This window comes from Aquarana catesbeiana, linkage group LG09, assembly GCF_042186555.1.
Source record: "Aquarana catesbeiana isolate 2022-GZ linkage group LG09, ASM4218655v1, whole genome shotgun sequence".
Lineage (NCBI taxonomy): Eukaryota > Metazoa > Chordata > Amphibia > Anura > Ranidae > Aquarana > Aquarana catesbeiana.
Window position 1 is genome coordinate 223,565,863 of NC_133332.1, and position 72,089 is coordinate 223,637,951.

The 72,089-nt window shown below is 45.0% G+C and overlaps 1 protein-coding gene and 1 pseudogene across 3 annotated transcripts; both read right to left on the reverse strand.

Annotated features, from left to right (window-relative positions):
* Nucleotides 1-5,262: 5,262 nt before the first annotated feature.
* Nucleotides 5,263-23,638, reverse strand: ZMYND19 (zinc finger MYND-type containing 19). 3 transcript variants are annotated; one of them, XM_073599823.1, is made up of 7 exons: nt 23,301-23,638; nt 13,963-14,078; nt 12,347-12,406; nt 10,181-10,287; nt 9,223-9,363; nt 8,407-8,587; nt 5,263-5,941 (listed from the first exon to the last, which is right to left on the reverse strand). In XM_073599823.1, exons 2-7 carry the CDS (start codon nt 13,966-13,968, stop codon nt 5,798-5,800), a joined length of 639 nt encoding a protein of 212 aa, XP_073455924.1. In that variant the 5' UTR covers nt 13,969-14,078; nt 23,301-23,638; the 3' UTR covers nt 5,263-5,797. The 3 variants fall into 3 exon arrangements, with proteins under 3 accessions (XP_073455924.1, XP_073455923.1, XP_073455925.1); XM_073599822.1 differs by lacking the exon at nt 13,963-14,078 and having other exon boundaries at nt 23,301-23,636; XM_073599824.1 differs by lacking the exons at nt 13,963-14,078; nt 23,301-23,638 and adding an exon at nt 12,701-12,767.
* Nucleotides 23,639-37,502: 13,864 nt separating this feature from the next.
* On the reverse strand, nt 37,503-37,618 carry LOC141109177 (5S ribosomal RNA; annotated as a pseudogene).
* Between the last annotated feature and the right edge of the window lie 34,471 nt (nt 37,619-72,089).

Consider the following 72,089-nt stretch of genomic DNA (forward strand, 5'->3'; position numbering starts at 1 on the left):
ATCATAATATACAGATCAGCTCTGCAGCCTATAACCAGCAGCTCTGATTGAATGGCCTTTTAACAACAGGGCGGTTGAACAGAGATTGATCATTAGATTGTCTTCTCTTCAACCACAGTGGCCATACATTGATCGAAAATCCGCCGGCTCAGCAGGGACCGGCCAAGTTTCAGTCCATGTGTGGCCAGTCTTTTTATACCCATAGGGGTCTATTCTGGCTGTGGGGAAGCAGTTGCAGTTAGGCCAGGGCTAGTGCACACCACATTAAATTAGTGTAATCTCAGTGAAAAGCATTTGGCCATAGCTAGTACCCCATCAAGAGAAGATCCTCTACTGCTTCCATAACATGTTCTCTATATAGAAAAATCTGCTTTTGTCAGACAGGCCCCATGGTGTATGCCCAAGAGGGAGGTAATCGATAAGAATTTCAACACCTTTCTGACACTTGCCTACTGCATAGTTGTTACAAGTATATTGAACCAGACTGTCAGTACCCATATTTCTCTTAAGATACATGTACCTAAAGGGAGAAAAATTGCAAATAGTCCATTTTGGCTTCTTTAGTTTGATCCACGCTTCAAAGATCAGCCCCCACTGTTAAAATGCCTCATGTTCAGTGCAAACTGGGAAAATCATGTTAGGAGAATAGCATCATGAAGGATTAAGGAAGTCAAAGCAGGACCATGGCAGACTTTCAGATAAAGGATACCCATTCCATGCAGTTCTCTATAAAGTAAACCTGTATTAAGTAAACCCACGTAGTTGCCTGGCTATCAAGCTCATCCTCCTGCCTGGCTGTTATACTGATCCTCTTGCTTCAGTGCTTGCCAAGGTGGAACATGTAAACAGATCACGAGTTGAAACTTCAGTTTTAGGCAACTTGTTCCAGGATAGTGACTCAAGTCAGTCAAGCCCCTGTCACCTAGGCATTTAGAGGAAGAAATCAGCCATGGTGGCCCCCAGACATCTTTCAACCTCTTCCTGTCCTTAGTACATACCCATATGTCCTAGTGTTTCAGTGGTTATATTGGGGTCATGGCTGCAGCCAGTATGTTTTGTTTTTTAGCCATATATAAAAGCGATTATAGCTGCTATAGAGCCACTGGATCATTTTTACATGTGGGGGAAGGGGAGGTTCAACCACCGAGCCCAACGCGTTCGCCAGCTGACCATAGAGATGGAGGAACAGAAGCCACCTGGTCATCTCTATGGTCTATGAAGCTGAAAGTGAGGAGAATTTTGTCACTTCCAGTTTCAGTCTGTTGTTTACAAGCCGTTACTGGCTTATAATAGCATCTGATCAGATGCTTTTTAGGACAAAGGGAGAGATCTGGGGTCTAATAGACCCCAGATCTCTCTATAAAGAGGACCTTTCACAGCCCTTGCAATAAAAAAAATTCAAAACAATTAAATTTTTTTTTTAACCACTTAAGGACCGAGCCTCTTTTTGAGACTTGTTTACAAGTTAAAAAGTTTTGTTTTTTTTGCTAGAAAATTACTTAGAACCCCCAGACATTATACATTTTTTTTTTCCTAACACCCTAAAGAATAAAATGGCAGTCGTTGCAATACTGTCTGTCACACCGTTTTTTGCACAGTAATCTTACAAAACACACGTTTTAAAAAAAAAAAAAAAAAAAAGATACACTTTTTTGAATTAAAAAAAATAAGACAACGGTAATGTTAACCATTTTTTTTTTTTTTATATTGCGAGAGATAATGTTATGCCGAGTAACTTGATACCAAACATGTCACGCTTCAAATTGCGCCCGCTCGTGGAATGGACACAAGACTGATGTGAATGTACAATGCATATGTAAAGCGCTGTGTAAATTGACGGCGCTATATAAATACCTGAAATAAAAAATAAATAAACTTTTACCCTTAAAAAATCTCATTGCATGTTTTGAGTTAGAGGAGGTCTAGGGCTAGAATCATTGCTCTCGCTCTACCAATCGCGGCAATACTTCACATGTGTGGTTTGAGCAGTTTTTATATGAGGGCACTACTCACGTATGCCTTCGCTTCCGCACGCGAGCTCGACGGGACAGGGCGCATTTAAAAAAAAAATATTTATTTTACCTTTTATTTTTACACTGTTCTTTATATATATATAAAAAACAAACAAATAAGTCACTTTTATTCCTATTGCAAGGAATGTAAACATCCCTTGTAATAGAGAAAAAAAAAAAAAAAAGCATGACAGGACCTCTTAAATATGAGATCTGGGGTAAAATTTTTTTGTCATAAAAAAAAAAATAAAAATAAATTATGGCCCTTTAAAAAGTGGCTGTAAGCCCACTTTTTAAAAAAAACAATATCTACAAGACAAAGGCATAATAAGCTAGCATGCATAGCATACTTGCTCATTATGCAATACTCACCCGAGATCGCTGCGGTGCCCGTACACCAGTCCGGCGGCCACTTCCGGGTATTGCGGCTCTGGCGCTGTGATTGGCCAGAGCCACCGGTAACGGCAGTCTCACTGAAGCAACGGCACTTACTTGCCGTTGCTTCAGTGTGCATGTGCCAACGTTGACAGGGGATATCTCCTAAACTGTGCAGGTTTAGGATATATCCTGGGTAGCTACCCAGCCTAATTTTATATACTTTTTGCTTACCTGTAGCACAAAGTGGACCGTAAGGGTTTACAACCACTTTAAGAGCTATGGGCGGAAGTGACGTTTTGACGCCACTCTCCCACCACCGATAAAAGTGATCTTGTAGCAAATCAGACGCAGAGACCACTATTATCGGAAACCGGCCAAAGAAGATACTGGGGTTATGGCAGCTAGCTGCTGCCATAACAACTATATTCCTCTTCAAAGTTAGGACGTATATCATCGTGCGGTGGTCCGGAAGTGGTTATAGCGCGCCGCCCCCGCCCCACAAATGCCTACGTCGGTCCTTCACCTATAAGCGATCGCATCAGGCATGCAAGGTAGCACCGCAAATGTCATAGCAGGAGCAAGAATTCTAGCTCCAGAACTCCTGCGCAACTGTAAACTGGTAACCTGTAAAGGCTTTGAGTCCAGGTTCACACTGACAGCGGGTTAGAAATCGTGCAAGTTCTGCTGAACTTGCACAATTTCAAACCGGCAATGCAGTCTGACTTTGGGGGCGACTTGACGGGTTGCTGCAGATGTCTATTCAAATCGCCCCCGAAGTCACCAAAAATAGTACAGGAAGAGTCACCGATGGAGATTTTTGAATACCTTAGTTTGTCTTCATTCCATGGGTGTATGAGACTTGAAATCGTGACGTTAGGCATTTACTCAGTGTAACAATCTTTTACAAAAAAATAAATAAAAAATACAAAAAAAGATAAAAAAAAGGGAATGGTTGTATTTGTGTGCACTAAAAGTACAGTAGTTTGTTGCCATTCCACCAGCGTGCGCATTTACTTGGATATATATATATATATATATATATATATATATATATATATATATATATATATATATATATATATATATATATATATATATATATATATACACACATATATACACACACACACACACACACACACACACACACACCAACTGTCAGAATTGGCTTGGGCAGCTAATGGTAAACCACCCCAGTAAATATACTGTGACAGGGTGGCACAATCATGTACATGTTCATCATTGCGCCTGCTGCATTTTAGGTGTGCGTTCCTCATGCGACTGATAAATTACCGGTAAATCAGGCATCATGTGATCGCTATGATTACGTGATAAAGTAAACAACTTTTCATGAACAGCTTTCCATTCATGAACAGCTTGCTTATGGTTGTGATCTGTGATTGTCCCACAGCAATCACATGGTACCTGGCTACCTGTACCTTGTGATTAGCTGTAGTCAGTCACAGATCACAACCAAAAGCAAGCTGTTCATGAATGGTTAACCCATTCATGACAGCTAAAACTTGCTTATACAGTGATCTTCAATAACTGTGTTAAACAAAAAAAACAAAAAACGTATCACCCCCTTCAAGATTAGTACAGTGTCACTATGGTGAGAAAATTTCCCTGGTGAGGCAACGTTGAATTCCTGGACAGGCAAATTTCCTAATCCTTTTCTCTCCTTATGCTCTTTTTTTCAGTCTTGTCCAACTCCTGCATTGATGTTGGGTTTATTTTTATTTTTCCCCTGCTCTATAAAAAAAGGGAAGTTATACTGTTCCGGGGATGTTTTTACTTGACAGTCCTAGGGGCTGTACTTATACATCTGAGATGTCCACGAGTTTGGTTACCCTACTGGCTACATTTTGCCTTCTGGTGTTGTAATGAACATAGCATTAGGCCGCTAGATTATTAACTTGTGGCTAGCTACAGAACTGCCTAGCCACACCATTTGAAACAGCAAGACCACATCGATAGTTAATGGTCAGCTTGCCATCTTACTTTATGGTTGAATTTTTGCGAGTGTGGCATTTTCCCTTCTGCTCAGCTGTAAAATATAGTGGACTACAGTTTGAGGCCTTATGTGCGCCTTTCTAAATTTGGTGTCACTGTCAGATTTTTGATCTGAGTGTCATGTAATGTATAAGCTAGCAATGTTTTTTATTTCCTTTTTCTTTGTAAAACCAAAAGCGATTGAAACCGGGGAAAAAAAAAAAAAAAAAAAAAAAAGTTTAACTATGACGACACTGTACTACTCTGGTGACAGTATGTAAAAAAATAAACTAATAATAATAATAATAATAACCTCAGACTGTCTACTTACCAAAAAGGGATCATTTGGGGGCCATGTGTACTGTCCTCGCAATTTCGGGCCTCAATAAATGAGATCAGTACATCGGGCATGATTAATGAGAGAAATAAAAATCTATATCACACCATAGTTTGTAGACACTATCTTTTACACAATATACACTTCTTGGGATTTTAACCAAAGACATGTAGCAGTATACATTTTGGCCTAAATGTATGAAGAAATTTGATTTTTTTTTTTTTTTTTTTAAATTGGATAGGTTTTATAACAAAATAGAAGTTTTTAAAAATAGTTCAACATTTTTGGCCTTTCATTTATATAATAAAAAAATATATATACAAAAAAACCCCAGTGGTGATCAAATACCACCAAGAAAGCTCTGTGTGCGGGAGAAAAAAAAAAGAAAAAAAAAAAAAAAAAAAAAAGGCATAAATATAATTTGGGTAGTATTTCATGACCGTGCAATTGCCAAGTAAAGTAGCACAGTGATGAAGAGCAAAAAAATTCTCTGGACGTGAAAGGGGTAAAACCTTCTGGAGCTTAAGTGGTTAAACACAACACTTCATTTTTTTTTCTTTTTAATTTTTTAGAACATCTCCATGCATAACATCATATTTTCCCAGTAGACCAGACTATATATCCAACAGCATTTTGCGTTTTTGCTGTGAAAACGTTAATGCGAGTAAGGTCTGGAAAGGAAAGCTGAACATTAGCCTGTAAGAGTTCACACTCTGGAAACTGGGATCAGCTGTTTGTAGCCTCAACCATAAAAAAACAAAAAAACTGTACATTAACTTTTACGAACAACATAAATTACAAGCTCCTGGTTGGAGCTTTCACAGTAGTCTGTGAGACAAAATGCTAATACTGGAATGGAACACCCCACTCCTTTAGTCGTCACAGTTCTAGGCGGCATAGTCCAAAATAGCCAGTTCCAGGCGGCATTGTCCATCATAGCCCTAAATCCGCTCAAGCATCACAGGATTTTCTTCAGTGCCTCTGGCACCACTGACCAGTCACTTGTGAGTGTGCAGAACACATCCTGTTTACCCCTCAAACACGAAGCGTGCTGCAGTACAGAATGACATGGCTAGGGTCACCGTTCTGGTTCTGGCTCACATTGAGAGATTCGCACCTTCTCCGAACAGTGCTTTTTGTGGGCAGGCCAGTCCTTCTGTTGACACTGAGTACCACAGTATCTTGCTAGTTGACATCTACCACATATGTTAAATTCACGCAACTGAAAAAAAAAAAAAAAAAAAAAGAAATTTGGTTATGGCCATTAACCAAAATTAACCCTTTTGCTGCTAGAGATTTTTGCCAACCCCCACACATTAAACATGCATACTTAAAGGCTAAATTCACCTTTTGAACATTTTATGCCACCCCCATATTTAGGGTGTAGCATGTTCAGCACCCCCCACCCCTCAATTCCCCCCCTTCCCTGTGACAGCAGGCAGGGGTTCTTCTCCCCGTAGAAACTGTCATTTTAGAAACAGCTTGGCTTTGCCCACATAGCCTCCTCATTCATAGAGATCTGTGAATGAACGACAAAATCCTGTCTGCCACCGCGTCAGACTGTTTGTAGTTCTTAATGAACTACAAGCATGCTGATTAGCACCTTCGTAGTTCATCGACACTCCCTGCAGCTCAGTATCAGTCTGCCCGTACGGGCAGATAGCTGTCTGGAATGCCTGCAGGAACCTGACATTGTATTCACAATCAGTGCTTTGCAGGCTCCAGTGTAAAAGAATAAATAGGAAAAATTTATAAATGCATATTTTTTTTCTGCAAAATCATTTGCATTTATAATTTGTTTTACTAAAAGGTGAACTTATCCTTTAAACCATCGGTGCTCAACCTGTGGCCCTCCAGCTGTTGCAGAACTAAAAGTGCCATGATGCAGTGCAAGCGGCTGACAGTTAACAAGCATGACTCCCAAAGGCAGAGGTATGATGGGAGTTGTAGTTCCACAACAGCTGGAGAGCCCACAGGTTGAGCACCCATGCTTTAAACCTTCAAAACAATTTTTTCTGAACGAACACGTAGATAAAATAGATAGTTGAAAATGTTTAGGTTATGCGATATTTGCACTACTGTAATCAACTCAGTAAAATACACACATTTTGGTGCACACCAGAAATATAATTCCTGCTTTTGATAAAATTTAAAGAGGAAGTAAACGTCCTCTGCTGACATGTACCTATAGCTAGTGTAAATATTGATATTTACAGTACATGCAGCCAGTGACATCACTGGTGCATGCGCTCTGAAGGAACAGGCCCGGATGCCTTCCGAACCCTGTGCCGTAAACGGCGGTGCATGAAAGCAAGATGGTGAAAATGGAAGTGGCTGCAGTGCTGACATCACAGTGCTGGAACAGCTTTGTTTTAAGGCAAGTTTCACATAATGTGCTAGTGTGCGATGCAGGAGGAAGAAGGAGAGAAAAAAAAAAAAAAAGCTTCCAGCAGAGCAGTATACAACCACTTTAAGAGACAGGACCACTCTGAATAGATAAGTAATGTCATGCCTTAAAAGTGGTTATAAATCTCAAAACATGAAATATGAACAAAAGCATATCCCTCTATAGTGTGTACTTGTCTCAATTAAGAGCACTAATTCTAATCAAAAAGAATTCTGTCCACTGTTTTGTTCCTCTGCCATCAGCATTAGTCACTTCTACCAAGTTTTCCTGACATAAAGAGAAAAAAAAAAAGAAAAAAAGGTGACTGCGAAGAGAGCTCTAACACACAGCTTGGGATTGACAGCCTCAGCTCTATTCCAGTGTGAAGGGGGGGGTGTCGTTGCACTTGTGTTCCACCAAGAACTACAAGTCCCTCTGCTGCAGTGGTAGATGGGACTTGTAATTTATTCATTCACAGACTTCTGTAAATGAATAACACTGCTGAGCATGCAAACCACGCACAGAAGTGACAAATTCAAATAACTGCAAGAGCCAGCAGACTGCAGCAAGGTCCCTCTTAAAGTGGAGGTCCACCCTGAAAAAAAAAATTGCATAAAAAATACCTAAAAAAAAAAAAGTTTTAACTTACGTGAAATGGCTGTTGCTAGGCAGTCTTCCTAATCTGCCTCTTTCTACGCCACGGTGATCTTCAGTCTTCTCCTCCCCACGTTGTCTTCTGGGGAATGGGGCGCAGTGTGTTATGGGAACTGTGTGTGTCCCACAACACATCGCATCCCATTCACAAAGCGCTGCGTGACTCGCACATGCGCAGTAGGAAACGGGCAGTGAAGCCGTAAGGCTCCACTGCCTGTTTCCCTTAGTTAGGATGGCGGTGCCGGGACCCAAGAGCCGAGGGACGTGTCGGCCTCGAGCAGCCAACATCGCGGGCACCTAGGACAGGTAAGTGTGCTCATTTAAAGTCAGCAGCTACAGTGTTTGTAGTGGCTGACTTTAAATTTTTTTTTTTCCCGGCCAGAATCCCGCTTTAAGCGCATTGCATCATTATACATAAATATTGTAAAGTGCAAAGCTCGCCTGAATGAGGGCCAACATTAAAGCCATGTCCAAAAGGTGTAGAAGGAATTAGGAACGGTCAAGTAAAATATTAAACAATAATAAAAACTATTTGTTGTGAGAAATATTTGATTTCAGACACCAAAAAAACTTAAAAACTATATAATTAAAGGAAGGAGAGAAAAAAATGTTTTAATAATTTCACTGATCATTCAGATGACCCATACCTGTTTCTCCATCATAGTGCAAGGAGGATAATGACACTCATAATACGTGCATGAGTTCTCCTCTTCCCGCACCACTTCTCCATTAGCATTGTAGCAACGGGTAACATTCAGCAGTGGAAACAAGTCTTCTATGGGGTCAGTGGGAAGCTGTTGTATAGCCAACCAGTAGAGAGACTGTTCCCTATAATACGAAGAAAGCGTACGTGAGAAGCCAGCCTGCCCTCCATCCTAGCTATGTTGCATCTCCAAACACCCAAAAGAACCAATTTAGCACAGCTTAGGAATGCTCTAAAACTCAAGTAGAACTATGGGCAACCCCCCCCATTTTAGATTTTTTTTTTTTCACCATCTGTGTCCTATTGCGGAGTCTTGCCTTCACTTCCTGCCAAATAGCCAAACAGAGTAAGAAGGAAACCCCTGAAAAAGTTAAGGGAATTCCTTGGGGACCCACAGGGCACCAGAACTAGTGCCCTCATTGGAAATTTTCCCCTTTATTACTTTTCTGGGGACATGCCAAAAATGTGGGATTTTCTTTTACTTTCATGGATAATGGTAAACAGAACAAATAGAGGAGGAATCTCCCCAACAGGGGACACAGACAGCAATAAAAACCGACAGGGGTTCCAATCCATCTCCACTTAATACAAAACTAAAAATAAAGTTTTGCCTTTAATTATACTTTAAAAATAGATTTTAATGCAGTCAGACTGCTATAGGTTATTATACAAGTGGGGATACAAGACAAAATGCCTTTGTAAAGGAAAATCAACCACAAACAGCTAGATGAAAGGCACAGGTTATTGGTCTTTTCTTTACCTTTGCTTGCTGGACACCTCCTCTATTGCAGGTTTCCAGCCCCGAGGAACCACTTGTAGATTGTCCAATCTGTTATCAACCGTAATACCATTTAAATGTAACACCTGAAATCCTGCAGCAATGCCGCCTTTGTGCCGTTGCCTGGAAAACAGTGTTACAAACATAGAATGTCAGTCTTCCGCTATACAAAGTGTATTTATTTTTTTATAAAAGAAAAAAAATTGCAGAGAATGTAAAGATTAGGAAAATTTAGAGTGCCCGTCAGATGCAGCCAGGGGAAGACTGGGGCACGCAGTGGGCGGCACCCAGGGTGGACCCCATCCTCTTTTCGGCCTCCTCTATCAGCATTTTTCTTCTTTCGGACGATAATTTTCGGCAGCCGAAATTGAAGAGCACCGCTACTTCAAAGTATTCAAAACGCCAAAATCTGCGTTTTGGAATACTGTCTTTTTTTTTAATCTGCGCCATTGGCAGCCAAGTAAAATGGAAGCTACGTCGCTTCCGTGTTTTGAACGTCCCGGCTTAGTTCGGGACTCCACAAACACTTTGTTTTATAGTTTTGGCTTTGCATACATTAAGACTACAATCCTCAATTTATCAGCTCAGTATAAGGGTTAATAAAGTGAATTTGTATTTGCATCATGTAAGTGGATTTGCTGGAGTATTTTCTCCACAGAACAATATTTCTACAGCATATCATTTTCTTGATCCCCTTCAGAAATGTTCAGGATTGTCACACACACTATGCAAAGTGGTGTTCTGTGCCAACCAGTGCAGCCTTTTCCACAAACTCTCTGCACAGAAACTGACACTAGCAGTAAACCAAAGTTAGGTACTTTTTTTTGGCATTATTTTTCTGACAACTAGCTAATGTTATGAGCAAAAGTTAAAGCAGTGTACACATGCATAACATTAATTTGTTAATTACACAATCTGCTTTTATTTTTCTAATACATACCATAGCAACTCGTGTAGCGGACACCCAGAACCCCTTCCTTTGTATTTGTCAAATGCATAGGCATAAATTTTAGCCCCATTGCCATCAGCATCCACTTCCATTCGAGCCTGAAACAGAAGGGTCCAAGTTAGCCACTAATTCAACTGGTTGGTAACAGTGCGACAGCCATCTGGATTAACAGAAGGAAAGCGCCTAACCTGTAGAAGCACTGCTGTCAAACTTTCATAGGAAACAGTTACCACCACCTCCCTCCCTGTTCACGCATTATCATAGCAGGATCACTTTAAACCACAGGAGGCAGTCATATGCTATCCAATACACCTGAAGGTTTGAATAGCAGCAGTACCCACAGCACCGCCAGAGAGACAAGCCACCTGCTGGACTGCCTTACAGTGTGCTTGCATTCATTTTAAATGTAGTGACAGGGTCCCTTCAAGATTTTTTTCCCACAATCAGGCATGTTTTAAAGTATACATCAGCCTGTGTTTTTTTTTTTTTAATGTAGCTGATCAACACAGGTGATAAAAAGAAAAAAAAAAAAAAAACCCTCACCACCACTAAACTTCGGAGGAGAGCCCACATGCTAAAATGGATCATTTAGGCATGAAGACTGGAGTGAAGTCCAGTGACCAGCAAGTCCGATCTTGCAGAACTACTGTCACTGCTCATATCAAAACACTTCCAGGCATGTCATATGCCATGTTCCTCAATGTGGTTCCACCTGGAACATCACTAGGAGAAGCGGTGAGTGGCTAGCAGGTGAATCACCGCCACAGGAAGCAGAAGCAGTATCCAACACACCTTGATACCTGTGGCAACCATAGCTCTAGAAGAGAACAAAGATCAGAATCATCACCGTCTGGTCTATATTTGTAAATCACCTTTTACAGGCTGCCTGTAGGTCAATTGTTTTTTGGCTAGCACCAGGGTCACTTTGGGAAAAAGCAAAATGGACTGACTTGCTTTGAAGACTCATCCCCCCCCCCCAAAAAAAAAAAAAAAAAAAAAAAAAAAAAAAAAAAAGTTTTACGGTAAGCTATTACCTTTCTGGTTTTAACCACTTGATGACCAGGCCTTTTCTGACACGTTGTTTACATGTAAAAATTATTTTTTTTGCTAGAGAACCCCCCCCCCAAAAAAAAATCACTTTTTAGAATTTTAATGTACAAAAACACAATACCCAATTGTTTGCTAAAATATAAAAAAGTTGTTACGCCGAGTAAATAGATACCAAACGTCATCCTTTAAAATCATGCACGCTCGTGCAACGGTGACAAACTACGTACAATTTTATTATCCATAGGCGATGCTTTAAAAGCCTTTACACGTTACCAATTTAGATTTCCACAAGAGGTCTGGTGCTATAATTACTGCCCATTATCTGACGTTCGCGGTGATACCTTGCATGTGTGGTACAATCACCGTTTACACGTGTGTAGGGGCAATAGACCAATGCGAGTGTTTGCCTTTGAGTGCAAGTGGGGGGGGGGGGGGGTTTCTATTAAGACTACAATTCATACCAAGATCGGTATGGTCCGATGTTTTTTTCAAATCACAAAGGGTTGTTTTACAACCGAGAAACCGGAAGTGATGAACTGCGCCATCGCTACTGGTTTCCTATACCTATACTGCATTCCAGTCTCCGATCAGCTCTATGGTCAGCAAGTGGAAACGATGGGATGAAGGAGTCCGAGACAGCCATGGAGGGGGCGTCCCATCACGCTGCTTGTAAAAGCAATCCAGCAGCTAATTAGCAGTTAGGATTGCCTTTACAAGAAAACTGATCCCCGGCTAAAGAAAATACCGGGATGATGCCTGCAGTGGGTACGTTGCTGGTCTTTAAGTGGTTAAAAGGTCTATTGGAGACTCAAGGAACAAGATTTCAATGCTATCGCTGCCAACTCATTACCTGTCCATCTTGGAGTATTGCTTCACCTACTACAATTTGGGTTGCCATTTCACATACTAAAAATTGTATTCAAGATAATAGTCCAGTAACAATAATGGGAGCTCCTCAAACCAGCTTCTGTAGGCGAGAAGAGCTGGGAAAGGTGCAGAGATCTCAGATTCCTTGAAGGATTTTAGGTTGAACAACATGTCAGCATCTACCAAACACTGGAAATATTGTTAAGGGTGGACTGATTTAAAGGTCTTAAAAAGACTTACTTCAAATGAATAGTTGTCCACAAGAGGGATGTCTTGCTCATCAATCAGTGTATACTTGATCTAAGAAAAAAATAAATATATAAAAATAAAAGCGGTGTCATTAAATTGAGGATTTAAATGTATTGATTGAAATAACGTTTTCAATAACTACAGTATAAGAAACTGCATTTACTGCAGTCTCAGGAGAAAACAACTGACAGTGTATCTGAACATCCACACATGCCTTCAGTCAATCTCTCATGCAGCTAAGCAGAAATATAACAATGGGAACTGAAGCCTCAAACCAATTAAGGGGAATGGTGATAGTGGAAGTTGTCACTAGACAAACATCAATAAAAATTGTAAAAGGCTTACCAGCTTTTAAATGAACACAAAAACACACAAAGTATTCAAGTTTAAAAATTAATCAACTATATGGACTTGGAACTCACAAAGTCCCTGAAAATCTAAACAATATATAAGCATTGAAAGCTTGAGAGTACAGAGGCTGGGATCACTACAGATTGGGTGGAGACACACCCAGCCTCACAAGCATTTTATAGATCTTGCACAATCCTAATCACGTTTGACAAAACAAGACGCATCATAGATCTCATTGCCTTATTTTGCTACATGCATTGCTCTCTTTACATTTATTAATGAGTACCTCTACCCCAAACTTTTTTTTTTGGATAGAATTTAGAGTTATGGTTAGATGCCCAGTTAGGGGTTACTGCTTTTTAGGGAAAAAAAATTTTATTCTGGGGATAACTTCTTAGCAGACAGGATGTGAGGATAAATCTGCAACAAGCAAACCGACAAAAATAAAAAGCCAACAGAGGTTCTAGAATTCCCCTACTGAACAAATGAGATTTACCCTCAACCAACTACGCAAAATTCTTGAGAAAGGCACCAGTTGGCCATACAAAAAAAAAAAAAAGGAGGCCGACTATTGAAGTCAGACATCCAAAGCTACTTCTCAGCATAACAAGTTAGCTTCCTACTGCACCTTCCAAAGGGTAGTGAGCCATGCATTCCGTAATTGTTCTGCTCAGCCATGACTGAGAGCCTGGAAAACTACAAGCCTACTGAGGAAGTGCTACAATCTACTCCTGCATGTGGGCAGCTACAGTACCAAATCTGTAAAAACTCAGTGTTCCATGTGTATATACTTTTTAGCTGTCTTTTCTGTAGTATAGTTTTGGGGAAAAAAAAAAAAAAAACACTACCTTAACTCTCTAAAGCTAAAACTTGGGCAATTGTAACTTGCTACAGAAATAAGAGCAACCACTAACCATATCTGAACCAAGGCTTATGACTTGCTTTCCCCAGCTCCACCTGTGTAAGATAGGGACGTCAAGTCAGAACTTGCAGTCCTTAGAAAACACACCTCTGTTCCAGTGATGCAACGACGGGCTCCCTATCCAGACACTGACATCTACTCTAAGCTTAAAACTTTAAAACATCTGAACCCAACACCAAAAATATATTCTCGTTTGGCCTCTTATATGTGGTGGCTGCATTGGTTTCCCTCTTTAGTCATTTCCCCCCCACCCTTTGTTTTCTCCTGGAGATCCTGTCAGTCACAACTCCTGCCCTATGGTAACAACATTCACTCTATTATGGAGCAGAGTTACCACCATAGGGCTGCATCTCCTCCCTCCACATCTCCTCCATAGCAGAGAGGGGATTTGTAGTTCACAGAAGTTGGACCAACGGGTATTTTTCTGCACTTGCAGGGCATGTTCTGAGCCTGAAAAAAAATAGAAAACTAAAGGAACTACCACATCCAAGAACTGGTAAGATGCAACATATAATGTAAAATGTATGTTCTTGGGTATAAATAATCTTAAACTACTTCAGCATTTAGGGCAATCTTTTTAGTTTTTGGCACACATGTAAAAATCAGCTTTTTTGGCTATAAAATTATTGAAAACCCCCAGATCATTATATATTTTATGAAAGCAGATGACATGTAGAGTAGAAAGATTTGGTAGTTGTTTGCACAGCCGTTTAATATTTGCATAATTTCAGGAAAAAATATAACATTAATTTTAGTGCAGACGCACAATATTATACCACATATTTTAGTAAAATATAAACATAGAAAATAAAGTTGTGTGAAGAAAAAAGATACCAACCAATTCTTAAAATTGCTGGCCTCCTTGATATTGTGAAAACCTACCCACAAATCTCCATAGGCATAACTTTAAAAGTCTTTACAGCTTATAGGTTTAACGTTAACTGTGACCTCTGGCACTAGAATTATTGCTCTCTGATCACACATGTGAGGCATCATTGTGAATGTCACAGTTTATATGCACATGTGTACCCTGTGATGGATTTGCATTTGGGGTGTATGCATGGCAAGGGGTTATGTTAGTTTAAAAAGAAAAAAAAAAAAAAAAGATTTTATTCAACTTTACTGCCATCATAAGGAGTTAAACCCTCATGTGATAGCATTGGTCAGGTGACAAGCAATCTTTATGGAGGCACTGGGGATCACTTTCACCTCACAGCCAGGAGCCAGCTACTGAAATGGGGCACAATCTGATCACTGTTGCAGCCATCAGCTTGTGATTAAGCACTGGTTCACATTGATGCGACTTTGAAATTGTGCTACTTCATTTGAAGTAGCGTGATTTCAAAGTAGCATGGTCAGCACGATTTCAGGTGCTACTTGATAGACATCTGTGTGGCTTCATGCATAGAGGTCTATGAAGTCACACTCGAAATCGGCAAAAGTAGTACAGGAATTACTTTTGCAAATTGGTGAGGAACCGCAAAATCTGTGCCGCACCAATTGGAACAGTGCCATTGCCTCCAATAGGCTGCGACTTGTCATGGGATTTGATCTCTCAAATCGCTCCAATGTGAACCTAGGCTAAAAGGAGAAGTTGGGGTTACTATATTAAAAAAACAACATATACAGTGGGGAGAATTATTTGATCCCCTGCAGATTTTGTAAATCTCCCCACTTACAAAGAAATGAAGGGTTTATAATTTTCATCATAGGTGCATTTTAAATGATAAAGACAGAATATCAACCAAAAATCCAGAAAAAACACGGTGTTAAAATGGAGTTGCAGTTCAGTGTGTAAAATAAGTATTTGATCCCATATCAACAATAATTTGGCTCCCACAGACTGGCTACAGTATGTGCTCATGTGGTACACAGATTAGACCTGTCAATTTAGGAAGGTGCTCCTAACGACAACTTGTTATGTGTATAAAACACACCTGTCCACAGAATCTCTTTCTTCTAGACCTGCACAAGGATGGAATGGGCTACAAGACGATCAGCAAGAAGCTTGGTGAGGAGACAACTGTTGGAGTGATGATTCACAAATGGAAGAAATACAATATAACCAATCGCCCTAGGTCTTGAGCTCCATGCAAGATTTGGCCTCATTTGGGGTAAGGATGATCATGAGAAAAGTGAGGGGTCAGCCCAGAAATATACAAGGGGAGCTTGTGAATGATCTCAAGGCAGCTGGGACCACAGTCACAAACCATTGGTAACAATTCGCTGCCATGGATTGAAATCCTGCAGCACCTGCAAGGTCCCCCTCCGCAAGAAGGCACATGTACACGGGGGGCCTCGCATGCAATGCTTTACACTTCTCTTTCCCATCCAAGGTGGTTTAGGCAGACACTTGCTCCTCTGCACCACTTGTCCCACCGTAGTGAACTGGTCTTTGGGCTCTCCTCAGCCACCGTGCTGGTCTGCGTCTCCTCCAGCGCTTCCCCTTCCCAGGGTCGCACTGTCATCCTCCGCTTAGGTAGGAAGACAGAAAGAGCCTGAGAGGCAGAGACTATTGAGCGGTGTATAACAGCGGCCATTCACACCACTGTGACCGGATCGCTGATCACGTTTCTGGGCCACCTGTGAGAAGGACTGAGCCTGCAGGATATATTTCCGACCCAGGCCTGCCTATACCTGCCTCACACGGTTACCATCTGACCCTCGGTCATCTGGTTAGAAGAGGGGAAAAAAACAAAAAACAAACAAACAAAAAAAAAAAAACACCACAAACACGTTTCGCTGTGTAGGGAGAAACACTATCAAATAATGAGGATCAAGGGGAAGGGTTGGGACTTAAAGGGGTTGTAAAGATTCAGTTTAAAAAAAAAAAAAAAAAAAAAAAACACAAAACATATTTACCTCCGCTGTGCAGTTGGTTATGCAGTGGCCCCGATCCTCCTCTTCTGGGGTCCCTCCGTGGCACTCCTGGCTCCTCCTCTTCGAGTGTCCTGCCAGAGAAGCTCACTCCTTCAAGACATCCATGCGGGCACGCTCCCATGTCCTGCTGCTGCGTCCGTAGACACAGACGGAAGGACTCGGCTCTGCCCCCCCCCCCGCGCACGTGTCACTGGATTTGATTGACAGCAGCGGGAGACAATGGCTGCACTTCTATAAATCTATCCAATCGGGACACGAGACACCGGCCAAAGCTGGTGTGCTCATTCCCATTGTGGGAATTACGGGGCTCAAGTATAAGGGGGGCTCGGGAAAGCTGCTGCAGCACAGGAGGTTTTTCACCTTAATGCATAGAATGTATTAGGGTGAAAAACAGCGATGATTTACAGCCCCTTTAAAACAGCTGTCAACTGATTGCGTTTCCTGTGGGGAGGAGCCTCTCATCTCTCAGTTGTGCCATCCTGGAAGGGGGATAGGAAAAATTGAGCTCTTTGGCATTAACTCGACTCGCTGTGTTTGGAGGAAGAAAAATGCTGACTATGACCCTAAGAACACCATCCCTACAGTCATGCTCAGAGGTGGAAACATCATGCTTTGGGTCTGTCTCTCTGCTAAAGGTACAGGCTGACTTTGCCACATTGAGGGGCCATGTATTGTAAAATCTTGGATGAGATCTTCCCTCAGCCAGAACACTGATGATGGGTTGCGGATGGATCTTCTAGCATGACAATGACTCAAAACATACCGCCAAGGCAACAAAGGAGTGGCTCAAGAAGAAGCACAATAAGGTCATGGAGTGGCCTAGCCAGTCTCCAGATTTTAATCCTATAGAAAATGTATGGAGGGAGCTGAGACTTTGAGTTGCCAAGAAACCTTAAGGATTTAGAGAAGATCTGTAAAGAAGAGTGGACCAAAATCTGAGATGTGTGCAAACCTGGTAACCAACTACAAGAAACGTCTTACCTCTGTGCTTGCCAACAAGGGTTTCTCCACCAAGTACTAAGTCATGTTTTGCTTGGGGATCAAATACTTATTTTACTCACTGAACTGCAACTCAATTTATAACATTTGTATTAGAGGTCGACCGATATGGGTTTTTCTCTGGCCGATGCCGATATTTAGAAATCGCGGTGGCCGATATGCGATGCTGATTTTTTTTTGGGCCAATATATTAGGCTGATTTTTTTTTTTTCCCCCTTCATCTCATAAAATCTAACAGTTAGACCCCTTTCACAATGGGGCGTTTTTCAGGTGCTTTTGGGCTAAAAATAGTGCCTGTAAAACGGCTCCCTTGCAGTCTCAGTGTGAAAGTCCGAGTGCTTTCACACTGAGGCGATGCACTGGCAGGATGTAAAAAAAAAAAAAAGTCCTGCAAGCAGCATCTTTGGAGCGGTGTATACCACCACTCCTGCCCATTGAAATGAATGCGCACCGCTGCCGAAGCGCCTGCAAAGCGTATAATGTTTGGGGGTTCTAAGTGATTTATCTAGCAGAAAATACAGGATTTTTACTTGTAAGCAACAAGTGTCAGAAAAGATTTAGACCCCTTTCACACTGGGGCGGTTTGCAGGCGGTATTGCGCTAAAAATACCGCCTGCAAACCGCCCCTAAACAGCCTCCGCTGTTTGTTCAGTGTGAAAGCCTGAGGGCTTTCACACTGAAGCGGTGCGCAGGCAGGACGGTGAAAAAAGTCCTGCACACCGCTTTTTTGGAGCGGTGTATTCACCGCTCCTGCCCATTGAAATCAATGGGACAGCGCGGCTATAGCCGTGCTGTACGAGGGATTTTAACCCTTTTTTGGCCGCCAGCGGGGGTTAAAACCGCACCGCTAGCGGCCGAATACCGCTGCAAGAACGACGGTACAGCAGCGCTAAAAATAGCGCTGTTGTACCGTCGACGCCCCCACCGCCCCAGTGTGAAAGGGGCCTTAGTCTTTAAATGGTTAAACTGAGAGCTTCTACACACTGAGTTCAGTCCATTGAAAGCGTAAACATTGTATCTCTTCAGGTTCTTTTTATCAGACTTGGCAGGCTGCCCAGAGAGGAGAGAAGTCTTCACAGAAGACTTCAGGCAACTTGCATTGACTTCTATTACAGAAGTCATTTGCAAGTCCCTGAAGTTATATCGGCTTTTTGCCGATTAAAGAGGGAGTCCCGCAAAAAAAAAAAAAAATCTAAAAGGTCAGCAGCTACAAATACTGCAGCTGCTGACTTTTAAAATAAGGACACTCACCTGTCCCAGGGTCCAGCGATGTCGGCACCCGAGACCAAATCGGCCCTCGGGTGCTGCCGCCGCCATTTTCTGTAAGAGAATCAGGAAGTGAAGCGCTGCCGCTTCACTTCCCGGTTCCCTACTGCGCATGCGCGAGTTGCGCTGCGCTTCCTAACTGGTCCCCGCTGTCTATGGGACCCGTGTGTGTCCCAGCAGACAGCGCGGTGGGGACGGGAAGAGGCATAGACTCCCGTGGGAGTCTATGCCAGAAGTGGGTGCAAATACCTGTCTTAGACAGGTATCTGCACCCCCCTAAAAGGTGCCAAATGTGACACCGGAGGGGGGGAGGGTTCCGAAAAGCGGAGGTTCAATTTTTGTGTGAACCTCCGCTTTAAGTAAAAAACACCAAATATCGGCCGTTATCAGCCGGCCGATATATCGGTCGACCTCTAATTTGTATCATGTGTTTTTTCTGGATGTTTGGTTGATATTCTGTCTCTAGCATTTAAAATACACCAATGATAAAAATATAGACCCTTCATTTCTTTGTAAGTGGGCAAACTTACAAAACCTGCAGGGGATCAAATAATTATTTTCCCCACTGTACTCACCTCTGATGCTGCAGCTGTTCCCTGGTAAGGCCCCTTTCACACTGCGGCGGGGTAGGCAAAGCGCCGCTATTGTTAGCGGCGATTTACCGTTAGTATTCGACCGCTAGCGGGGCAGTTTTACCCCCCCGCTAGCGACCGAGAAAGGGTTAAGAACCACGGTGGTATAGCCGCGCTGTCCCATTGATTTCTTCTTCACAGGTGTAGATAGGTTAGTGTTAGATTGTGGATGTCTGTAGATGCTGAGATTTTAGTGTTAGGGTGGACTTACACTTTAAGATAAATACACAAGATCTCAAATGAAAGTGTGACCACCCATGGTAGCATGCTACAAATAAACTACAGTAGCACTGTACCCTCTAGCAGCATTGCCTGGTAATAGATCTTACAGACAAGTGTAAAATGTATCAAGGGATGGGAATGAGGGTACCTTTCCCCACTTCCAGGAGATGTGGCTCAGCCCCCTTCATCCGCCGCCGGGCCCGTTAGCGCAGAGCTTCACGTATGCACAGTAGGGAAGTGGCTGTGAAGCCTACAGGTTTCCCTTAGTGGAGATGGCGGTGGCACCCGACTCACAAACCGCCTGGGGTGCCGACATCGCGGGCTCCCTGAACAGGTAAGTGTCCATATATTAAAAGTCAACAGCTACAGCATCTGTAGCTGCTGACTTAATTTTTTTTTCCCCCAGGCGGAACACTTCTTTAATTTCAGGGGGATGTCAGGTTAAACTCTGGCAATTGTGTACTGCAAATCTCCTATACTATACAGGAGCCATCTGGTGGCTGTGCATAGTAGAGGAGTTCCACTATTCCAGATCTCTGCAGGTAACCATGCCAACTTACCGCAGGAAGTCAGGAGATGGTAAAATGCCCCTGCATTACAGTGCACCTCCAGCAACAGAGCTCCCTCTAGTGGCAGCACACAGTAAGATTGGAAGGTCCCAATGGCTATACCCTGCACAGGAAAGCTCCTTTTGATGGCAGTGTACAGTAATGTGATGATACCCGCAGAGATGAGAGCTCCCGCTAGTGGCAACACACAGTAGTATTAGATGGCTACATACCTATACTCTGCACTGGGGTGTGAGCTCCCCCTGGTGGTAGTGTACAGTAATGGTCAGATACGCCGCACAGGTGACAGAGCTCCCCCTAATGGTCAGGTACCCCGCACAGATGACAGAGCTCCCCCTGGTGGTAGTGTACAGTAATGGTCAGATACCCTATATAGATGACAGAGCTCCCCCTGGGGGCAGTGTACAGTAATGGTCAGATACGCCGCATAGGTGACAGAGCTCCCCCTAATGGTCAGGTACCCCGCACAGAGGACAGAGCTCCCCCTGGGGGCAGTGTACAGGAATGGCCAGGTACCCGGCACAGAGGACAGAGCTCCCCCTGGGGGCAGTGTACAGTAATGGTCAGGTACCCTGCACAGATGACAGAGCTCCCCCTGGTGGTAGTGTACAGTAATGGTCAGGTACCCGGCACAGATGACAGAGCTCCCCCTGGGGGCAATGTACAGGAATGGTCAGGTACCCCACACAGATGACAGAGCTCCCCCTGGGGGCAGTGTACAGTAATGGTCAGGTACCAGGCACAGATGACAGAGCTCCCCCTGGGGGAAGTGTATAGTAATGGTCAGGTACCCCGCACAGATGACAGAGCTCCCCCTGGGGGAAGTGTATAGTAATGGTCAGGTACCCCGCACAGATGACAGAGCCCCCTCCCTAATGGTCAGGTACCCCGCACAGAAGACAGAGCTCCCCCTGGTGGTAGTGTACAGTAATGGTCAGGTACCCCGCACAGATGACAGAGTTCCCCCTGGTGGTAGTGTACAGTAATGGTCAGGTACCCCGCACAGATGACAGAGCTCCCCCTGGGGGCAATGTACAGGAATGGTCAGGTACCCCGCACAGATGACAGAGCTCCCCCTGGGGGCAGTGTACAGGAATGGTCAGGTACCCCGCACAGATGACAGAGCTCCCCCTGGTGGTAGTGTACAGTAATGGTCAGGTACCCCGCACAGAGGACAGAGCTCCCCCTGGGGGCAGTGTACAGGAATGGTCAGGTACCCGGCACAGAGGACAGAGCTCCCCCTGGGGGCAGTGTACAGGAATGGTCAGGTACCAGGCACAGAGCTCCCCCTGGGGGCAGTGTACAGTAATGGTCAGGTACCCCGCACAGAAGACAGAGCTCCCCCTGGTGGTAGTGTACAGTAATGGTCAGGTACCCGCCACAGAGGACAGAGCTCTCCCTGGGGGCAGTGTACAGTAATGGTCAGGTACCCGGCACAGAGCTCCCCCTGGGGGCAGTGTCCAGTAATGGTCAGGTACCAGGCACAGAGCTCCCCCTGGGGGCAGTGTACAGTAATGGTCAGGTACCAGGCACAGAGCTCCCCCTGGGGGCAGTGTACAGTAATGGTCAGGTACCCCGCACAGAAGACAGAGCTCCCCCTGGTGGTAGTGTACAGTAATGGTCAGGTACCCTGCACAGATGACAGAGCTCCCCCTGGTGGTAGTGTACAGTAATGGTCAGGTACCCGGCACAGATGACAGAGCTCCCCCTGGGGGCAATGTACAGGAATGGTCAGGTACCCCGCACAGATGACAGAGCTCCCCCTGGGGGCAGTGTACAGGAATGGTCAGGTACCCCGCACAGATGACAGAGCTCCCCCTGGTGGTAGTGTACAGTAATGGTCAGGTACCCCGCACAGAGGACAGAGCTCCCCCTGGGGGCAGTGTACAGGAATGGTCAGGTACCCGGCACAGAGGACAGAGCTCCCCCTGGGGGCAGTGTACAGGAATGGTCAGGTACCAGGCACAGAGCTCCCCCTGGGGGCAGTGTACAGTAATGGTCAGGTACCCCGCACAGAAGACAGAGCTCCCCCTGGTGGTAGTGTACAGTAATGGTCAGGTACCCGCCACAGAGGACAGAGCTCTCCCTGGGGGCAGTGTACAGTAATGGTCAGGTACCCGGCACAGATGACAGAGCTCCCCCTGGGGGCAGTGTCCAGTAATGGTCAGGTACCAGGCACAGAGCTCCCCCTGGGGGCAGTGTCCAGTAATGGTCAGGTACCAGGCACAGAGCTCCCCCTGGGGGCAGTGTACAGTAATGGTCAGGTACCAGGCACAGAGCTCCCCCTGGGGGCAGTGTACAGTAATGGTCAGGTACCCCGCACAGAAGACAGAGCTCCCCCTGGTGGTAGTGTACAGTAATGGTCAGGTACCCGCCACAGAGGACAGAGCTCCCCCTGGGGGCAGTGTACAGTAATGGTCAGGTACCAGGCACAGAGCTCCCCCTGGGGGCAGTGTACAGTAATGGTCAGGTACCCCACACAGATGACAGAGCTCCCCCTGGGGGCAGTGTACAGGAATGGTCAGGTACCCGGCACAGAGGACAGAGCTCCCCCTGGGGGCAGTGTACAGTAATGGTCAGGTACCCGGCACAGAGGACAGAGCTCCCCCTGGGGGCAGTGTACAGGAATGGTCAGGTACCCGGCACAGAGGACAGAGCTCCCCCTGGGGGCAGTGTACAGTAATGGTCAGGTACCCCGCACAGAGGACAGAGCTCCCCCTGGGGGCAGTGTACAGTAATGGTCAGGTACCCCGCACAGAGGACAGAGCTCCCCCTGGGGGCAGTGTACAGTAATGGTCAGGTACCCCGCACAGAGGACAGAGCTCCCCCTGGGGGCAGTGTACAGTAATGGTCAGGTACCAGGCACAGAGCTCCCCCTGGGGGCAGTGTACAGTAATGGTCAGGTACCCCACACAGAGGACAGAGCTCCCCCTGGGGGTGAAGTGCAGTAATCACACATCAGGGACTAAAGCCCTGCACGTGGCGCCCTCACATTACCTCACGCCATGCACAGGGAGGAGCAGAGAAGGTCCCTCCCACAGAAGGGTGAGCCCATGTTCCCAACACACACCGTGTCCGGTTGTATTGTCAGCTCCAGAGCTCACCTTGCCAGCCACCCGACCGAGGCGCACGATACCCAACTTGAAGTCCGTCATGGCCGGTGAAGGAGGGGGCGGTTGCCCCGGCGCTCGTGTCTCTCCTCAGAGATCGGTCCGCTCCGGACGCGGGAAGAGGCGCGTGTTGCCCTACCGCCGGAGCTCGCGCCGCTACACGCGGGAGAAGCTGGGGGTGCCACGCGCCGCCTATCCCCCACACGCCGAGCGCGACAGGCTACACCTAGAGCGGGCGGAGCCCCGGCCCCAAGCCGCTCGTGCGGCCAATCAACTCCGCCGTCATGATGGAGACCTCAGCGCGCAGCCGGCACACGTCAGCCAATCGGGGAGAATAATGGGCGTGGCCTGCTTCTCTGACGCGAAAGGACAAGGGGAGGGCGGAGCCGTCTGGTGACATTAGTTTCGCGGGAAGCGCCGTGATCCTTCAGTGATGTAATAGAGGGAAGACAAGTGTCAGGAATAAAAGGGGGGCAGGGCATGATGACAGTGCTGGGGCGGAGCTATCGCTACTGTCCTCCAAGATGCTGGTTGGGTGTGATGTTAACCCTCTGCCGTCACTGTGAGCCCTCACAAGGGGGCAGAGCAGGGGAGTCATCGTGGTAGTCAGCTACGAGTTCTCAAGTTCTAGTTAGGCAGCTGGCATTTACACCGATCAGCCATAACTTTATGACTACCCACCTAATATTCGGTAGGATCCAGTGACGTCTAGTGCTCGAATTTTTTGGGAGCAGTGGCGGCAAACAAACCTGGTCCCCTCACTTCCCCCGTCGATTGATTGCCCGCTCGTTTCATTGTTTGCCCGTCCACCACACTTACCCCATCCAGGACGTGGCTTCGGCGGCTTCCCCCCTGCATCTTCTCCTGAGTCCCGGCGGTCGTTTCTCCTCAATTGGGTCTAGGGACTCCCAGCAAATCGGGTCTCAGGAAAAACAAAAAAAATTTAAATCCATGCAGCTGGCACCCTGCATTGAGATTAGGGGCCAGGCGCATGGATTAGGGGGGCGTTGTCACTTATGAGCAGCCGCCACTGGTAGATTCCCCATTTGCTGCCAAAACAGCCCTGACCCCTCAAGGTATGGACACCAGTAGACCTGTGAAGGTATGCAGTGGTCTGGCACCAAGCCATCTAGAAGATCTTTTAAGTTCTGTAAGTTGCCCGGTGAGGCCTGCATGGATCGGACTTGTGTTTCCAGCACATCCCACAGATGCTCGATTGGATGGAGATCTGGAGAATTTGGAGGCCAACTGTAGGCAGGGGCAATCTATACTCCCTTCTGTAGGTGGCTCTAGCGACAGTGCAGAAGGGGAAGAAAGGGGTGAGCAACTTTTATTTCTCTACAACTTCCTGCTGTTGTCAAGGGATCTGATTGGACGCTGGTGCCCTGACTTACCCCACGGCCATCTTGGGTCAGGGCAGTGTTAATTTAAGACACTTGCCCAGCGCACATTTTATGCGTGTTGAGTGAAGGGACAGGTTCCCCATCTGTCAGGGAAAGTGTTGAGAGCTAGGGAGACGTTCTGGAGGAGTAGGGGCAGCTTAGGGGCTACGTCTGTCCTCTGTTTGGAGTAACCTCCCAGTTGGTCACTAGAAGGTATTTTCTGCAGATTCTGTAAGTGGCTCCAGACAGCTGTGTCTACCTGCCAGGCCTGGTTGTACCTTGTTGGGATTTCCTGTGAATACACTGTTGTTTACTCTGGCTTCTGTGTGATCCCTGTTCGCCAACATACCACGCTGCACCTTGCTCACACTTTCCAGTAGTCGGCAGGGTATGCCCCATTTTGCAGCTGGAGGAGTGCTGGCCACCATGGCGCCACTAGGAGCAGCCTTGGCCTTAGTGCCCAAATTTAATGGGTCCAACATAGTGGGAAGTGAGACTGGAAAATGATGCCTGCTTGTATCGGGTTCTCACTCGGCTGATCGCATTACCTCGCTAGAGGATGATGCTCATGAAGCAATGATGGTGCTACTGGAAACTCACGGGCTAGCCTAGAACAAATTGTAGCGCTGCTGGAAGGCCTGCTTGGAGAGAACGTGACAGTGTTGGAACTGAGGCGCATTTTTTTTTGTCTGCAGGCAGCAGGAGGACAAAAGCCTCACCCACTTTGTGGTAGTCCTCAAAATCTTAGGAATTGGCTAGAGAAGAAAGACATGCATGGCTGTGCCGATGTAGGCCCCCCCAGACAAGTTGTTGTGGGACCAGTTTGTGGGAGGAACGATGGCTAGTCCCAATAGAAGAGCTCTACAGAAACGAGTAAAGACTCAATCTTCCCTCACTTTGTGACATAGTAGTAGAAGAAATGGTGCAGGGGGAAGAAGATGCAGAGGCTGCAGTTACCATAACAAAGAGGCACAAACCTGTGGGTATTCTGGATGGCCTGAGAATAGGATAGAGCAGAGGCTGAAATTAAACTAGAGGTTCCTGGGACAAAGGTACAACCCCTGAGAACAGCACCACAAAGTCCCAAGGGACCTGAGACAATGGCCGCACTGAGCCCCATAGTCAACGCTCTAGTGAATGGCCAGATGGGCCCTTGTCTGATCGACATAGGGTCTGAAATCACTGTCAAGGAATACGAGTTCTATGCACAACAGTTTGGGACTCAAAACCACCTGGATCCCTCCAGGTTCTGCATGAAAACAGCCAACAATTTGCCAACTATAGTTGAAGCAGTTACCTGGGTGAAAATACATGTATATATGAAGTAGGGGTCATGATAACCCAACAGCCCAGTAAGCTCTGCAGTACCCACCTCCCAAACAAAAGTTATTACTAGCTCCCCTACAAGAGGTTGTCTGGTCTTTGCCCACTGGGGCCCACAAGAAGCTGCAAGGGGCTACAGGGATTGTGGAACCCCGTAAGGACCTAGGGGTGCCAGGGGAATGGTTTACGGACTGCTCCCTGTCTTAGGTACACAGGGGTAAAGTCCTGGTCCAGCTGATCAATTTGTGAACCACTCCGGTTTCACTCCCAAATCACACAACCCTTGCGGGCCTCTAAGTGGCACACAAACACTGCATTTTAAGGACCCAACCAGTGGTAGAGGCCATATGTGCCCCGCTGCAAACTGCTATAACATCCCTGAATGTTGAACAGCACTAACAGCTGTTAGACCAACTGGCCATCCCCTTTCAGGAATACCTGCTATCCTAGCACCACCTCCTTCACCAACTGCTAGAAAGGCATTTACTGGTCTTTGCGACTAGCACTGAGGACTATGGGTGCACAGAGGCGATGGGGGATGCCCCTCCTATTCGGGAAAGATGCCGGTTTATACCGCCAGCCTTATCCGAGGAGGTCAAGGACTTTATTCCCAATATGTTACAGAGTGGGATAATCAAAGAGTCGCAGCCCATGAATTGTCCTGGTATGCAAAAAGGACGGTAGTATGAGGTTCTGCGCGGATTATATTGCAAACTGGGTGCCTGCACCCACTGGGATGCCCCGCCACAGGTAGAGTAATGTGTTTATGGAGCTAGGCCAGGCTCACTACTTTTCCACCCTCGATCTAGCAAGTCTCATTGAGAGAACAGGACCCGTGTTGGTGAAATACCCTGTACTGGGTGGAGAAACAGCCATTTTTACCAACCCCTCTGTTCAATGTGATCTCAGAAGGACTTGAACCAGTCAAGAAGTGACTCCACCACAATCTTGTGAGGCCCTACAACCTGAGTGGGGACTGTTCCATCAGGCCCGTTGCCGACTGTGAGGACAGTAGCCAAAGGATATCCCACCAGCCCAAGGTGTTTCCTTTGAGTGGTATCTACCTCCATCTGAGTCCAGGCCTCAGGCACAAGCTGATACGGATGAAGAGAGTCCCACTGATTCACCTGCAAACAGTCTAGAGGGGCTGAGTCGAGATACAAAAAGTCCTGCTGAAACCCTGGACTCCTCTATGGATACAGCAACCAACTCAGATGAAGGGGGTGTGGCCGGCCATGACTCCCAAACCCCTGAGACCTCTGAACATCGTGCAGAGGATGACTTCAGATTTTGACCTCACGGAAGACGGTGGGGTCCACCTTTCAATTCAGTTAAACCTTGGGCAACTCCCTGCAAAGTACTCTGACTATCATCTGTCAGGGAAAGTTTTGAGAGCTAGGGAGAGGTTCTGGAGGAGTAGGGACAGCTTGCCTTAGGTACTACTCCTATCCTCTGCTTGGAGTAACCTCCCAGATGATCACCCGATCTAAAAGATATTTTTTGCAGATTCTGTAAGTTGCTTGGGACAGCTGTGTCTACCTGCCAGGCCTGGTTGTATCTTGTTGGAATTTCCTGTGAATACAGTTGTTGTTTAATCTGGTATCTATGTAATCTCTGTTAGCCGGCACACCACGCTGTACCCTGCTCACACAAGTCAGCACCTCAAACTCCTTGTATTCCTCAACCTATTCTTGCATTTATCAGACCAGACCACCTTCTGGCATTACTCTGTGGTCCAGATATGATGCTCACACATGTCCATTGTAGGTGCTTTTGGTTGTGGACACTGGTCAGCAAGGGTACCCTGACCAGTCTGCGGCTACACAACCCTATACACAACAAACTGCGACACACTGGGGGTGATTTATGAAAGCTGTGTGCCATCAGTAGAGGCGCACGGCACATTTCCATATTTACGAAATTGTGCGCCGGTAACAGAGCGTGAATCCCCCATTTACTATAGCGATCTTGGCACACGGAAGAATGCAATCTGTGCGCTACTATGGGCATGGCGTACGGCATCTCCAAATCAATATTGACAGAAGATGGAGGTGCCATTATTATGGGGTGATGTGAGGAAGTTTAGTAACAACTGCCCAAGTAACAAATATGCCAAAAATAGAATGAGAAAGTAACTTTTTCAGAGAAAGCCTGCTGTGTCCGCAAGTACTTTTAGAACTGCATGAGATCAATGTAAGCAGTGCGCATGCGCAAGCGGCTGTTGCGCTTGTTCACTGTGTGGGCAAAATCTTAGTAAATGTTAAAGCGGGGGTTCACCCAAATTTTTAAGTTAATCTTACCCTATTCAGTTAAATTCATAGATGCTCAAATGCCGCACTAAAATTTTTTTATCGCCATAATTACCTTTATATTTTACTTTATAGTTGCACTTCCTGTCTCTCCACCCGTGGGAGTAGGCGTGTTTAATGCCTTTCCCCTGTTCCACACTGTCTCCTGGGTGCTTAGTGTCAGGCTTCCCAAGATTCAGTGCGCTGTTTGGTTGCCATCACAATGGGGCGGGAACTTCCGACGGCATCGCCCGTTGTGATGACAACCCAGCATTTTACGGTGCTGCTCGCTGTTCCCAATGAGCATGCGCGGGAACGAGCGGTGAATGCCGGGAACAGCATTCACCGCGTCCCGGAAATAAATGCTTGTGGGCTTCACATGCCCACAAGCAAGATGAAAACGGCCGGCATCGCATTTTATAAGTTATTCTTGTGGACGAAATCAGAAAGAAGCGGAAATATTAAACACAAACAGTGAGTATTATATTTTGATAAGCAAAGTTTCTCAATGAACGGAAAAAAAACAAAAAACCGATAGGTCGCTGGACTCCCGCTTTAAGCAACGTACATACAATTGCATGGGTTGAACGGGCGCACCTCTAAACTTGACACTTTTTTTTCTATGCTCGTTCACGTCTATGTATTTTTTTAAGGAGCTTTGCACACAGGTCATGTTAGCATGTTACGTTACCAACATGTGACATGCACCTTGTTAAAATTATGTAAAAAGACTCGCGCTCCTCTAGCTCCACCCAAAAGGGCATTTAACCTTCCCCCTCTAATGCATATGATTTCCTTGGGCTAACTTTTGCTTTTAAAGGGGAACTCCACACTCTACTCTATTCTCCAAAGGCTGTGAGCTGCCTTCACCAATCCAAACCACATCCTTTTTCAGAGCATACAACAGGGCCAGCTAGGAAAGGGGCAAGAAGAGCGATCGCCCAACCCCCTCCTGAACCATACAAGGCCACATGCACTCAACATTTGGGGCATGTTGGGCTCAGCCCAATACCAACCACAAAAGCAACTTGTACCCACTAGTTTAAAGGGGCTTTTCAAATTCCGGAAAGTCCCCTGTCTGCAGCCCCCCACAACCCCAGCCTAGGGTTGTGTGGAAGAGGCCCTTGTCCCCCTGAATATGGGAACAAGGTGGTTGACTTTTGGGATGCCCGAGCCCCTCCTGCCCCCAAGCATCCACCCCCCTTTCTTGGGCTGGCATGCTGTGTGTTTGGCTAGGGGTTTGTTAGTGTGTGGGAGGGGCACAATATTTTTTTAGTTTGGGGTGGTATTCACGTGGGGGTTCACATTTTAAGCCTTAACAGACCCACATGGCCTTGTATGTATTGGGGGGGCAGGCTATTTTTGGTTTTGGGTTAAAATCTTGCAGCTGCAATGTAGATTTGTAAGTTTTCTCTAAAGCCGTACATCTTTGAAGCCGCATTTTGGATACATGCTACAGATGCACCACTTTACAGGCAGAGTAAGCCCCCAAGTTACTTGCTTTTAAGCAATTTTGCATTTTTAGGGCACGTCTTGTTTCGTTTTTGGGGTTGTCCAAATTGGTGACATTGATATATGTCCCTCAGGGTGGGACCTGGGCCCCCCTACCCATTTTACGACCAATAACTAGAATATAAGCCAGCCAAGTGGGGACTCGCAAAATTAACAAGTCAATTCCCATAGACTGCAACGGTATTTGTTGTATAACTTTTGCTCATGTTAGGCTCTTTGTTTGCCCCCCTGGACCGGGGGGTGTTTGTCCTATCTGTAATTTTGTAGCATGCTGGATGGTGTGCTTAATTTTGGACGGGGGGGAAGGTGGGTGGCTTATTTTGTGCTAGCTGCATTTGGGTTGTTCAGGGACTTTGTTTTTTATCTGTGGCTTTTGGTGTTTGAAATGCATTTGGGTTGGTCTGGGCATGCTCAGGGCCTTTTTTTTTTTTTGGTGCTTTTTGTGTGTGAACAGCACTTGGATTTTTCTGGGCATGCTCAGAGAGTGTGTTTTTTGGGTTAGTAATTTAAGGACATCCTTAACAGGTGTACCCACTTTGAAGTTCTGTCTCTACACTGTCTATACACATTTGTGGTATTGCTGTGATCGTTGGGAGCAAGACAATTTATTTTGTGTTGTTTTTTTTGGTGGTAGGTTATGGTAGTAGCAAGAAATATTCAGCTTCTTTTTTTTTTTTACTCTTTTGGGTCAGGAGATATCCATTACCATTTACACCCCAAATGTAAACCCAATTTGTCCTGAAAAAACAAGGTATAATCCATCTGAATGCTCAAAGTAGTTGTGATGATATGTACAGTTTTACTAACACATGTCAAATTTGCTAAATTGTTTTTAGGCATTAACATTTGTTTTACCATTAGGCGGGAAGGGGTTACAGCAGAATTAATGATAAAAACGAAGGCATTGCTGCCAGGATGAAGCAACTCTTGTGCATGTGTCTGGGTTGCATCTACCTGCAATGGCCAACCAAGGTGGCTGAAGACCTAACACCCGAGTAGAAGATGTCAGCTTCGGGTGAGGAAGTGTGTGAATGTCATGCGACCTCGTCACATTGAATATTGTCAACTATGCCTATAAAAAGGTTCAAATACTCCACTCTCCTGTTGCCCGAAGTACAGAACACAGCTGTGATCACTAGAAGTAGGCCCCAGAAATCTGCTAAGAAATGGAAACTTCCAGGAATGTCAATCTCTGTGGTTCCGCTCAGCTCTCATTGTTTTCTAATGCAATAATGTGAAGATCTCCCTGAAGTGTCTGTTTACCACCTGAGATAGGGGACCATTCCTGGAGCGACACTCTGCACCATGGGTACAACTGCTTCCAGATGGCTGTCTAATACCATCATAATTCGTTTTAGCAGAAACTCTGTACTCACTCTTCACAGGTCACCCAAACCATGATGCTTTCTCCATTTGCCACAGAGGTCATAGCTAGAGGTATATTTATTACTATTTTCTAGCCCTTTACTTATTCAGCTTCCACAGCCTGTATGTGAACAGTTCCAACAATGATCCTCCATATCAAGAGTTCCTCTTTACTGGAGCCAGGAACACCAATGCTCCATTCTCCCATTAAAACAGACCCATAACTGTTCCATCTACTTCACAAATTCTGGTTATATAAGGGGTTTTTGATGCTGGGAGGTGGGCGAGGTTTATGATCATGTAACTGACGTGATTGGCTGTCACATGATCGAAAAGCTCCCGAATGAAGTAGCTATTGGGAGCTTTCCATTAGCCGCCGGTAACTGTGCCTTGAGTACACAGCTGTATTCACACCAATTCATGCAAATATGTGGCCGCTTGGTGCCAAGGCCCACCCACTGAGAGGCCGCATATTTGCGTGCGGCCGGCACCAATGGGTTAATTGACCTTTAATGATGTGATGTCCAAACAACTGGATATTCAAAACGAAAGAATTTAAAGGGGTGTTCACGCTGTTTTTTTTTTTAATATTCATATCTTTTGTTTATAATGGATATTTAAAGCACTCACGTTTGTGTTAATAATCGGAGCTTGATTGTCGATTTTAGAGAAAAATATATCTTATATTCCTGTTTTGTGCAAGTTTCCATAGTGCTTGTGCGCATGTGAAGCCCACAAGCACTATCTTTTGGGCTCTGGTGCAGCTGAGCTACCAGCATGCACCGCTCGTTCTCGTGCATGCGCTGTACACTTCTGTTGTTGCCATCAAAATGGGCGGTGGCGTCTTAAGTGCCTGCCCCTGTTGTGGTGGCAACGAAGCCCTCGGTGCTGCCCAGTGACTCCTGGGAAATGATGACAGACATCTCCCAGGAGCATTAGCGAGCACGGGCGCCGAGGGAAATTACGTCAGGTGCCTTGGAGAGGAAGAGGCAGATTACAAGGGACCCCCTAGCAACAGTCCAGAAAAGGTTAGTAAAGAATTTTTTTTTTTCCCCAAAGGTTGTTATTTAGATATAATGCTGCTGATTAATGTAAAAAAAATGTATGACTGGAACTCCGCTTTAACTGACACAAATTCATTCTTTCAACAAAAAAAAATCAAACAAGTTTCTGCTTTAAAAAAATAACTATTTCCACTCTTAGGCTGCATTGACCCCTGAGCTTAGCGTCTTTGAGCTTTTTTCCAGCGTTTTTACGTGCAATTTGGGCTTTTTTACAGCGCCTTTGAACTTTTTTTTTTTTTAAATTAGCCAATAGAGAAAACTATCATATGATGCATCATTTGTTGCTAGGTTTTTCAGCTATTATAGCTTTTATTTCTTTTTTTATTATTATTCATTTTTTTTGTTAGGGTAAGGGGTTAAGGTTAGGGTTATTTATTTATTTAATTTTTTTGTTAGGGTGTTAATACTACAACTACTAATAATAATAATTATAAATAAATGTAAAATACACAAATAAAAATAATCATAAATAATATATACAATAAATTAATACTATGTACTAATAAATAATCAACCCCTAAAAAAAAATAAAACAATAATAACTAAACACCCTAAACCTAACACAAAATAAATTATTAATATTTTTATTAATAATGTATTTTTTTGTTCGGGTTTAGCGGTTTATTAATATTAATAATAATTTATTAAAAACATTTTTAAGGTTAGGGGTGAAATTATGTATTATTACATATTATTAATTTAGTTTATTTATGATGATTTTTAGTATTATCTATTTTACATTTATTTATTCATATATTATTATTTTTTTTTTTACATTTTTTCAGTTGAGTAGAAAATTGCGCCATAACGTGCGACAAAATGCATGAATGCACACAAAGATGTGCAAACCGCGCATTTCCATTAATTTCTATGGGGATAAAATGTGCCAAAAACGCGCAAATCTGCCCAATTTAAGCTACAAAAAAAGCTCCAAAATGTTTTGAGCTTCAGACGACTTGGGAGTGGAAATGTGAACCATCTACCTAGAGAATAATTGATTTTTTCCCTCCTCCAGCAGTTTGGAGCTTCAAGCTGAGGTGTGAATGGGGTCTTATCGCCCATTTGGACTTGCAGCAGCCCTTGCCTTCCCTCTGAAGAGATATCCACCATAGATCACTTTTCAGAGGGTGTTTGACTGGTGGCTGGAAGGTGATATGTCACCTCCTTACTGCCGGTTTTAACCGTGAAAAGCTCACACCACTGCTTCGCAACCACGTACCTTACATGCATTTGCAAGGCGATTTCGGCATGACCCCATTCACTTTATCATGAGATATAATTTTTGCCGAAGTATGTGTACAACCAAATCTGGCTGCCATTGTAGCTTAAGGTGGGCAGTCAGGGGCGGTAAAACTATAGCTCCCTGGACGCAAGTGTGAATTAGACCCGAGTTTCTTTTTTGTTGCGGTTTTCAGTGCATTCTCTGTGTCTTATGCGGAATACAGATACGTTTGTTCAGCTTCTATCTCTCCACTAGGAGCTCTAAAACTGGCCATAGAGAGATCGAATCTCGGCCGGTTTAGCAGGAACCAGCTGACATTCGATCCATATATGGGCAGGCTGATTGTACCCGAGTCGATCCATGAGCAGGTTGGCTGTACGCAAGTTAATCTATCGATCCGCTTGTGTGCAACCAGCCTGTCAGGTTTTTCCTGAATGATCATTGTATTCTGATGGTGGGGAAGGCTCCCCGCTGTCAGAATACAATCCCACAGTGGGAAGGATTTCTACATCCACATCAAATCTGTGGATGGAGGGGGGATCAGATCTTTTTTTTTTCATCCAACTCCCTGGTTGAATGTAAAAAATAATGATCAATGTATGGGCTGCCTTACAGGTATTTATTATCTATCAAGGTGATCATAATGCCTTTATCCACTTTTTTTCCCTAGCAGGATGGACTGTACAGTGCCTTGAAAAAGTATTCACACCCCTTGAAATTTTCCACATTTTGTCATGTTACAACCAAAAACGTAAATGTATTTTGTTGAGATTTTATGTGATAGACCAACTCAAAGTGGCACATAATTGTGAAGTGGAAGAAAAATGATAAATGGTTTTCATTTTTTTTTACAAATATGTGAAAAGCGTGACGTGCATTTGTATTCAGCTTCCTTTACTCTGATACCCCTAACTAAAATCTAGTGGAACCAATTGCCTTCAGAAGTCACCTAATTAGTAAACAGAGTCCACCTGTGTGTCATTTATTCTCAGTAGAAATACAGATGTTCTGTGAAGCCCTCAGAGGTTTGTTAGAGAACCTTAGTGAACAAACAGCATCAGGAAGGCCAAGGAACACACCAGACAGGTCAGGGATAAAGTTGTGGAGAAGGTTAAAGCAGGGTTAGGTTATATAAAAAATAGGATTTTTATAACAGATTACCTATAAAATCCTTTTCTTTTGAAGTACATCACGGGGCACAGAGCCATAGTAATTACTATGTGGGTTATAGGCCACCTTCAGGTGCTGGAAACTGGCACACCCTAAACAGGAAATTGCCTCCCTATATAACCCCTCCCATACCGGGAGCATCTCAGTTTTGTAGCAAAGCAATACACGTGTATACTAGAAAGAGGAGTGGGACCTCTGTGTCCCAGATGTACTTCAAAAGAAAAGGATTTTACAGGTAAGCTGTTCTAAAAATCCTATTTTCTTTAATCGTACATCACGGGACACAGAGCCATAGTAGTTACTATGTGGGATGTCCCAGAGCAATGGCAACTGAGGGGAGGGAGACACAACCAAAGTGGGGCACCATGAGATCAGAGGACATATACTGCTGCCTGCAGCACACTGCACCCAAAGGCAACATCCTCATGTCTTTTTACATCCACCTGATAGAATCTGGTAAATGTATGGATTGAAGAAAAAGTTGCGGTCTTGCAGATTTGAGCCATGGAGACTTGGTGATGCACTGCCCACGAAGCACTAATACCCTTAGAGGAGTGCGTTTTGATTTGAGAGGGTAGAAACTACCTCTTTAAACCATAAGCTAGAACGATTACTTGTCGAATCCATTTAGAATATTAGATTTCCATGCTGCCTGTCCTCTTTTAGGACCTTCAGGCAATACGAAGAAAACATCCGTTTTCCGAATCTGAGCAGTCGTCTTTAACCACTTGCCGACTGGGCCATAGGGAAAGACGGTTGCAGCGCGGTCGGCTTATTCTGGGAGGGCGTCCATGGACGTCCTCCCAGAATGTTGCTCTCGCGCGCCCCCTGAGGCGTGCTCCCGCAAACATCCGTCGGCGCATCACGGATCGTGCTAAATGGCCGCTTGTAGCGGGCGTTTACCACGTGATCGCTCTGTCAAATGACAGAGCGATCACTTGTAAACAAACCGGCGTCATGTCATGACGCTGGTTCCTCCCTCCCCTCTCTGTACTGATCTGTACAGTGTGAGGGGAGAGGGGGGAGAGATCGTTTTTAGCAGCGCTGTGGCTGGATGTGTAGTGCCCACAGCGCTGCTCTGTGCCCACACTGTGCAATACTCTGCAATAATGTGCAATATTCTGCCAATACTCTGCAATAAATTTTAACAGAAACAAAGATTTTTTTTTTACCGAATTTTCAGTCTTTTTTGATCTATAGCGCAAAAAATAAAAAACCCAGCGATGATGAAATACCACCAAAAGAATGCTCTATTTGCATGAAAAAAAGGACAAAAATTTCATATGGGTACAGTGTTGCATAACTGAGTAATTGTCATTCAAAATGTAAGAGCACCGAAAGCTGAAAATTGGTCTGGTTAGGAAGGGGGTTTAAGTGCCCAGTTGTAAAGTGGTTAAGTAGACTTTGACTGCTCTCACCACATCAAGAGAATGTAGTGATTTTTCTTCCATAGAACAGGGGTTCTGGAAAAAATGAAGATAGAACAATATCCTGGTTTAGATAAAAACCTGATACTACCTTCGGTAAAAAGTTAGGATGAGGACGCAACACTACCTTATCCCTGTGAACAATAATAAATATAGCTCATTACAAGAAAAAGCAGCCAATTCTGATACCCTTCTTGCAGCAGATATGGTTACCAGAAAAAAACAGTTTCTTTGTCAAAAAAGGATCAAGAGAGTATGTTGTATCGGTCCAAAAAAAGGCTGTTTTGTAATGCCGCCAAAACTAAATTCAAGTCCTAAGGGTTCAGGGGTGACCTAACCGGGGATTAAGCCATGTTACCCACTGAATAAGGTTACGAACCAAAGAAAGTGAAGCAAGTGGTCGTTGAAATAATACTGATAAGGCCGAAACCTGTCCTTAGCACTCAAGGCCAGCTTTATTTCTCACCCCATCTGCAGAAAGTCAAGGATTCTACCTTTGACCTATTTCCTGGGGTGCAACCCCTGGTTTCACACCCGGAGACATATGCTTCCCAGACTCCATAATATATAATGATTGAGGCCGGCTCCCTTGTATTAACCAAGATAGAAACCACTGAACCTGACAGCCCACGTTTCTTCAGAGTGTGGGTTTCAATAGCCAAACCGTTAAATTTTGCAATTGTAAAGTAGGATGGAATACCGGACCTTGCAAAAGAAGGTCTGGCCGTGGCGATAGGGTCCATGGGTTCCCTACGGTCATGTTTACGATCTCTGCATACCAAGATTTCCTGGGCCCCACTGGGGGCCACAAGACTCACCGACTTCCCTTCCTGCTTGATCCTGTGAAGAAGTCGTGGGCACAGGCAGAATAAGAGGAAATGCATAAATCAGTGAGAACTGATTCCACGGGAATAGCAAGGTATCTGTTGCGCATGCTAGTGGATCCTTTGTTTTTGACACAAAGTTGTCGATTTCTTTGTTGAACCTGGATGTAAACAGATCTATGTCTGGGATCCCCCATCTTTGACATATTGACAGGAAGATATCGGGGTGAAGGAACCATTCTCCCGGGAACAACTGCTGGCGACTCAAGTAGTCCGCCTGCCAATTTTCTATTCCTAGGATGAAGACCACCAATAGGCAAAGTACATTGTTTTCTGCCCAAGATAGGATATGATTCACCTTTCTCTGGGCCGCACAACTTCCTGTGCCCCATTGGTGATTATTATAGGCCATTGTTGGCATAGTCGGATTGAATCCTGGCAGGACAATACCGTAAACTGAACGTTCAGGCCCTCAGAACCAAGTGCTCTGCCTGAATTTCTAGAATGATAATGGGCAAGGCCATTTCTGATCTGGGCCACTTCCATGGTAACTGAAGGAAGGATTTTCCCCTTTGCAGATTTTTGGATATTAACCATAAACTGAGGCTCCGGCGTACCCAGCCTACAGCACCTGGTATTTCCAGGTGGTCCATCCGAGTACTAACCAGGCCCGACCTTGCTTAGCCTCCAAGATCAGATGAGATCGTGCACTTTCAGGGTGATGTGGCCATAGGCTTTGGAGTTGGACACATTGGGAATCTAGAGCTTGAACCCTTTGTTCCAAGCCGATAGGATACTGTTTTGCAGCAGTCTTGAATGAAACTGAGCATAAGGAACGGCCTCGAATGAAGCCACCATCTTTCCCAACAACCTCATGCAAAGTTGGATAGAAGAATTCATCTTGCTTCAACCACCTAAATCAGTTCCTTTATGGCGCTGATTTTTGCCTGGGGCAAGAATACCCTTTTCTGGGTGTACCTATGATCAGACCCAAGTATTTTAGCCTTCTTCATGGTTTTAAAGAAGATTTCTTCTAGGCTGAGAATCCGACCTAGATATTCCAAGTAGTTGAATGTGGTGACCATACTTTGGTCTAAACGGGCTACCGACTAGACTATCAAGAACAGATCATCCAGGTAAACCATAATCGTTATTCCTTGGGCCCTTAATCTGGCCAGAACCTTTGTAAACACTCAAGGTGCAGTAGCTAGACCGGAAAGCAGAGCTACACACTGAAAATGAAGATTTTCCAAAAGTAGATATTACTAGTGAGCGAGGAAATGGGCATATGGAGGTATGCATCTTTGACGTCGATTGACGCCAGAAGTTCTCCTCCTTGTAGGATGGGGATAACTGATTGGATTGACTCCATACGAAAAAAGAGTGGTTATTTTCAGGAACTGAATTTAGATTTTTGAGATCCAGAATGTCCATTTGGATTTAACCAAACCCCAACCTCTGCTCTTAAATGGGGGTCACCATGATCACTTTTTGCCAAAAGATGGTCCAATGCTTGAGAGAAAGACTTCTTTTTCTCTGGATCCTTAGGAACGTTTGATTTGAGAAAACGAGGAGACGGGAACTCTTGGAACTCCAGTTTGTACCTTGGAGCTATTGAAGTCCCCCATTCGTCTTGACACTCTTCCTGCCAGATCCTTGAGAACTGCAGAAGAATTCCCCCTATTGCGGGAGCGGGGACCCTCTTTATAAGGAGGCTTCAGTATCTTGTAGGTTTCCTCCCCCAAGACCTCTTCTCCCTCGGGTTAACCCTGAGGATTACCTCTTGAACCTGACGGCGGAAGCCATCGTGACTGCCTGGAGGCTGATGCCCCTGGCACAGAAGAAGCAGCTTTAAAACTAAAATACATTTACTCCTTTTCTTAAATGGCAAAAGGGGTACTTTTTCCACTAGAATTTCTTTGGATGTATTATCCAAAACATCCCCAAAAGTTTCACTGCAATAAGGAAGACTAGCCAGGAGCTTCGGCATGGTGCTTAGCGAAGGGCGCAAGGCCTGAAGGATAGAATCTCTCATAGCAACTATTGCAAACATAAAGCTGCCAGATCCTGGGCCTGCTGAGCAGGATAACCTTGAACACCTGTTTAAACTGTTTTTTTTTGTTTTTCTTTAATAGGAATTCCAACTTTTTGGGCGGTGGATCCCTAAGCATTTGAGCATTGTCTGCCGGACAAGTCAAACTCTTATTCACAGAGGATATAGCAGCGTTAATTGCTGGTATATCCTACTTAGTGAATTTCCTCCACCATAGGATAAAGTGTGAAAACGTTTTAAGAGGGAAAATAATACTTATCTGGGTGATCCTCTCAGATACAAAAAAGCTTTTCCAACAATGAATGGACAGGAAAAGGCATGCACAGCTTGAGGAGGCTTTAGCGAACCCAAACACTCAGTTAAGGGTACATAAATGTTTAGCGGATCATTCAGCAAGAAATTGCACCATCAATCTTAAGATTGAAACAGCTGATTCTCCCGCATTTGACACCTCAGAAGAGGACTAATTAGCCTCACCACGGTCCCCTGAGGGAATTTGTCTTCTCCTGCCCCTAGTTCCTTAGTTTGAGGGTCCTCCAGAGCTTTCAGGGAGCCCCTTTTAGCTCTTTTTTGGGGGTGTTTCAACCCCTCCTTCTGACCTTAGCCCGATGCACAAAGCAGAGGTACTACCAGAAGAAATCGCTTCCACTGCTTGAGCAATAGTCCAGCCACTGCCGCTACTATTAATGCTCAGCCTGGTGCAAATAGTAAATGTGTCAAATAGGAAATGCCTGTGTCACCAAAACCTTTCATGCTCCTCTTTGCTCTTATGTAGAGGTCGACCGATATATCGGCCGATATTTGGCTTTTTTTACTTAATCGGCATCGGCTGATTGTGCTGGGACTTGCAAATGACTTCTGTAATAGAAGTCAATGCAAGTTTTCTTCTCTCCTCCTCTGGGCAGCCTGCCAAGTCTGATAAGAAGATACATTGTATCTCTTTCAGGTTCTTTTATCAATAGACTGAACTCAGTGGAGAAGTTCTCAGTTTAACCATTTAAAGACTAAATCTTTTCTGACACTTGTTGCTTACAAGTAAAAATCCTGTATTTTCTGCTAGAAAATCACTTAGAACCCCCAAACATTATATATATTTTTTCTAGCAGAGACCCTAGGGAATAAAATAGCGGTTGTTGCAATATTTTATGTCACACGGTATTTGCGCAGCGGTCTTTCAAACGCAATTTTTTTTGAAAAAATACACTAATGAAATAAAAAAAAAAAAAAAAAAAGCAGTAAAGTTAGCCCATTTTTTTTCGTCCAAAAGTTTTGATTACCTGTTTTTGTGTATTTAATATTTAAGATAGTTTTTTTTTTTTTAATCTAAATTATACATACAAGTGAACTGATTGGAGGTTTGTTTTGTTTAATAAATGTTTAAATATAAAAAATGTTCTGTATCACTTATTACTTAAGGCTGCTTTCACACTGGAGCGGGCATGCGTTGACGGTAAAACAATGTTAGTTTTAGCGGCGCTTTACCGTCATTTTAGCGGCGCTATTCGGCTGCTAGCGGGGCGCTTATAACCCAGCTAGCGGCCGAAGAAGGGGTTAAATGCGCCCCTGAAGCGCTGCTGCCGAAACGCTTTGCAGGCGCTTCGGCAGCGGTGCGCATTCATTTCAATGGGCAGGAGTGGTGGAGGAGCGGTATACACCGCTCCAAAGATGCCGCTTGCAGGACTTTTTTTTAACATCCTGCCAGCGCATCGCCTCAGTGTGAAAGCACTCGAGCTTTCACATAGACTGCAGGGGAGCCGTTTTACAGGCGCTATTTTTAGCCCAAAAGTGCCTGAAAAACGCCCCAGTGTGAAAGGGGTCTAACTGTTAGATTTTATGCGATGAAGGGAAAAAAAAAAAAGAAATCGGCCTAATATATCAGCCCAAAAAAATCGGCATCATATATCGGCCATCGGCCACCGCGATTTCTAAATATCGGCTTTGGCATCGGCCAGAGAAAAACCCATATCGGTCGACCTCTACTCTTATGTCTCTCCGACAATTTTGCAGCCAGCACAAATGGAGTTTTTTTTTTTTAAACACACTCCTGCATTCGAGGACGCCAACGCCGCACACTTGTGAGTGAGGGAGGAATGGCGTGCAGGAAACCTGGAAGCCGCCGCCGAGGAGGGGCAGTGAAAGAAAACGGCATTGCTGATCATTTTTAGTTCTCCCTTATACGCAGCCTCATGAAGAGGGGAAGAGTTCAGCCCAGGTGGGGGTTGTCTGGAGTAAGCAAAACCCCCCAAACTTACCGGAGGTCTGCCTGCTAGCTGGAGGAAAAAAGTCTGCTGCTTCTGTGACACAGCGTAATCTCTGAGCAAAGCATGAGAAGGTATGTGGCTCCATACAGCCCCCAGTGGTGAAACTTAGGCATAACAACATTTACTTCAAAGGAGACATTTCATAAGAAAATTTAAAAATTCCTTAGAAAACTCCACTTGCCTTTCCCGCCGCAGGGTTTTCTGTGGTAAAATCAACAGACCCAATCTTCACCCTTCACGGTGGGTTCCGTTAACAAACCTTCAGGAACCGGGGAACCTCGGGGAACCCACAATCCTGGACCTGTAATAGCACCCCGCCAGTAAAACTATGGCCTTAATACCAAAAGTACTGGATCCCGGGGTCCAGCTCTCTAAAAAGAGAAGCGTTTACAAGCAAAACCTCGTTTCTTCGGATACGCGGCCCGGGCACCATTCGATTTGGCCTAAAAGACACTTTGAATGGATCCGGCTGCATAGCTAGCCCCAGCAAGGATTGCTCCAGTGGAGCTCAGCACAGCACATCTTCACTCGTGACCAACACCTTAGACACTGGCAAAAAAACTGAGATGATCCTGGTATGGGAGGGGTTATATAGGAAGGCAACTTCCTGTTTTAGGGTGTGCCAGTGTCCAGCACCTGAAGGTGGCCTATAACCCACATAGTAATTACTATGGCTCTGTGTCCCGTGATGTATGATTAAAGAGTTCTCCCACTTAAAAAGATGAGAGAGGCCTGTAATTGTCATCATAGGTATACCTCAACTATGAGAGACAACATGTGGAAACAAATCCAGACAATCACATTGTCTGATTTTTGAAAGAATTTATTTGCAAATTATGGTGGAAAATAAGTATTTGGTCAATATCAAAAGTTAATCTCAATACTTTGTTATATATCCTTTGTTGGCAATGACAGAGGTCAAATGTTTTCTGTAAGTCTTCACAAGGTTGTCACACACTGTTGCTGGTATGTTGGCTCATTCCTCCATGCAGATCTCCTCTAGAGCAGTGATGTTTTGGGGCTGTCGCTGGGCAACGCAGACTTTCAACTCCCTCCAAAGGTTTTCTATGGGGTTGAGATCTGGAGACTGGCTAGGCCACTCCAGGACCTTGAAATGCTTCTTACGAAGCCACTCCTTCGTTGCCTGGGCGGTGTGTTTGGGATCATTGTCATGCTGAAAGACCCAGCCATGTTTCATCTTTAATGCCCTTGCTGATGGGAGGAGGTTTGCACTCAAAATCTCACTATACATGGCCCCATTTATTCTTTCATGTACACGGATCCGTCATCCTGTTCCCTTTGCAGAGAAACAGCCCCAAAGCATGATGTTGCCACCCCCATGTTTCACAGTAGGTATGGTGTTCTTTGGTTGCAACTCAGCATTCTCTCTCCTCCAAACACGACGAGTTGTGTTTCTACCAAACAGATCTACTTTGGTTTCATCTGACTATATGACATTCTCCCAATCCTCTTCTGGATCATCCAAATGCTCTCTAGCAAACCTCAGACGGGCCCGGACATGTACTGGCTTAAGCAGGGGGACACGTCTGGCACTGCAGGATCTGAGTCCCTGGCGGTGTAGTGTGTTACTGATGGTAGCCTTTGTTACGTTGGTTCCAGCTCTCTGCAAGTCATTCACTAGGTACCCCCGTGTGGTTCTGAGATTTTTGCTCACCGTTCTTGTGATCATTTTGACCCCACAGGGTGAGATCTTGCGTGGAACCTCAGATCGAGGGAGATTATCAGTGGTCTTGTATGTCTTCCATTTTCTAATTATTGCTCCCTTAGTTGATTTCTTCACACCAAGCTGCTTGCCTATTGCAGATTCAGTCTTTTTCCCAGCCTGGTGCAGGTCTACAATTTTGTTTCTGGTGTCCTTCGACAGCTCTTTGGTCTTCACCATAGTGGAGTTTGGAGTGTGACTGTTTGACATTGTGGACAGGTGTCTTTTATACTGATAACAAGTTCAAACAGGTGCCATTAATACAGGTAATGAGTGGAGGACAGAGGAGCCTCTTAAAGAAGATACAGGTCTGTGAGAGCCAGAAATCTTGCTTGTTTGTAGGCGACCAAATACTTATTTTCCACCATAATTTGCAAATAAATTCTTTCAAAAATCAGACAATATGATTGTCTGGATTTGTTTCCACATTTTGTCTCTCATAGTTGAGGTATACCTATGATGACAATTACAGGCCTCTCTCAACTTTTTAAGTGGGAGAACTTGCACAATTGGTGGCTGACTAAATACTTTTTTGCCCCACTGTATGTATGTAAGTCCTGTTTGCAGTTTGCGAGAAGCCATGTGGGGGACACTCCAAACATGTGGAAGAAGGTGCTCTGGTCAGAGGAGACCAAAATAGAACTTTTTGGCCTAAAAGCAAAACACTATGTGTGGCGGAAAACTAACAATGCACATTGCCCTGAACACACCATGAAACATGGTGGTGGCAGCATCATGTTGTGGGGATGCTTTTCTTCAGCAGGGACAGGGAAGCTGGTCAGAGTTAATGGGAAGATGGATGGAGATAAATACAGGGCAATCTTAGAAGAAAACCTGTTAATGTCTGCAAAAGACTTGAGATTGGGGCAGAGGTTCACCTTACAGTCAGAGCTACGATGGAATGGTTTAGATCAAAACATATTCATGTGTTAGAATGGCCCAACCAAAGTCCAGACCTAAATCCTATTGATAATCTGTGGTAAGACTTGAAAATTGCTATTCGCAGACGCTCTCCATCCAATCTGACAGAGCTTGAGCTATTTTGCAAAGAAAAATGGGCAAAAATTTCACTCTTTAGATGTGCAAAGCTGGCAGAGACATCCCCAAAAAGACTTGCAGCTGTAATTGCAGAGAAAGGTGGTTCTACAAAGCATTGACTCAGGGGGGCTGAATACAAATGCACACCACACTTTTCACATATTTATTTGTAAAAAAATGGGAAAATCATTTATCATTTTCCTTCCATTTCACAATTATGTACTTTGTGTTGTTCTATCACATAAAATCCCAATAAAATACATTTACTTTTTGGTTCTAACATGACAAAATGTGGAAAACTTCAAGGAGGTATGAATACTTTACTTTATCAAGGCACTGTATTTGTTCAGACATTATGCAGGTCGGCATTTACTTCCTGGACTGAAACGATTTTAATGACACAACCGTGTAAATCCTGGTACCTCTGCAGTACCTTCCAGTGTTTACCTACTTTTGCCACCCAACCCACTGGCTGTAGCCTCTGACTTGTGACTTCCTACAAGCTTTACAGTGTAAGTAATCACTGGGAGAGATAGGACTGAAGAAATGCTTCCTTCTGCCTGCAACAAACTGATGACATTATCTTAGCCTAGGAAAAGTCTCTGAACTGGATCTTAAAGTGGTTGTTACCCACTATGCACAATGCACACCATCATCTATTTTTAAAAATGTAAAGTGCTCCAGTGTCTGTGTTTTATTTAAAAAAATGCAGCTATATAGCCGTTTACAGAGCGCCGATCGGTGCTCACGTGACCCGCTGCCTCTCTTGGCCTGACAACTGCAGTGGGCGGGGCCGAGGATTCCCCGCTGACGTCAGTCAGGAGGGGAGGAGGAGAGAGGCGGCGGGTCACGTGAGCACCGATATGCGCTCTGTAAACGGCTATATAGCTGTATTTTTTTAAATAAAACACAGACACTGGAGCACTTTTCATTAGTAGAGAGGATGGTGTAAAAAATCAACAGCAATTTCAGCAGCAAGAGGGGAAGGGGAAGGCACCGACACGGAGCTGACAGACAAGGAGGGAGGGGGGAGAGGAGGACAGGAGAGACAGCGGCTGACAGGAGCATGTAAATTGTCCGCAGTGTCAGGGCTCAGCAGCCATGATATACTGTGGTCAGTTTACAGGGGGGAGGTCATAGCCAGGCAGGATCAGCCGGGTTTTTTGGGTGATACAGGGGGCCAAATTACACAGCACAAGCACTGTGCTGTATAACATGCTTTAACCACTTAAGGACCGCCCACCACATATATACTGTGGCAGGGCAGCTGTATTGCATGAAACAACGTACCTGTACCTAATAGATAGTGATAGATAGTGTGGGCGCGCCCGCTGCATGAAGGAGGAACCGATGCGTGTGTCCGATGGACCCAATGTCTGCCAGCCCCCTGCGATCGCTTCACAGAGATGCAGAACTGAGATCTGCCTATGTAAACAAGGCAGATCCCCGTTCTAACGGGAAAACATGGAGATCGTCTGTTCCTAGTAATCAGGAACAGCAATCTCTGTGTTCTTCCTGTCAGTACTTCCCCCACACAGTTAGAAACACACTGAAGGAACACATTTAACCCTTTGATCACCCCCTGTAGTTAACCCCTTCCCTACCAGTGCCATTTATACAGTGATCAGTGCATTTTTTTTAGTGTGTATTGGTGTCACTGGGCCCCAAAAAGTGCCACTTAGGGTCAGATTTGTCTGGTGCAATGTTGCAGTCCTGCTAAAAATGGCATCACCAGTAAAAACAATAAAATCTATCCTGTAGCTTGTAGACGCTATAACTTTTGTGCAAACCAATCAATATACGCTTATTGGGATTTTTTTTAACCAAAAATATGTAGCAGAATACATATTGGCCTAAATTGATGAAGAAATTTTTTTTTTTTGGATATGTATTATAGCAGAAAGTTAAAAATATTGTTTTTTTTTTTTTTTTTTCAAAATTGTCACTTTTTTTTGTTTATAGCGCAAAAAATAAAAACCGCAGGTGATCAAATACCATCAAAACAAAACTCTATTTATGGGGGGAAAAAAAGACATAAATTTTATTTGGGTACAGCATCGCATGCCTGCGCAATTGTCAATTAAAGTAACGCAGTGCAGTATCGCAAAAAATGGCCTGGTCATTAAGGGGGTAAATCCTTCCGGGGCTGAAGTGGTTAAAGGAACAAAATCCTTTTTATTTTTTTAGGGTAACAAACACACAAAGGACAGCTTTGTAATGATAAAAGGTAGAGCCTAGTCTATGATAATTTTGCTGTTTATTACATGTGAATAACTTATTCATGCAGACTTGAGAGAGAAGCACTGAGAGAATATGAAACTGACCTCCTAAAAATGCTTGGTGCCTGGCTGTCATGCTGGTCCAGTGGTTTTAATATTTCCTTTGGCACAAAAGTAGAAAACGTATGCAGAAGAGTTCTGACTTGTTCCCGGTCAATTACCCATATATTACTGAATCCAGAAACAGTTAAGCAAGTGAACAGGATGTCTTAATGCAATACACTAAAACATATGCGTTCAATACACATGGGACGGTCTAAGGGCTCTAAAGTCTATAGTGCATATAGGTTTAGTTAGTGACAGTATTGAAGTCAAAGGGTCAAAATGACAGGCAAGGAACTAGTATTTTCAGTGTAATGCCGCGTACACACGGTCGGACTATCTGACGGGAAATGTTTGATGTGAGCTTGTTGTCAGAAAGTCCGACCGTGTGTATGCTCCATCGAACATTTGCTGTCGGAATTTCCGGCCACAAATGTTTGAGAGCAGGTTCTCAAATTTTCCGCCAACTTCACTTGTCAGAAAGTCCGATCGTGTGTACACAAGTCTATCGCACAAAAGCTCACGCATGCTCGGAATCAAGCAGAAGGAGCCGCACTGGCTATTGAACTTCCTTTTTCTTGGCTCGTCGTACGCCTTGTACGTCACCGCGTTCTCACTTTCGGAATTTCCAACAACATTTGTGTGACCGTGTGTATGCAAGACAAGTTTGAGCCAACATCCTTCGGAAACAAATCCACGGTTTTGTTGTCAGAAATTCCGATTGTGTGCACGCAGCATTAGAAGTAGTCGGCAATAGCAATTTCCATGCTTCTCAAGAAAAGCTTCCTTCAAAATTACCTGCATTTGCCATTTTTGATCACTTATTCTGTTAGGATATACCTGCTTTTGCCTTTTTAAGGAATAAGCTCACCTTTCGTAACATGTTACACCCATATCCAGGGTGTAACATGTTACAGATGCAGCAACCCATGCACCCCCTTCCCCATCCCCCCCGATCCCCTAATTTGACAGTGAGCATCAGTCTTTCACAGTTTTCTGTGAATGTGAAAACTACAAATACCACCAGGCTTGTAGTTCTCAATGAACTACCAGGGCGCTGTTGATCACTCCGGGTAGTTATTTGATGCTACCTGCCAGTGTGTAACTGCCTACTCGTACAAAGTATGATCAGACAGCTTACACTTGTAAGCAGGGGAATTAGCGTGGCTGTATTTTAGAGGGAAACACACTGTGTGGTATTGTAAATGAAGTAACTTTAATTGCCAGATAAGCAGCAGTAGATAAATTATATTCACAAAAGTGGAGTAAACAGTTCTCTTGTTAGCATATAAGGCACAGATTCACAGTCCATTCACCAAAGATACAGAATGCAGCTCAGTTAACTGGCACTGTAGTTATTATTCCTCTCTTCAGGCACATCAGTGGTATACAAGGCATATTTTGATTACTTGCCATAAACTGGAGTCAGGGCCGATCATAGGGTCACAGACGCCTGGGTGCAGAAATATTTCTGGCGCCCCCACGTGGGCGTGGTCATCTTACCAACTCCTCCCCTTTACAAATGTTACTATGGCAACGACTCAAACACAGAGATGCTCCCCTAAGAAGTCTTCATTACCCTGGGATCCTCCCATGATCTTTTAACAATAAAGAAAATACAGGAAAAGCTTACACTAATGAGACCTGGAGGGGAGTCTCTCTGATGCACACAGAGAGGGCTTCTGTTAGAGAGTCTGTTAGAAAGAGCCCCCAGACATAGTACAGGAGAGGCTAGAGACTGTAGACATGATACAAGAGATGGTCAGAGACTGCAATCATAGTACAGGAGATGGTCAGAGACTGCAGACATAATACAGAAGATGGTCAGAGACTGCAGACATGGTACAGGAGATGGTCAGAGACTGCAGACCTGGTACAGAAGATGGTCAGAGACTGCAGACATAACTTAGGAGATGGTCAGAAATTGCAGACACACTACATGAGATGGTCAGAGACTGCAGACATGGTACAGGAGATAGTCAGAGACTGCAGACATACTACAGGAGATGGTCAGAGATTGCAGACACACTACAGGAGATGGTCAGAGACTGCAGGCATGATACAAGAGATGGTCAGAGACTGCAGACATGATACAAGAGATGGTCAGAGACTGCAGACATGATACAAGAGATGGTCAGAGACTGCAGACATGTTACAAGAGATGGTCAGAGACTGCAGACATAGTACAGGAGATGGTCAGAGACTGCAGACATGATACAGGAGATGATCAGAGACTGCAGACATAGTACGGGGAACGGTCAGAGACTGCAGACATGATACAGAAGATGGTCAGAGACTGCAGACATGGTACAGGAGATGGTCAGAGGCTGCAGACCTGGTACAGAAGATGGTCAGAGACTGCAGACATAACATAGGAGATGGTCAGAAATTGCAGACACACTACATGAGATGGTCAGAGACTGCAGACATGGTACAGGAGATAGTCAGAGACTGCAGACATACTACAGGAGTTGGTCAGAGATTGCAGACACACTACAGGAGATGGTCAGAGACTGCAGGCATGATACAAGAGATGGTCAGAGACTGCAGACATGATACAAGAGATGGTCAGAGACTGCAGACATGTTATAAGAGATGGTCAGAGAGTGCAGACATAGTACAGGAGATGGTCAGACTGCAGACATGATACAGGAGATGATCAGAGACTGCAGACATGATACAAGAGATGGTCAGAGACTGCAGACATGACACAAGAGATGGTCAGAGACTGCAAACATGTTACAAGAGATGGTCAGAGACGGCAGACATAATACAGAAGATGGTCAGACTGGAGATATAATACAGGAGATGGTCAAAGTGCAGACATACTATAGGAGATGGTCAGAGACGGCAGACATAATACAAGAGATGGCCAGAGACTGCAGACATAATACAGGAGATGGTCAGAGACTGCAGACATGATACAAGAGATGGTCAAAGACTGCAAACATGATATAAGAGATGGTCAGAGACTGCAGACATAATACAAGAGATGGTCAGAGACTGCAGTTCCTATGGATGTTAGTAAATAATGGCTGATCGGCCCTCTCACCTGACCCAGCGATGCAGCAACAACAGTTCCTCTGATCAGGAGTCTGCTCACTCTGAATTGCCTGTGGCGACTCCGCTGGGTAGCACCCAGATCTGTATTCTGGCAATGACTCCATTCCTTTCTCCACCAGGGATGGCGCTAGGCTGTGTAGCTTTCCCTCTGGTGGTGCAAGGCAGCGGGGTTCTCTCTTTGATGGTGTTCCCTCAGCACTGCCCTCTCCCTCTGGAGTCCTGGGTGTACCTCCCTGAAAGCTTTCCCGGGCTCCTGGCTCTCTCTCTCTCCCATTCAGCTGAGCATGCTGTGTGGGCTGCAGTTTCTGTGTTACAGTGGGGCTGCCAGTCCTCGGGACTACATGTCCCACAATCCTCTTCTTTGATCCTTTTTTTTTTCTTACCTGGCCGATATGAAGGCGGGGGAAGAAACATAGTGCGCCACTCACTAGTACAGCAGCGCGCGCGAAGAGGAGAGGGAGAGGAAGAGGGAGAGGAAGAGGGAGAGGGGTGTCACCCAGGTCGGTAAAACATGGTATCACCCCCCCTCCACCAACTATAGTCGCCCCTCAGTACAGACCCCACTCCACTAAGTATAGACCCCCCTCCGTCAGTGCAGACCCCCCACTAAGTATAAACCCCTTCCTCAGTACAGACCCCCCATCAGTATAGAACCCCCAGGACAAAACACCCCCCCTCTATCAGTATAGACCCCCCTCAGGACAAACCAACCCCCCCTCCATTAGTACAGACCCCCAACAGGACAAACCACCCCCCCTCCATTAGTACAGAACCACCCCCCTCCATTAGTACAGACCCCCCCCAGAACAAACCACCCCCCCTCCATTAGTACAGACCCCCCTTGAACAAACCACCCCCCATCAGTATAGACCCCCAGGACAAAACACCCCCCCTATCAGTATAGACCCCCTCAGGACAAACCAACCCCCCCACCATTAGTACAGACCCCCCAACAGGACAAACCACCCCCCCTCCATTAGTACAGACCCCCCCAGAACAAACCAGCCCCTCTACATTAGTACAGAACCACCACCCCCTCCATTAGTACAGACCCCCCTTGAACAAACCACCCCCCTCCATTAGTACAGACCCCTCCTCAGGACAAACCACCCCCCTCCATTAGTACAGACCCCCCTAAGGACAAACCACCCCCCTCCATTAGTACAGACCCCCCAAAACAAACCACCCCCCTCCATTAGTACAGACCCCCCCTGAACAAACCACCCCCCTCCATAAGTACAGACCCCCCTCAGGACAAACCACCCCCCTCCATTAGTACAGAACCACCACCCTCCATTAGTACAGACCCCCCCCAAAACAAACCACCCCCTCCATTAGTACAGACCCCCCAGAAAAAATCACCCCCTCCATTAGTACAGACCCCCAGAACAAACCACCCCCCCTCCATTAGTACAGACCCCCTGGACAAACCACCCCTCTCCATTAGTACAGACCCCCCCGGGACAAACCACACCCCTCCATTAGTACAGACCCCCCCGGGACAAACCACCCCCCTCCATTAGTACAGCCCCCCAGAACAAACCACCCCCCCTCCATTAGTAGAGACCCCCCCGAACAAACCACCCCCATCCATTAGTACAGACCCCCCCAGGACAAACCACCCCCCTCCATTAGTACAGACCCCCCAGAACAAACCACCCCCTCCATTAATACAGACCCCCGGACAAAGCACCCCCCTCCATTAGTACAGACCCCCCCCGGACAAACCACCCCCCCTCCATTAGTACAGACCCCCCCAGGACAAACCACCCCCCCTACATTAGTATAGACTCCCCCAGGACAAAACCCCCCCACCATTTGTAAAGACCCCCCAGGACAACCCCCCCCCATTAGTATAGACCTCCGACAAACCACCCCCACCCCTCCATTAAGCTAATTAAAAAACATCCGGGCGGCAGCTGGAGAGGAGAGGACAGTGTGCAACCGCGCCGCCCGGGTAGAGAACAGAACGTGTCAGGCTTGGGCAGCAGGCAGGAGTTACACACAGCAGGAGGAGAACTGGAACACGTTGGGCACGGACCGCCCCCCCCCCCCCAGTGACGTCACTGCGCGGCTGGTCTGTCTGCACACAGACACAGCCGCTTCGATCTCCAGCTGTTTCCGCTCCCCTCCTCTGACAGGAGGAGGAAGGGAGGATGGGCTTCGGCAAGAAACAGCGGTGGCGGTGACTGGCAGAGAGCCACCTATGGACAAGGAGAGGAGGGAGGGGAGCACTCTGGAGCTTCAGCGCCCCCACCTCTGTGGCGCCCGGGTGCACTGCACTCCGTGCACCCTGCCCAGGAGCGGCCCTGACTGGAGTACATAAGCAGGTTCCACAGATGCAGCAGAGATGATTTAACAGGAAAATACACTGTCTTAGGTGATCTTCTATGACAAGCACAGAATCAGTGCTGATAGGCGGGTCTCCTGAGGATCCCTGTTCTGTCCCTGCAGGCTGGAACACTCTCCCTGAATAAGGCCTAGCTTTCCCTCACCGGCAGTAAACCTTTCCCTCACTCATTCCACACACGTCTCTCAAAATTGTGGCTGGGCCCCCTTTTATTTAGAAGCTAACAGAAAATGGTTGACAAAATCTCGAGAGAACTTAGTATCAATCAGAACATGAGGCTTCTCCAAGATGGCTGCTGGAGTCAAATTCAGAGAACGTTACAGCCTCAACAGGATTTCGGAAAATGCAAACACATTCTGAATATAATATGACATTTCTGTTTGAGAAAGTAAGTACGATACAATTGTAGTCCCACTTCTCCTCTCAGCCAGTCCTGTCACAGTTAACTGTATGTGAGGAGGCTACCTACACCTCCCCCCCCGCTTGAAGAATGCATTCCTCGGCATTCACCTAGGAAAAAGCAATTAAATAGAGCAATAGCATAACAAGCAGACAAACAGTCATAACAGTTCAAGTCTCAGCATACTTGACAGGTTTAAATTCCCTGGTAGTGTGCCTGGGTAGCGAGGCTCTGGAACTTGCAACTGTCCATCTCCCTCTGGGGACACAGGGCACTGTTCCTCCTCTGCATCAGAACCAACAGGCGACACTTCATCCACCAGAGGCTCAGGTTCAACAGGAGTGGAAGAAGCCTAATTATCTGTAGCTCTCTCAGCTGAGGATAACTTCTCTACGGGTGGCAGAGGGGGTAGGTACCACTCTGCTGAATCAATGTTGAGGATCTCCGGGCAGCTGTCCCATCTGGCAGATGGAGGAAAGTCAGGAACAGGTTCAGCCGAAGTGAATCTGCAGTGAACACACATGGGCAAAGTAGGTTACGGTGCAGTCTCTCGTAAGGCCCATTTGGCTTTTCTGAAACATCATACACAGGCCGTCCAGGAAAAGGTTGTTTCTCAACCTGATATGGGCAGGGCTCCCACTTGGGCTCCAGCTTGTTGCCACTAATGTGTCTGGGGTTGCACACCAAGACCCTGTCTCCTGGATTTACTAGCAGCAAGTTGACAGTACTTTCGTCAGCCAGATCCAGATGCCTCCCCAGCACCATTTGTTTAGCTCGGGCTAGGCGTTGCCAATGGTCTTGGACCCACTCATCAGGGGTCCTTGATGTGATGTGATGTAATGGGCTCTGGAGTTTGCAATAATAAATCCACAGGTAAACGGCCGCAACGGCCAAACGTCAAAAAATGGGGCATATAACCAGTTGTTCTATGCACTGTCTGATTATAAGCCCAGACAACATCACCGACATACTGTGGCCATCTTTCTCGTTGCTCTTGCTCCAAGGTGCGAATCAACCCTAACAGAGTGGTGTGAGATTTTTGAAGGCGACACAGTTCGGAAAACACCTGAGACTCAAAGTTTGGGCCTTGGTCAGACAAAATCCTCTTGGGGCACCATGGGGTTGCATCACATATTTCTAGAACAGTTTAACTGTGGTAATGGCAGTCTGATCCTTGGTTGGCACAACAATGGCAAACTTAGAAAAGTGGTCCACAAACACCAAGGCATAGCGGAACCCAGAAGTTTCAGTCACTGTTAGAAAGTCCATGGTCAGTAATTCAAAAGGCTCTCCTGTGCTCACCATCAGAGGGGTGGTTTTCTCTGCTTTTCCCTTGTGAGTGGCACAACCCTGACTCCTGACACACCTTCAGCACCGACATAGTCAGTCCAGGACAAAAAATGTAGTTAAGAACAAAAGCCTTGGTCCGTTTGGCAAAAAAGTGGCCTCCAGTACTGTGAAAGACCTCTAATGCCCCGTACACACGGTCGGATTTTCCGATGGAAAATGTCCGATCGGAGCGTATTGTCGGACATTCCGACCGTGTGTGGGCTCCATCGGATTTTCCGACACACAAAGTTTGAGAGCAGGCTATAAAATTTTCCGACAACAAAATCCGATCGTGTGTGGCCAGTTCCGGCGCAAAAAGTGCCACGCATGCTCAGAAGAAATTTCGAGACGGAACAGCTCGGTCTGGTAAAATTAGCGTTCGGAATGGATAGAGCACTTTCGTAACGCTGCAATGTAAAAAATGGTTTAATACAGCGCACTCTCTTCTTCTTTATAATGTGAGAAGAATGAAGTAGTTTTGCTGCTTATATTCACACAGACTTCTCACAAACTTCTTTCTTTAATATTTATTGTGATTCCTTCAATATATTTTGATTTGTCACATCTGACCAATTTTTTTTGTTTGTTTTTAATTGTAAAAAATGTTTTTTCAAGACTGTTTTTTTTGTAATTTTGTTTGCTTTTTAATCAAGAATATTTTTGGGTGTGTCTTGTGTGTCAAGTTACCACAACACCATTATTATCTTGTATTATTTAATCTCAATGAGATTGTTTGGTGTTGGTGTCTCTTGTTAATTTCACATTGTATTTTGAGATGTACCTGCCTCCTCACAAACAAACAGTTTTTTTTTTTTTTTAAGGAAAACACACATAGGCGAGTATAATTGAACCAAAAATTCCTTTATTAAGGGCTCACAACCAAACAAAGAGGGAGGCAACACTGGAGAAACAGCTGAAATTGGCGAAACCTTTGGCCCCCCGGGCACACATCAATTATTTTACCGCAAAATTGGTGGCCTGAGGAGTCCCTATCTAAGGGAGTGCAGTCTGGTCCAGAAGTCCCAGAGATCCTGAAAGCAGCAGATGACATCTGTGTCCCCAGGCTGTGGTCATACAAGAGCCTGCATCTTTTGACCAGACTGAACCCAGGGTCATCACTCTCTGGTCTTCCTTCCACGCTGTTGCTGTGGTGGTGGAGTTGTGGCAGCAGGAGGAGGAGGATGGTCCAACTCAATCACGTCGGTCTTGGGTGTGATTTCGCCACTCACCCCCTTAGTTAGGACTTTATAAATAAGTTTCTCACATATGAGGCGTTGGCCCTCCTGCATGCCTTTCAGTTTGGTGGCAGCCATGCAGGCAAAGGCCTCTTCAGGAGTGGGTAAGGCTCTGAGGGACGCAGAAGCCTCCTGAATGAGCCTGAGCGCCGAATCCTGCACGTGACTCCCCTTCCTGGGTCTTTTGTATGGAAGGCGGAGGGGAGGAACCTGCGATTCGGTCAGGCTCAGACTGGTCCCAGGCTTCTCCTGGCTGCAACTTAGCCCCTCCTCCTCCTGTGTGCCACATTCCAGAGCCTCATCCTGGCTGAGGTCTTCCTGTGTATGAAAAAGGGACATAGTTTTAGTTTTTTATTCATCAATCACACACAATTTTCATCTCATGACTGTTGCAAATTGAATGTTAAGAAATATAACTGATGATCATTCTGAGCCCAGCATTTTTCATTCTTGTCCCAAATATTTTTACCCACTACTGTCTATTGATATGTAAAACACTTTAATAAATCAGCAATTAGTGATCAATATTAACATCTAGTAAAGAACATTTATTTCTTGACCAGAAATCTGTAGAACAATGCTATACCTGACTTCATCTGGGCTCCTCCACTTCTTCCTGGCTGGAAGTCCCAGGTTGGACATCGGAAGTCTCAGCTGGGGTGGAAGGAAGAGTGGAAGGAAGAGTGGAGAGGGATTCCCTTACTCCAGTGTGGTCTGACAGAAATCGCAGTCTCTCATAGTACCACAGTCTGAGGACATAAACGTCATCTGCTGCAGCTCCTGATCTCTGGGAATCCGTGACCTTCTTGCGCTCCCTAAGATAAGTGCTCCTCAGGCCACTAATTTTGGTTTTTAAATAGGGGATGGTTGCTGTGGGGACCACCGGCTTCACCAACTCCAGCAGTTTCTCCAGTGCTGCCTGCCTCTTTTGTTTATTATTATAATGTGGATGTTTCACCTGCCACAGACAGGGCAGCTCCCTGTACTTGTCTATGAACAGGGGGAGGAAGTTGTGGTCATTGAAGCCATCCATTTTATCTGCACTACACAAGACAAACCCTAATGTCAGGCAAAACTCTCCTAATCTTGTTACAATATAGGCCTCAATCTAGAAGCAGTATAGGCCCAAGATTAGATCTTACCTTCGTTATCACGATCGGCGCCTCCGATACTCCTTCCTCCGCTCACAGATCGTACGTACTACGCACGCGTGTTACGCTTTATACACACTGCGCATGCGTGTAACTCCGCCCGCCCCTGACGTTCTTTCTAGTCTATTCCCCGCCCCTTTTCGTTCGGCGCAGTGGGGGAAGAGCACATGGCGGAGACACAGCAGGTGCGTGCCAATTACAGCAACGAGGAGGAGGAGGAGGAAAGCCCGGAGCTGGAAATGTCTGGATCCAGAAGGAGAAGATTTAAGGCCTCAAATATGTCCTTTGAGGAGATGTTAAAGATGGTCAACATCCTGAAGAAGGCCGGCTATGATGGGAAGTATGGACCTTACCCCAACCCCAATGTCAGAAAGGCCAAGATCATGGCAAAAGTGGTCAAGAGCCTGCACCGGAATTTCGGGGTACGACGATCTAAAGATCAGCTCAGGAAGCGCTGGTCGGACCTCAAATTAAGGGAACACGAGCAGTACAGAAAGATCCAGAGAGTGCTGCAAAAGTAAGTAGTTGTGCTGTGTTCCTATCCTTTTTGTGTTTATTACGTTTGTGCTGCTCCATGTGATTTTCTTAACTGTTGTACAGTTTAAAATGGCAACTTTCATGTTCATGGGCACATTATTCGTTCGTATCAAACATTTTTCTTTTGGCCTATAAAACACCATTGTTTTGGCCATATGCATTTGACCACATTTTTTAGGGCCTACTTGTCTGAAAATAATTTGGTTGTGTAGATGGGTTTGTTACTAGAATGAAATGCAAACTCAATTCTATGTAAGGAGAGGACACTCAGCAGCAGTTTTCACATCTGGACACTGGAGCACTAGTGTGGGACACAAGAACACCCTTTTTATTAGGGGTCCCACACAGGTGCTCCAGTGTATACTATAGGGGTGTCTCCATCTGTGAAGCTTGGACAAAACAGGTAAAGTATTGAAAGCTTGACAAAGGACACTAAAAATTCTACATCTTGGAACTCTGCCAAAATAGACAATTGTACCCCACTTCCAAGCAATGTTTCATATTTATAGTTCTGCCATCAAATATCTGTGTGCTAAGTATACCATTTTTTTTTTTTACATAGGGGAGAAAAGACTTGGAGGACACCCCGCATCCGAGGAGACCGGAGACCCCCCACCTCTGGAAGAAGGGGAAATCCCCCAAAGACAAGAAGAGCAGGAGGAGGAAGAAGACGTGGTGGAACTAGTCACCACAACAGGTGAGTGTCTGCGACCACAGGCTCAGGTAAGAGATGGATGCCGGCATATTTATAATAAATGTTTTTTTTTGGTTTCTATCTTTTTAGGTGATCGTGATGTTGTAGATCCAGGGCATTTCACCTCGGAAAGTGCACAGATCCTGATTGGGGAGATCATGGGGTGTAATGTTGCATTGGAAAACATCAAGAAAAACATCAATGATGTTATTTTTTTGAATAAGAACATCATTGATGTTTTGGGGAGAGTTTAAAACCCCTCCAAATCCCGTTCTTTTATGGTGTGCTACAATTTTTACATTTTTTGTCAAATTGTAGAAAAACCAAATTTTAAAGAGGCACACAGTGTGTCAACATGTGCTATCTGCCATCACGGGAGATCAATGGACACGTTTTGGTGGTACAACCCCTTCCTCTATAATAAAGTAGCTGAGAGGAAGGGGTTGCTCCCCCAAAACATGTTCCTTGATCCCCCATGATGGCAGGTAGCACATGTTGACATTCGTAAATTTGTGTGCATCTTCAAAATTTGGCTTTTCCTGGGGTGACTTCACCCCATCTGAACGCAATATCAAACACAGTTCCTAAATACTCATGTCTAATATTGCCTTCAAGTTCTACCAAATGTGAACTTTGTAAGTTCAAGATTTGTGTCTTTCTTGTTGGTTTGAAGCATGCCTGTTTTATCTTAAATGGACATTTCTACTTTTTCTAATGCCATCCCAAAAATTGTTATACAACATGTTGGTTTGTTTTAAAAACCTTTTCTAAATGCACATGTGATTGTGCAGGTATTAAAAAGATTGTTAATCAAGAATGTGTGGATAATTGACTCAACACTCCAACACTTTTGTGGTGCTCTAATTGCTGCTTTCTGTGACAATGGGGGTTATTTCCTAAGGGCAAATCCACTTTGCACTACAAGTGCAGTTTCAACTGCACTTGTAGTGCAAAGTGTCTTTGCCTTTAGTAAATAACACCCAACAGTGCTTTTTAAGGTTACACAATCACGCCATTTTCAGGACTCCACACATTTCTGTCAGGGTCAGCTAAAACAAACACAAGCAGTAAATGTCACCAAAGATTTGCTTATTTTTTTTTTATTTGATAAAGGTTTCACACATTGTCTGGCATATTGATAGTCCCCCTACCCGCGAAGAATTCAAGGTATCTTAGCCGGACATCGCGGGCACTCAGGGAGGGCAAGCCAGGACAGCCACTTTCAAGCGCCGTCAGGGTTGGTTCATTTTGAATTCTGGCTTCAGGCCCAACTGAGCCTGCATAGTTGGCAGAATGTTGCCGTAAAAAGTTGTGTAGAACACAGCACGCCAGGATAATGTGATTCAGTTTGTACTCCGCCATATGTATGGGTGTAAGAAATAGGCGGAACCGGCTGGCCATGATTCCAAATGTGTTTTACACCACTCTTCTGGCTCTGGCCAGCCGGTAATTAAAAACCCTCTGGTCCGGGGTGAGGGTCCTCATCGGGAATGGCCACATACGATGGTCCCCCAGCGCAAAACCTTCATCCGCAATGAAGACGAATGGGAGTCCTTCCACATTGTCTTCTGGAGGTGGCAAGTCCAAGCTGCCATTCTGGAGACGCCTGTAGAACTCGGTCTGGGCAATGACTCCACCATCGGACATCCGGCCATTCTTCCCCACGTCCACATACAGGAACTCATAAGTAGCAGACACCACCGCCAACATCACAATACTATTGAACCCCTTGTAATTATAATAGTACGACCCTGAGTTGGGATGATGTGGACAAGTTTCCCATCAATTGCCCCTCCGCAGTTAGGAAAGTCCCACCGCTGGGCAAAGTGGGAGGCCACAGTCTGCTATTCCTGTGGCGTGGAAGGAAACTGTTGAGGAAAACAAAAAAAAAATAGTCTTTTTGCACATAAAAACATGGAAAGCAGATTAGACACAAACATTCTTGGCCAACATCAAGATAACATTTATTTATGGGAATTTTTAAACACCAAAGTATAAGGTACACCTATCATATCCCCCCCCCCCCCCCCCGGGGCATTTCTAACATTATAGGGGGGAGCTCTTGGACAGGTAACCCTCTCCACTTCATTGAGAGATGAATGCCTAAATAATGGGTATTACTTTGAACAGCCCCTCCTTAGTTACACTATTGGCAGCCCACTGGACAGGTAAGAAGTGTCATAATACAAAGATATAACTACACATTGTACACATTTGAACATTCTGCTATTACCTATCAAGATAATAATAGGATAAAAAAAACTTTAAACAGTACCATTTTAAAGTATACAGGCAGGCCCTTGCACTACATGCTTTGGGGAATTCATCCATAAATCTCAGCACAAAAGAGATGGGTATAGTGTGTATGGTTTTGGCAAAGTCAGCAGATAGATGATTGAGGATAGATAGAGAATTGGTATCAGCTGACTTAGCAGTTGGGGGGAGGGAGGGTTCCAAATGATTTGGGGACACCCAAAAAAAAAGCCTCTGGCACTCTGCTTGAATTTAAAGCACAAATCACATTTAAAAACATTTTAGGGGGTGTTTGGGGTAAAGCACTACTACGGAGCTGATAAAATACATCGTTAAGTGACTACATGAGGTGAATAGCCAGGAGAGCATGCTAGGGAGGTAAGTGAAGGCAAATATGTATGAAGGATAAAAAAATTATTTACATAAAAATCCAGCATGAATGAGGACAAAGGGGACATTCACAGCATATTACAATCATGGTAATTAGGGAATGAGGAAATAAATACAATATATTAGCAAACATTAAATACAATAAAATGTGATGTTAAAGGATAAAAATCTTACCTTCATATACTCCTTCTGCAGGACCTGGATGATGGCAGAACAGGTCTCTGGGATAATGATCCCCAGAGCATGGGGGGAGATGCCTGTCGAGAACTTGAGGTCCTGCAGGCTTCTCCCCATCGCCAAGTACCGCAGGGTGGCGACGAGCCTCTGCTCCGGAGTGATGGCTTGCCTCATGCAGGTATCCTGCCTGCTAATATAGGGGATCAGCAAAGCCAACAACGGTGAAATACAGGGTCCGTCATCCGGAGAAAGTTCCTGAAATCATCAGGATTATTCTCACGGATCTCACGGAGCAAAGGCATATGACAGAACTGGTCACGCTGGAGCAACCAATTCTTGGTCCATGAACTCCTCCCCACCCTGTTCATGGACTGGACTTGTGTAAAGGTCAGGACCCCAACACCAAGCCCCCGCACAGCACGAACTCTACAAGGAGTACGTATACGCAACATGGCTAGAAAACGGTCGGCTGCTCAGAACGAAGTAACAGAACGCACTGAAGAACAGCAAGGCCTGTGAAGAGCGACCTGAAAAACGGTAACGAACAAACAAGAACACAATGACAAAGTCACGCAGGGCTTGCTTGCACGCACTGAAGAGCAGATAAAAGGGTGCCGCGCTTGGTTCTGAACTGGCCTTTTCTAGTCTCGTCGTACGTGGTTTACGTCACCGCGTTCTTGGCGATCGGGAATTCCGACAACTTTGTGCGACCGTGTGTACGCAAAACAAGTTTGAGCCAACATCCGTCGGAAAAAATCCTAGGATTTTGTTGTCGGAATGTCCGATCAATGTCCGACCGTGTGTATGGGGCATAAGGCCTCCAACTGAGGGATGATCAGTTGACGGATAATCCGTGGTTCTCCTGGTATGCGTGTCTTTCGGTACAAGAGTCCATTATATCTTTCCAACCTATTCCACTGCTTGAGAAGCTAACACAAGGTTGACAAGAGCCTTCTTCGCTCCCTGTAGTCTGGTTTTCTATTCCTGTCCCAATATTTCATGAGCTGACCAATGTTGGGGTCTTTCCACTGAAGTTTAATCTATTCTTGAGGAGTATGAATTTCTGTACCTCTTTGTGGGATTTGGTCACTTTGCAGATCTGAGGACTCTCGTTATTCTTGTAGGCTGACCCTGGAGGGGACAACCCCATACTCTTCATGCTGTTGATCTCTATCCTCCTGAGGCTGGTCATGGGGAAACCTCGAGAGGGCGTCAGCATCGCCATTGGAGCGCCCTGGCTTGTAGTGAATAGTACTGGGCTAGCCGGGCCACCCAACGTTGTTCCAAGGCCCCAAGTTTGGCAGTTTCTTGGTAGGCAAGAGGGTTGTTGTCAGTATAGATGTCCACTTGTCCACCTACCAAATACTCAGCAAACCTTTCAGTCATAGCCCAGACTACCGCTAACAGCTCCAGTTTAAAAGAGCTGTAGTTGGCTGGATTACGTTCTGTAGGTCGCAAGCTGCGACTAGCATATGCTATCACTCGTTCAGTCCCATCTTGCTCCAGAGCAAGCACAGCCCCCAAGCTTTGGAGACTGCCATCGGTGTACACCCGGAAAGGGTTTACGGTAGTCAGCGTAAGCCAGTATGGGCGCAGAAGTCAACTTTGCCTTGAGGATTTCAAACACTTCACTCTGTGCTGCCCCCGAACTCTCATTAATACTTGGGGAAGATTTTCCCTTTTTATGGGCTAGTTGACCACACAGCAACTGGGTGAGTGGGGCTACAACACTAGCGAAGTTTGGAATGAATCTGCAGACACCCCCTTTGCCTCGACCACATTCCCCAAATAGTGGATTTTGGTCTTCATAAGATGACATTTTTCTGGTTTGAGCTTAAGTCCATATTGAGCTAGCTGAGACAGGACTTGGTCCAAATGCTTCAAATGGTCCTCAAACGTTTTGGAAAAGATGATGATGTCATCCAAGTAAATCAGCACTTGGTCAAAGTTCAAGTCTCCCAAGCAACATTCCATTAGCCTTTGGAAAGTGCTGGGTGCATTAGTCAGGCCGAAAGGCATATGATTGAACTCGTACAGTCCCAATGGGGTAATAAAGGCTGTTTTTTCACAGTCATCTTCCTTTACTGGGACCTGGCCAGGTCTAGAGTAGAAAAATACTGAGCCTAGCCTAAGGCCATTAGGGATTCTTCGACCCGTGGCAGTGGGTAAGCATCTCAATGCGTACATGAGTTCAGTCTGCGATAATCCACACAAAAACGTACATTTCCATCTTTCTTTCGGACAAGAACTATGGGAGCAGTCCAAGGACTGCAACTCTCTTGTATCATCCCCCCTTATAGCATTCCTCGTAGTAAGTCTTTAACTTCCTGACAAAGGACAGGGGGTATATTACGATACCTTTCACGGATAGGAGCAGCTTCCCCAGTGTGGATTGGATGATCCAAAGCAGTAGTACAGTCATAGTCTTCCGGGCCCCTAGAGAATGCTATATGTTTGTGAACCAACCGCTGTATTTTAGTTAATTGATTAGGAGTCATCTTTTGAACTAGAAGTGCGATTTGTGCTGCAAAATAACTGCAAAAGATAAGAGTCAGACAGGCAGATTGCAAAGAAGCACATGCAGCTTCCACTCCAGGGCAAGGATTGGTGATGCAGTTTCTAGGTACTGTATACACATCTGCAATAGCCAAGTCAGTGGGTACCTGGAGAGGGGCAGACCACAGGTTAACATGTTGCACGAATATCTGTCCCTGCTGGACAACAAAGTCCTGGCTATTAACCATTCACCTTTTTTTTCTAGATTGCATTGTTCTACCATCACAGTGGCTCCTTCCACGTGCCTTCTAGCCACAACAGAAAGGGGGCACACCAGCTCTTGACAGGGTTGTATAGTAACCTGCTGGTGTGCGGGAAGGTGGATGACCCCAACTTTCTTTGTATATTTGTGACATAATGTCTGAACAGCCTGACAAGCATTAATCAGATTCTGTAGCTGGGTTTCTGGCCGTTTAGACCCCCTGTAATATTTGGGAAGGAAGCATCACGGGTGACCACCACCCCGACCTGGGTGAGGGTTTGCCCATAGACCTTTAGGGACATCCAGATGACCCCTACAATCGGAATAGGCAGGTTATTTGCAGTTTTCAGATTTAGCCAGGAAGGATCTTGAGTTGGGGTGTTACCAAAATGGTGCTGGTAGAAGTGAGATGCCATGGTAGTGACCTCTGATCCAGTGTCCACCAAACAGCTGGCCATTGAAAGTCACAGTAACTACTGGGCATGTGGATATAAGCATAGGATCTTGTTGGGGCTGCGAAGAAATGCTTCCCGTGAGTTGCCCCTCTGCCACGGGAACCTCTAGTTTAAATGATGCTGTTGGGCAATCTTTGCTCCCTTTCCCGCACAGTTCCTGAAAATATGGCCTAACTGTCCACACTGCCAGCACCTGCGATCTTTATCCAGGTCTCTCCAGAGTGGGTTGCGTGAAGCACTAGGTTGGGTAGACTCGCTCCGCATAGCTGACATTTCCTGTTTGAGGGAGGTTACGGAATCAGCTAGGTCCTTTACAATTCTTTCTATTGAGGCCAACACAGCAGCTGGGTTTGATGAGGGGCATGGAGCAGTCGCTTCCTTGAGCTCTAATGGCCACCCGATTCCATGAGTGGAGGTAACCTGGCTTCTGGCAATAGCCTGTTCATGTTCCAACTCCTCCTGTTCTCGCTCAATGGCCTCTTGCAGGATAACAGCAAACTTTACTATGTCATCAGCCCTCACTCTATCCCTTAAGGCTCTCTTTAATAAAGAGGACCGTACCCCAAAGAGAAACTGGTCCCAGATGAGTTGGTTAGGGTTAGATACTCCTGTTCCAGTGGGTGCCATTTGTTTCTCCAGCTGGCACCAGATTTCCTACAGGGCAACAGCATATTGAGACATAGTCTCTTGGTCATGCTGGCTCCGGGTATATAATCTCCTCCGGAGTTCAGCTATAGGGGTACTCTGTACTGTACTGTATTGAACTGTACTGTAATTGTGTTGTCCCCCCTATACATTGTAAAGCGCTGTGTAAACTGTTGGCGCTATATAAATCGTGAATAATAATAATAATAATAATACTCTGACCATACAAGTTCTCCAGACGAACCACAATAGCTGTTCTGCTGTCTGTTCTTTTCTGGCAGAACCATCACAGCCTGGCAGACTTTACCTTCTAGTGCATTAATAGCCAAATCTGCAATGTGCTCAGCGGGTATTTGGAACAAGCGGGCTGAGCTGTCCAATCTCTCCACCCAGTCTGTCAAGGAGATATTTGTGCCAGTAAACTTGGATCAGTGCCAGAGCTGCTCCATAAGGTGCCATGGTTAACCCTCTAGCCATTCCCGCCGCCATGATGATGGTTCTGGCATCCTGTCGACTATGCCAAAAAGCGGGGGAATTAGCATGGCTGTATTATAGAGGGAAACACACTGCGTGGTATTGTAAATTAAGTAACTTTAATTGCCGGATAAGCAGCAGTAGAAAATTATATTTACAAAAGTGTTGTAACAGTTCTCTTGTTAGCATATAAGGCACAGATTCACAGTCCATTCACCAAAGATACAGAATCCAGCTCAGTAAACTGGCACTGTAGTTATTATTCCTCTCTTCAGGCACATCAGTGGTATACAAGGCATATTTTGATTACTTGCCATAGGCTGGAGTCCATAAGCAGGTTCCACAGATGCAGCAGAGATGATTTAACAGGAAAATACACTAACTTAGAGGATCTTCTATCACAAGCACAGAAGCGGTGCTGATAGGCAGGTCTCCTGAGGATCCCTGATCTGTCCCTGCAGGCTGGAACACTCTCCCTGAATAAGGCCTAGCTTTCCCTCACAGACAGTATACCTTTCCCTCACTCATTTCACACACGTCTCTCAAAATGGTGGCTGGGCCCCCTTTTATTTGGAAGCTGACAGAAAATGGTGGACAAAATCTTCGAGAGAACTTAGTACCAATCAGAACATGAGGCTTCTCCAAGATGGCTGCTGGAGTTAAGTTCAGAGAACGTTACAGCCTCAACAGGATTTCACAAAACAGCAGGAAAACACAAACACATTCTGAATATAATATAACATTTCTGCATTAGAAAGTAAGTATGATACAATTGTAGTCCCACTTCTCCTCTCAGCCAGCAAGACTGTCCTGTCACAGATCACAGTTAACTGTATGTGAGGAGGCCACCTACACACTTCACAGTCTGCAAGAGCCATTCATTGCACCTGTGATCTGCTGATCATGGGTGCAATATGCTTTACAGGCTCCCAATAAAAAAAAAAGGTAGGTGAACTTATTTTTTTAAATCACAATATTTTGTTATTGGAAGTGTACACTTTGTATTGCTAGCCTCTGGTGTGGGGAAAAGGTCCAGACCTCAACAGACAACCCAGATTTGGCCATCTATAGGATTGATTTGGGGAAACGTTGCTCCACTGCATGTGGGTGCTCGTTAATATCCTTCTGCAGCTCTGTTCCCAAGAGAACACGTCAGTCTGGTGCAACTGCTGACCAAGCACATGTATTCTCCGAGCCCCACTGAAACAGAAGCCAGATCTGTGTCCGCTATCCACAAAAACTGCTGACTGCATGAAAAAGTGTATGGACAGACTTCTTTAAAGCAGACCTAGCAAAACAATGGGATTTATTTACTAAAGGCAAATCCACTTTGCACTGCAAGTGCACTTGGAAGTGCAGTCATTGTAGATCTGAGGGGAAGATCTGAAATGAGGGGAAGCTCTGCTGATTTCTATCAGCCAATCATGTGCAAGCAAAAATGCTTTTTTTTAATTTTCTTTGCATGTCCCCCTCTGATCTACAGCGACTGCACTTCCAAGTGCACTTGTAGTGCAAAGTGGATTTGCCTTTAGTAAATGACCCCCTAAATCTCTTCCTTTAAAGAAGTACTCCTGCTGAATTTACATTTAGTAATATGCAATGCTGCAATCCCTTTAGTTGCATCAATTATTTATCTAATAGCAGCATATTCTGCAGAGCTTAAGACCCCTTTCACACTAAAGGCAGTTTTCAGGCATTTTAGCGCTAGAAATAGCGCCTGAAAACTGCCTCCCAAGTGTGAAAGACCGAGTGCTTTCACACTGGGGGGGTGCGCTTGCGGGACGGGAAAAAAAGTCCTGCAAGCAGCATGTTTGGGGCGGTTTAGGAGTGCTGTATACAGTGCTCCCAAACCGCCCCTGCACATTGCTTATCCCGGCTGAGCAGGCGGATGACAGGTCTGTGTCCACTCCACTATGCAGAGCAGACACAGACCGCTGTAGTCTATGGGGCAATTGGATAGAAATGGATAGCGTGTCCGTTTCCAGCGGATGGCGGCGGGTGTCAGCGGACATGTGTAGAAGAGACTGGAGGGTCCAATCAGGTCCGCTTGAAAAATTGACAGACGGACCTGATCAGATCGCCCGGGTGAAAGGGGCCATACTTGTCACACTTACCATGCCTCAGATCTTCACTCTCTGGAAGAGCTACACCAGCTGGTGTACTTCAGCCTCCGACAGTTCTGGGAGTGTTGGATACTTGGTCCCCCAACTGCACACTGTGGTTCCACACACCGAATGCTATGTTTTTGCTGTATTTGGTAGTTTTGGATTCTTAAGTCGTCAAAGTTTTTCAAGAGAGTTATGATTCAAGTTACAGTCGTCAGGTTAGGAAAGATTTTTCATGTCTTTAAAAATATATAGACCATTAAAAACAATTGCCATTAATGAGACTAGCATCCTGACTTCATGCCAGTCTCATTGGTGGCAATTTCTGGTGGCGGAGCAGGGAGGTCAGTAAGCATGTCTCTGTTGTGTACTGACCTCCTTTCACATTTGAATGAGCGCAGAAAAGCAGAGTACTCAGCAGTTCTGGGTTTATTTATACAGAAGGAGGAACATAAAATATGACTGCCATGTGTGCTCCCTTCTTTAGTTTATGAATGAACACAAAAGATCTCTGCACTGAGCACTTCTGTGTTCATTGGTAAATGCAGGGGAGAAGGAGGTTAAGGACACCATGGGGTTGATTTGCTAAAGCCGTGCGCCATCTGTAGAGGCGTGCAGCAAGGCAAAAATGCATATTTATGACATGGTGCGCTGGTAACAGAGCTTGAATCCCCATTTACTATAGCGATCTCGGCATACAGGAGAATGCAATCTGTGTGTCACTATGGACATGGCGCACGGCATCTCCAAATCAATATTAACAATTAGCGCCTGCAAGTATGTCTAGAACTGCGTGAGAACAATGTAAGCAGTGCGCATGCGCAAGCGGCTCTTGCGCTCGTTCACATGAGTGTATTCATTGCGCGGCCAAATTCTTAGTAAATATTAAGCAATGTACATGCAATTGCATTGGTTGACCGGGCGCACCTCTAAACTTGAGCACTTTTTTTTTTTAAGCTGGTTCACCTTTTTTTTTTAAATGAGATTTGCACACAGGTCATGAGCACGTTACGTTGCCAACATGCGGCATGTACCTTGTTTAATTATGTAAAAAGACTCTCGCTCCTCTAGCTCCTTTTTTAAAGCCTAAAAGGGCATTTAACCTTCCCCCTCTAATGTATGATTTCCTTGGGCTAGCTTTTGCTTTTAAATGGGAACTCCACATTCCATTCTCCAGTGCTCTTGTCTCTCCCCTCTAATCCCTTGGGCTAACTTTTGCTTTTAAAGGGGAACTCCACTCCGTTCTCAAAAGGCTGTGAGCTGCCTTCACCAATCCAAACCACATCCTTTTTCAGAGCATACAACAGGGCCAGCTAGGAAAGGGGCGAGAAGAGCGATCGGCCAACCCCCTCCTGAACCATACAAGGCCACATGCACTCAACATAGCTGGCTGCCTTTGGAGCATGTTGGGCTCAGCCCAATACCAACCACAAAGCACCTTGTACCCACTAGTTTAAAGGGGCTTTCCACATTCCGCAAAGCCCCCTGTCTGCAGCCCCCCACAACCCAAGCCTAGGGTTGTGTGGAAGAGCCCCTTGTCCCCCTGAATATGGGAAGAAGGTGGTTGACTTTTGGGGTACCGGAGCCTCTCCTGCCCCCAAGCATCCACCCCCTTTCATGGGCTGGCTTGGTGTGTGTTTGGCTAGAGATTTGTTAGTGTGTGGGAGGGGCACAATATTTTTAAAGTTTGGGGCGGTATTTTTCACGTGGGGGTTCTCATTTTAAGCCTTAACAGACCCAAATGGCCTTGTATGTATTGGGGGGGGGGGGGGGGGGGCAGGGCATTTTTTAGGGGGGGTTAAAATCTTGCAATGTAGATTTGAACGTTTTCTCTATAGCCGTACATCTTTGAAGCAACATTTTGGATACATGCTACAGATGTACCACTTTACAGGCAGAGTAAGCCCCCCCCCCCCCCAGTTACTAGCTTTAAAGAAATTTTGCATTTTAAATGGCACTTCTCCTTGTTTCGTTTTTGGGGTTGTCCAAATTGGTGACATTGATATAGGTCCCTCAGGGTGGGACCTGGGCCCCCATACCCATTTTAAGGCCAATAACTAGAATATAAGCCAGCCAAGTGGGGACTAGCAAAATTAACAAGTCAGTTGCCATAGACTGCAATAGTATTTGTTGTATAACTTTTGCCCATGTTAGGCTGTTTGTTAGCTCCCTGGACTGGGGGGTGTTTGTCCCATGTGTAATTTTGTAGCATGCTGGATGATGTGCTTAATTTTGGATAGGAGGTGGCTAATTTTGTGCTAGCTGCATTTAGGTTGGTCTGGGCAAGCTCAGAGACTTTGGGATTTTTTTTTGTGCTTTTTGGGTGTGAACAGCACTTGGATTTTTCCGGGATGCTCAGAGAGAGTGTGTTTTTTGGGTTAGTAATTTAAGGACATCCTTAACAGGTGTACCCACTTTGAAGTAATGTCGCGACGCTGGATGAACTTGCATTTTGTGTGTTTCATAGACTGTGCATGTGTTTTCAATTGCCTCATTAGCACATAAACCTATGTTATACAAATATTGCAAATAGCATTCTTTACCCTGAAAAGAGGTGTGTGTCTGTGTCAAGAGAGTACATTTGGGTGTCCTTATAGAGTTTGTAATACATGAATTTTCTCTGAGGGGAAGCACTGCTGATTTTATCATCCGATCATGTAGAAGCAAAAATGCTGTTTATTTATCTTGCATGTCTTTCTCCACCCCTGAAGGGAAATATCACTTTTTAGACCCCTAATATTGCTCCAAAAAGGACCTGTGACAGTTGGAGTATATACTGTCACCAAAGGGTCTGTCATCCACTAGTCCTAGTGCTTAAAGTGTAACAATAAAACATAGCATTAAAACAAACACACATAGTTACATAGTCAGGTTGAAAAAAAAGACAAGTCCATCTAGTTCAACCATAAAAATTAAAAAATATCATACAATCCCATATACCCAATCCTATACCCACAGTTGATCCAGAGGAAGGGGAAAAAAACCCCAGAAAAGCAGGATCCAATTTGCTACAGCAGGGGAAATAATTCCTTCCTGATACCAAAGAGGCAATCGGATTTTCCCTGGATCAACTTTACCTATAAATGTTAGTACCCAGTTATATTATGTAAATTTAGGAATGAAGCAAGGCCTTTCTTAAAAGCATCCTACTGAGCTGCTACATCAAGCAATTTTCATTGCATCACAAAAAGTCATAATTTAAAATTCACAAATATTTGTTATTTGCTAACCCTATAAAGTTTTATGCTTTAGTAGAAATTCTGTAAATTATGATGTGTGCTCCGAAGGTGGTTACATACCATGATACACCTAAAGCTATTCCAAGGATGTTCCCAATACTTAATTGCAGCTTTATACAGGTATAATCGTTTATTTTTTCCCATTTCTTTTTTGCAGCACCAGTGCACTTTTGTGTTAGTATTATTATGTTTGCAATGTATTAGTTACAGCTGTGCCAGACCTTCAGGGTGGCGATTGGGATGATATATGGGACTACCCATTTGCCTATCTTGTTTCTGCTAAGGACCACTTGATACAATTTAAATGTCTCCATAGGATTTACTATATGCCTGTCATAGACCCTCCTCTGCAGAGTGCTGGCGCTGTACTCTTTACCCAACCTATTTTAGCTACATCATCTGGCACTGCCCCTCAATTCAGCAATTCTGGGTGGTCAAATTTTATTGTGGATAGTGCAGCTCTTCCAATTCCATTGACAGTCTCGGTGTGCTTACTGGGCCTAGTGGAAGTAGGCTCTACTAGGATGTACAGAACCCTTTCAACCATACTATTATTTTATGCTTACAAAGCAGTTATTTTGCAGTGGAGAAACCCATGGCTCATTCATTGACATATTGGAAGGGGTCAGTGAGTTTGGTTACTTATTTGAATAGGGTATGCCCCAAAAATTTAAGGTCTGGCATAGCCCGATATCCAGGTCTACTACTAATGCCTAACTATCCCTAGAGGCGTATAATGATGCGATTGCTAATCCAGTGATATTAAACATTCTAAACCTTGCTCTAACATAGCCTGTTCAGGGTTATCATATATCACCTGTCCTCTGATGTCTCATGGCCTCTGATCTTGGTAAGTATTTGTGCTCTTTAATACCCTGGTGATTTTGGCTGTATATTTTGTTTGATCTCTGACTTGCCATTGTCAGTCAGGTGGAATGCTTTTCCACTTATCTTGGAGGAGGCGATAGTGCAGCAGAGATGGGATTTGTGGGAGGGTAGAGGAAGTTCTATTTTGCTTGAGTTGCTATTGCTGTTGTGTCAATTTAGACCACCTCAACTGTGTTTGGTTTATTTTAATGTTTTGTACCTACTTCATTTTCTGTATAACTGTGCAAACCTTTAATAAAAATAATGTTGTTTATTAGATATAGTAGCTAGTTGTAATAATTGTGCAATATTGGTTAGGATGTTCATAGTTGTGTTTAGTATATAGGTGATTGGTGCACACTCGTGAACCCAAGTCTGCGCAGAAAAGGTTCCTTGCAGAATGATTGTTAAATTTGAGAAGCACGATCAATTTATATTGTTATTACAGCTGTGATATAAAAAATATTCCTATTTGTATGCACTTGTTGGTTTATACAATTTCAACTGGTATTTACATTTCATAAGGCTCCTGCAAGATTTATTGTGATTTTTTAATAATATATTAAGGGATTAGTATATTATGTTTTCTCATGTTGTTGTATTTCATAAATTAAGATTTATTTTTTTAGGGTTACCTGTAAAATCCTTTTCTTGGGGTTTATCACAGGATACCCCATATTTATGAATATTTGCCCTCAACACGAAGGATGGGCAACAGAGCAACAAGGCCAAAAATTCCCCAAAAACAAAAGGGAAAACCCCACTACACAGCCATCTGCAAAACCTTTTACCTGAAACTGGCATTCATAGAGATGTAAACATCTACCTAGTAGGATAAAGTAAACATATGAAAAGAAGGCCAGGTGGCAACTTTACAAACTTCGACAGAAGCTTGCTGCTGAATAGCCCAGTGGAAGGGGCCTCGATTGGGAAAGGAAGAATCTTATTCTTAATGCCATAGGCCTGAGAAATAAGCTGACAAATCCACCTAGAAATAGTGGATCAAGAGGCAGCCTGACCCTTACAAGGACCCTGGAACTGACAGGGAATCAGACAGCCAAAACTAACCTGTAGACTTCAAATAAATTCAAACAGCTCAATCATCAGTGTGCAGCACCTGTTTAAGGTTAGAACAAAAAAAAAAAAAAAAAATATCACAACATAACATCCTGATTGAGGTGGAACAAAGAAAACACCGGGGGGGGGGGGGGGGGGGGGCACAGGCAACTCCAACAAATTAATGGCAACTAAACAACCAACCTTGCACATAAAAAGAGTGACAAGGGCATCTTTCTGAGAGGCTCAAAAAGGAGAAGTCTGCAAAACAGCAAAAAAAAAAGACAAGACCAACAGATTTACAATATCAGCATACCATGTTCTTCTTGGCCAAACAGGTGCAATCAGAATCACCAGAATGCCCTCCACTTTTATCCCATACAAGAGTCGAGGAAGAGGCTGCAGTGGCGGGAAAGCATAGGGAAAATGAATCCCATTAATCCACTGCAAACACTTGAGTATTACTGGTATGGGACACAAACCTGTCCAGTTTGTTGATTCAGCAGGCCAAGAGATTCACATCTGTGTAACAACCCACTACAGACATACAATTTCTGCGAACACATCTGGGTGAAGGGTTGTTTCTCCCAGATTCATCTGTTGACAGCTGAGAAAGCCTACCTGCCAATTTC

Excerpts from the sequence above, each read along its gene's own strand:
- ZMYND19 (XM_073599822.1), bottom strand. The coding sequence starts at position 23,351 with ATGACGGACTTCAAGTTGGGTATCGTGCGCCTCGGTCGGGTGGCTGGC. Across the intron at positions 10,288-12,346 it reads TGGACAACTATTCATTTGAA|GCTCGAATGGAAGTGGATGC; the intron begins GTAAGTCTTTTT and ends CTTCTGTTTCAG. Across the intron at positions 9,364-10,180 it reads CCGCTACACGAGTTGCTATG|GCAACGGCACAAAGGCGGCA; the intron begins GTATGTATTAGA and ends ACTGTTTTCCAG.